Here is a 72,089-nt window from a genome sequence, read left to right as displayed (position 1 = left end):
GACCTATCCATCTAGGTAAGCACCTATACTATAGCAATCACTTGATTAACCAATAACATCCAGTTACCAATTTAGATTTAGCATATCCCATGCCATCCAGATAACCATCATTGTTCCAAAATAATTACTACGATGCCGTAGCTTGAGTCAAGTGCTCACTATCTAGGAGCGATGGCAATTCGAATCGATTCCTAACCAGCTAGTGATTTATTCCTCACACAAACCACGCTTCCCCCGTCAGGGTCGCTTAGATCACCAATGACACTTTAGCCGCGGGATAACAGTCATGGACCGCACTACCCAGGGACTTCCCGACTGCCAGGATGCACCTTGGGCTCACTCTTCGCGTCCCCGTCATACCCTCTTCAGCACCAGTCTGCCAATCCGAGTTTATCCTGGCTCAAAATAGTGTCACTAGCTTCGCGGTCGAAAGGTACTTTATTCGGCCAGCTAAATGTGAGGCATGCGTTCAACATGACAAGAGGGATGAGCAACGATCGGTCCTTAATCGACACAGATAGAAACTAACAGCACCTAGAACCCTATCTGGTTGCCTCAAACTTTTTCCGTCCGGTCTCCAATTATCCATCACACATGGTTAATTCTAGGATATCATTCTTTCCATAGCTAAATTCTTCCAGTAACCACCTATAATGTAGGTGACCGAATATCACCGATTACTACCGGTCTAAGCAAGGCTAAGCAGTTATTTGATCCTGACCTAACAGGGTAAAAGGTAATAAGGTAGGCAAGGATAGTAATAAATGCATCAACGGTTTCAATCAACTCCTACAACTTAATGCAACAATATATAAACTCATATATATAGAAAGAATTACTTTTATAAAGTAGGAGACTTATAATGCTCTGGGACTTGCCTCATTCGAACAAACTAGGTTGATGATCCACGCACTCGGGCAAGTCCTCTCCCGGCTCCTCTTCCTCTGGCACCTCCTGTGCCTAGACTTCTTGTGGATCTATCCTGGTCTGCTCTTCCTAAACTACTGCTAGCAACTCCTCCTACGATCCTGTATGATGCAGATGTATGAGTGCTAATGCATAGGTGCATCGAAGAGATGACCTATAATGATTATGATGCATGAAATGTAGATGAACATGTTTAACTTTATTGGACATAGTAGAAGTAAAGTTCTTCTACAAGGTAGTCAACATCATCCAAGAACATGTACTACTATACTACTACTACAACCACTATACTAACATGCCAAGTCACCACAGCAATCTAAGATGCTTCAAAGATACACCAAAGCAAACATTATTAACTAATCATGTATTAAAGAAGATTTGTTTATTTCATTTTAAACTAGGGCTACAACAGCAACATATATTTTTGGTGCTCATAAAAATCTGAGAAAATTACAGTAGCATAGTACTACTCTAAGTAGACTACCATAAAATTTTCATGGCATTTGGATAAGTAAAATAGCATACACAAAAATGACAAGCTATGGCATAATTATGAGCATGAAAATACTTTGTACTATGAAAAGTGTAAAACAACAGATTTGGTATTTTTTCTATGTTCTACATAGTAAACAATCACTGTACAAAAATTATCATACACATGTTTTATACAATTTTTGCTCTCTATTAAAATAACAAAAATCATCAATTAAAAGCACTTGAACTACACCTCAATATTTCTCTATAGAACATGCATGGCATATATTTTTCACAGAAAGTACATCTCAAGAATAGATCAACCAAATTGGAATCATATTTTTTTGATACATATAGGATTTACTAAACATTTTACAATATATCAGCAATATCAAGAATTAAATAAAGCTCTACATTAAAGTGTCTCAAAAATGACATGCAATATTTTTATCATGTAGATCTGGTGACAAGGAACATAACAAAATTTGATTCATCAATTTTGGAGCAAGATAACTCGAGATATACATTTTACAAGCTTTTTAATCCATTTTTTAAATCATTTTAGAAATCCTTTTCTTTAAAACCGGATCTAAAATGCTACGGGCACCTAGCTCCGTGCACCTCGATCCGGAACCAGACACAGCAACTGGGCCCCGAGAGTCGACCGGGTCCCACCGGTCAGCTGCACGGAAGCAGGGGAAGAGGCTCCGCTGGCCGGAGCTCACCGGCGGCGAGCCTTCCGATGGTGCCACCAGCACCAACGGACTCCTCTTCGTAGCGCGAGCTTGGCAAGCTAGAAAAGGGCATCGCGGATAGGTGCTAACCACCACGGTGAGCTATGCTGACAAGCGGTGGAGCTGCATGGTGGCCTCACCGCCGTTCGTGGTCGCGGCAAGCCTAGGCGAGGGGCGCGTATGCCTTGCGGTGCCAAAGAGAAGCCGAAGCGCTTGAGCAAAAGGGGAAAAGAGGAGGCGGAGCGGGTCGCCTACGTGGGCACGAGCTCCGACGAGCTTGGCCATGGTGGTGCGGAGAATAAGATCGGCCACCACAGCCTCTCACCTCGACTATGGCAGCCGCACGCGGGCGCAAACGAAGGAGCTTGATGAGGCGGAACTGTTGGCTAGAGGAATTGAAGAAAGAGGCGCAGGTGGAGGGGCACGTCGCTGGCGGAGCGGCGGCGGCGCTCGGTGGTGAGAGCTCCTGCGGAGCTTCGAAATGGAGAGGAAGGAGGAGACAGGATGGAGTGTGGAGTGGGGTGGCATGCGCGCGGTCGGACAGCCATGAAGCAGCACGGCCGGTCGGAACGGCACAGGCCGGTGGTGCCGCGCGGCGTGCTGCCTGGCGCATGGCCGCCACGCGGCATGCGCGCTCTGGCGCCGGTCAGGCATGGGCGCGGCGAATGGGCGAGGTGTGGCGTGGAGGCAGGCCAGGCCACCCTGCATGGCTGGGCCGAAAGGGAGGTGGCGGCCCAATAAGGTAAAAATGTGATTTTTCAAATTATTTTGTATTCCTATTTCATTCAAATGAATTTTTAAACTTTTTCAAAGCAGTTTCAAACTTTGGCCCAAAAATAAAAGTTGCTCAAAAATTTATTCTCTACAACTTTGCTTTTATGACCAAAGTCAAATTCCAAATAGATTTTGAATTACAAAATAAAAATCAATATTAATTCAAAACCCTAATTTTGAAGAATTATTTTTAAAAGCAAAATTTGGCAAAAATTTAAATATAAACTTTGCTCCAAATTGTATCCTAAATATTTATAAGCTATCTTAGTGATCAAACCAACAAATCATATCACCCAAACATGAGCATGGCATTTCAAATAGTTTAAACATGATGAATTTCAATTTAATTTCAGCACCACATGAAATGACACTTCCTTTCTTTAGAATGGAATGCATAGATGCTGCTTATGCATAATGAAATGATGATTATGCTCATGAGATGGAATGTTAATGCATGCTTAACACTGAGGTGTTACAGTTAGCATATTTTCACAAACATTTTCAAGGGTGTTAGCATTCCACTAGATCCTAAATGCATATGCAATGAGTTAGAGCATCTAGTGGCACTTTGATAACCGCATTTCGATACGAGTTTCACTCCTCTTAATAGTATGGCTACCGAACCTAAATGTGATCACACTCTCTAAGTGTCTTGATCACCAAAACAAAATAGCTCCTACTATTTATACCTTTGCCTTGAGCCTTTTGTTTTTCTCCTGCTTCTTTTCAAGTCCAAGCACTTGATCATCACCATGGCATCACCATCATCATGTCATAATCTTTATTTGCTTCACCACTTGGAATGTGCTACCTATCTCATGATCACTTGATAAACTAGGTTAGCACTTAGGGTTTCATCAATTCACCAAAACCAAACTAGAGCTTTCAATCTCCTCCTTTTTGGTAATTGATGACAACCCTTTCACAAAGATATGAATTGAAATTCAATTGAATCCATGTTACTTGCCCAAGCATATTTACCATGTGTAAAAGAATATGGACAAGTTTCATGAACCCCAAATGGTAGCAATTGCTCCCCCTACATATGTGCTAAGAGTTTCGATTGAAGCTTGCACATATGCTTAGATAGGAAATATAGGAGACATTGTCTACCAAATGATGCTAAGGTATAAAAGATAGACCTTTGAAGCGTGATACCAATCAGAGTGCACCATTATACCATCCTTATCACCATGGTTAGCTTGATACCACTTGAAAACACTTGGAAATGAAATCACTAGATAACCTATGCATGCTAGATTTTCATTTTATCATTCAAACCTATAACTAGCATACACCACACAAGCATGAATATTGACATTTAAAACTTGTGCCATGCAAGCAAACATATGAAATGCACATTCAAATGCACCATACAAGTTCATGAGCTTGCTCCCCCTACTTGTGTGCTCAAAATTTTAATTGATCCATTTTCTTTATCATATTTCTCGCCTTATGCCAAGTTCTTCCCCTATCACTTGTGTATTTATTTCTCTCCCCTTTGTGTTGTCTTTTCACTATCTTTGTGCACTATTTCTCCCCCTTTGTCATCAATGACCACAAAGGCTTAAATTATAGATAGGTTGAGATTATCAATGTCAATCAATGAGGTGAGGATCATTTTCCTAAATTTGGTACAATCTAAAATACTTGCCAAAGATGTTTAACTCGGTTTGATCCAAGGACAAGCTTCTTCACACCTCCAAATAAGGGTTATCTTATACCACGTTGAGCTAAACATTTAGAGCTCATTTTCTAGATTAAACACTAGGTTTACAAGCCCATAAACATATCATATGCTACTACTAGATCAAGTCAAGCATAGAAGCAATAGTGGTACCATACAAACATCTAATTCATTTGATTTTCATGAATGAGCCTATTAAATGTGAAAGATGTCTAGATGCACTAAATATGTCATTAACAAGGATGTATGTCATGCCAATCAACTTTTACCTTGGGTTGCTCGAAGGAGAGGCATGTCATATAAGTGGGGGTGCATCAACACATATTTAAGAAATCCAATATGTTCAACTCATTCCTTAGCTTGCAAAACCTTTTCTCATCCAATGGCTTGGTGAATATATCAGCAAGTTGATCTTCGGTGCCTACACCATCAATGCAAATGTCCCCTTTTTGTTGGTGATCTCTTATGAAATGATGGCGGACATCAATGTGCTTTGTTCTTGCATGTTGAACCGGATTGTTGGTCAACTTGATTGCCCTCTCATTATCACATAGCAATGGCACTTTCTTGAACTTGATTCCAAAGTCACTCAAAGTGGCCTTCATCTAAAGTATTTATGCACAATAACTACCGGTGGATATGTATTCGGATTTGGCGGTTGATAATGCAACACTATTTTGCTTCTTTAATGGTTATAAAACAAGTGATCTTCCTAACAATTGACATGTGCCCGAGGTGCTCTTTCTTTCAACCTTGCAACCTGCATAATCTGAGTCAAAGTAACCAACTAGCTCAAACTTTGCTCCTTTGGGATACCATAAACCAACATTTTGTGTATGCTTCAAGTACCTCAATATTCTCTTTGTAGCCTTTAAATGACTTTCTCTTGGTGAGGCTTGAAATCTTGCACACATGCATACACTAAACATGACATCCGACCTTGATGCAGTCACATAGAGTAGGCTTCCAATCATAGACCGATACCATTTTTGATCCACCATATTGCCACTTGCATCACTATCCAAGTTGCCATTTGTTCCCATTGGTGTGCTAATGACTTTACTATCACTCATGCCAAATTTCTTGATAAAAAGAGTGGTGTCAACCTTGCCCATTATGAACCCTTTAGAGAGTAGGAAGTCCCTTAATCTCTCATACCAAGCTCTAGGTGCTTGTTTCAAGCCATACAATGCCTTCTTTAACCTGTACATATGGTCGGGCATCTTGTCATCTTCAAAACCGGGAGGTTGCTCAACATATACTTCTTCATTGATGTAACTATTGAGAAATGCACTCTTAACATCCATTTGGTAGAGCTTGATATTGTGGGCACAAGCATAGGCTAGCAAGATTCTAATTGCTTCCAATCTAGCAACGGGGGCATATGTTTCTCCAAAGTCAAGACCTTCAATTTGTGTATAGCCTTGTGCTACCAATCTTGCTTTGTTCCTTACTACTATCCCATCTTGGTCTTGCTTGCTTCTAAAGACCCATTTGGTTCTAATCACATTGTGTCCTTTTGGTCTCTCTACTAATTCCCATACTTGATTTCTTGTGAAGTTATTTAATTCTTCATGCATAGCATTCACTCAATCAACATCCTTCAATGCTTCATCTATCTTCTTTGGTTCAATGGATGACACAAATGAGAAATGCTCACAAAATGAATCCAATCTAGATCTTATTTGTACACCCCTAGAAATATCACCAATTATAGTGTCCAATGGATGATCCCTTGCAATATTGGTTGGTTGGAGGATTGGAACTTGATTGCTTGCACTTGCTTGATCATTGGGTTGAGATGATGTACTAGCCACTTGATCTTGTTCATTATCATAAGAGTCACTTGTACTAACTTGATTTGTATCATCTTGCACATTTGAGTTAGAGAGCACTTGCACTTGATCATCTTCATCGTTATTCACTTGCCTAGGCCTCAATTCACCAATATCCATGTTCTTCATGGCATTTAAAAGTTGAATGCCTCCAACATCTTCCAAGTTATCATTCTCTTCTTGTGAACCCTTGGTTTCATCAAATTCAACATCATGAACTTCCTTAAGAGTGCCACTATCCAAATTCCAAACTCTATATGCTTTGCTTGTAGTGGAATAACCAAGTAGGAATCATTTATCATATTTCTTGTCAAACTTACCCAATCTAGTGCCTTTCTTCAAGATATAGCATTTACAACCAAAGACCCAAAAATATGCAATGTTGGGCTTTCTACCATTCAAGAGCTCATATGGTGTCTTATCTTTCAATGGGTGACAATAGAGGCGGTTGCTACAATAGCAAGCCGTGTTGATAGCTTCGGCCCAAAAAGATTGACTCACATTGTACTCACTAAGCATAGACCTTGCCATATCAATGAATATTCTATTCTTCCTCTCAACAAGGCCATTTGATTATGGAATGTACTTGGCTGAGAATTGATGTCTAATTCCAAATTCATCACACAACTCATCAATTCTAATATTGTTGAACTCACTACCATTGTCACTTCTAACTCTCTTGATGGTTGTTTCAAACTCATTATTAATGCCCTTGACAAATGATTTGAATGTTGCAAACACATCACTTTTGTCCACTAGAAAGAATACCCATGTGTATCTAGTATAATCATCCACTATCACAAAGTCATATTTATTTCCACCAATGCTAGTGTATTGTGTTGGCCCAAATAAGTCCATATGCAATAACTCAAATGCTTTACTAGTGCTCATCATGCTTTTCTTAGGATGGGTGTTTCCAACTTGTTTGCTAGCTTAACAAGAGCTACAAAGTTTATCCTTCTCAAACACAACATCTTTCAAGCATTTAACCAAGTCATGCTTAACCAATCTATTCAATTGTTTCATTCCAACATGACCAAGCCTTCTATGCCATAATCAACCCATGCTAGACTTAGTGAACAAGCATGTAGATAATCTAGCTTCATTAGCATTGAAATCAACCAAGTATAGATTCTCATATCTAAAGCCTTTGAAGATAGTTAGAGCCATCTACACTTATGATTTCTATATCATCTACCCTAAATATGCATTTGAATCCAAGATCACACAATTGAGCCACGGATAGCAAATTGAAGTTCAAGCTCTCTACTAGCAACACATTGGATATGCTCATATCATTGGATATTGCAATCTTACCAAGCCCTTTGACCTTGCCTTTGCCATTGTCACCAAATGTGATACTATCATAACCATCATTGCCATTGGTGTTGATTAAGTTGAACATTCTTGCATCACCGGTCATGTGTTGAGTGCACCCACTATCAAGAACCCAATGCCTTCCTCCGGCTTTGTAATTGACCTACAAAAGAAGATCAATTCTTTTTAGGTACTCAAACTTGCTTGGGTCCTTGAAGGTTAGTTACTAAGCTCTTTGGTACCCAAATGGCTTTCTTCTTTGAGATCATCCATGGTTTACCAATGAACTTAGCCTTCACACCATTTGTACCCTTAGTAAGCACATAGAAAGAATTAATCTTAATTGAGGATATATTAGCATTTTTGCTCTTGTTTTTGCATTCATGCTCTTTATGACCAACTTGCTTGCAACTAGTGCAAAACTGACCATGGTTCTTCACAAAACTAGTCTTATGAGGAGCAAAGGCCACCTTGCCTTTCTTGGGGGTATAGCTCAATCTCTCTTTGTAGAGAAGCTCTTTGGCTACCCAAGCACATAAGCAAGCGGTCCTCACCACCATAGGCCTTAGCCAAGGTGTGAGTGAGCTTATTGGCCTCCTTCTTAAGGTTCTCATTCTCAACCATTAGTGAGGCATCACAAGTGAGACCATCACTACTAGATGAGGTGAAAGTAGAAGTACTACAAGAAGGGTTAGTGGGAGCAACAATGATAGGCATAGATAATGATTCATCAATTATATCACAAGTTAAACCTACATCACAAGTCTCAAACATGCTTCTTTTTATCTTGCTCATTAAGCAAAGAGGAATGAGCCTTTTCAAGCTTTTTGTGAGCCTTGCCAAGCTTCTCATGGGCTTCCTCTAGCCTCTCATAAGTTGCTTTGAGCTCATCAAGGGCTTGCTTAAGGGCTTTTACCTCCTTATTCAAGCTCTTGCATTCCCTTCTTTTAGTGTCAAAGTGTTCTTTGGCATCTTCTAGCATGTCAAATAATTCATCTTTTGTAGGTTCATCATCATCACTATCACTATCATTTTCATTATCATGTTCATCATCACTTCCATCATCATCACAAGTTTGTACCTTAGTGGCCTTAGCCATGAAGCATGATGGAGTGTCGAAGAGAGAAGGCTTCTCATTGATAGCAATGCTTGCAAGTGCCTTCTTCTTGGTGGTCTTGTCACCATCACTATCATCATCATCACTTGAGGAGGCATCACTATCCTAAGTGACCACATATGAACCACCCTTTTTCTTCTTGAAGGTCATCTTGTCCTTCTTCTCTTTCTTTTCCTTTTTGTTCTTCTTGTTGTCATCATCATTGTTGCTATTGTATGGACATTGAGCAACAAGATGATCTTTGCTTCCACATTTGAAGCACCTTCTTGACTCTTCTTTGTTCTTGGATAAAGATTTCTTTCTTCTAGCATGGTACCCTTTCTTCATCATGAACTTGCCAAAATTCTTGATAAAGAGAGCCATCTTCTCATCATCATCATCATCCCATGAGCCATCATCTTCACTTGATGTTTCTTGCTTAGCCTTGCCCTTGGATGATGTGGCCTTGAATGCCACACTCTTCTTCTTCTCATCTTTCTTCTCATCATCATCTTTATATGTATCATCGGTCATTATATCTCCCAACACTTGGTTTGGTGTCATGGTGTCCAAACCACTTCTCACTAGAATAGTGACCAATGTGCCAAATCTTGAAGGTAAACATCTTAAGAACTTTTGGGATAAATCCTTGTCCTTCACCTCTTCTCCAAGTGCTTTGAGATCATTGACAAGCACTTGAAGCCTATGGAACATCTCTGGCACACTCTCATCCTCCTTTATCTTGAAGCTTGCAAACTTCTCTTTGAGAATGTATGCCTTTGCACCCTTCACGACTTGAATGACTTCAAATATTTCTTCAAACTTCTTCCAAGCCTCATGAGCCATCTCAATATTCTTGATTTGCTCAAATGTTCTCTCGTTAATTGCATTATGAATGGCACTTAGAGCAATGCCATTGTTTTGGAGAAGCACTTCTTCGGTCATGGTGGGATTCTCCAGATCACCAATCTCAATTTTGGTTTCTACCACCTTCCACACTTTTCTATTGATTGACTTGATATGTGTGGTCATCTTTGATTTCCAATATGGATAATTTGTGCCATCAAATTGAGGTGGCTTCTTGGTGTTGTTGATTTGAGCCATTTTTACACCGAAGGTTGTTAAGCCTCAAATTACGGTGACCTCGGCTCTGATACCACTTGAAAGGTCTTAATGGCTAGAGGGGGTGAATAGCCTATTAAAAATTTCTACAACAACACTTAACAAACCGGTTAGACAATTTGAGGCGAAGCAAGTGTTGCGCTAGCCTACTAAAAAGCAAGCCACCTACCACGATTCTAGTTTATATAGTTTCTATCCACACAATAGCTATGACACTACACTAAGTTAGTGTTCTCTCAAAAGCTAACTAAAGAGCCACACTAACCAAACTAACAAGCTCTCACAACTAGCTACACTAAAGAGCTTGACAACTAGTTTGCGGTAAAGTAATAAGAGTGAGCAATTTGTTTATATCGCCGTGTCGAGGAAGGAGCCAATCAATCACAAGAATGAATACCAATAAAGATCAATCACCTCGAAATCAAATGATGAACATAATGATTTTTACCGAGGTTCACTTGCTTGTCGGTAAGCTACTCCTCGTTGTGGCGATTCACTCACTTGGAGGTTCACGAGCTAATTGGCATCACACGTCAAACCCTCAATAGGGTGCCACACAACCAACACAAGATGAGGATCATACAAGCCACGAGCAATTCACTAGAGTACCTTTTGGCTTTCCGCCGGGGAAAGGTCAAGAACCCCTCACAATCACCATGATCGGAGCCGGAGACAGTCACCACCCTCTGCTCGATGATCCTCGCTGCTCCAAGCCGTCTAGGTGACAACAACCACCAAGAGTAACAAGCGAATCCCGCAACAAAACACGAACACCAAGTGCCTCTAGATGCAAACACTCGAGCAATGCACTTGGATTCTCTCCCAATCTCACAAAGATGATGAATCAATGATGGAGATGAGTGGGAGGACTTTGGCTAAGCTCACAAGGTTGCTATGTCAATACAAATGGCCTAGAGAGTGAGCTTGAGCCGGCCATGGGACTTAAATAGAAGCCCCCACGAAATAGAGCCATTGTGCCCCTTCACTGGGCACAACACGGGGTGACCGGATGCTCAGATCATGTGATGCGTGCCACATGGCCCCTCTCTTCACATGTTGATCGCCCAATCTCAACGGTCAAGTGACGACCAGACACAGCAGCTCAAAGTGATCGAACGCTGAACCCCAGCGTCCGGTCATTTCCAGTAAATATCCAGAGATGACTTTTCACGACCGGACACGTCCGGTCATGCTCGACCGGACACACCCAGCGTCCGGTCACTTGGCGACTCCTCTATGCGCGACCATGTCAGTGTGACCGGACGCAGCCAGTCAGCGTCTGGTTGTTTCAGCGCCAACGTCTGGTCGATGACCGATGCTGCGCTTTTTCTGCTGCTACTGACCGGACGCGCCAGTCCTTCAGAGACCAGCGTCCGATCACTTACAGTGACCTCCATCTTTTCTGTCTAGGGCGCTGGTGGCACCGTCGGACTGTTCGCACTCTACGGGCGGACACTCCACCGGTGAAGTTCCTAACCCTTGCTCAAATATGCCAACCACCAAGTGTATCTCCTTGTGCACATGTGTTAGCATATTTTCACAAACATTTTCAAGGGTGTTAGCACTCCACTAGAGCCTAAATGCATATGCAATGAGTTAGAGCATCTAGTGGCACTTTGATAACCGCATTTTGATACAAGTTTCACTCCTCTTAATAGTACGGCTACCGAACCTAAATGTGATCACACTCTCTAAGTGTCTTGATCACCAAAACAAAATAGCTCCTACTATTTATACCTTTGTCTTGAGCCTTTTGTTTTTCTCCTGCTTCTTTTCAAGTCAAGCACTTGATCATCACCATGGCATCACCATCATCATGTCATGATCTTTATTTGCTTCACCACTTGAAATGTGCTACCTATCTCATGAGCACTTGATAAACTAGGTTGGCACTTAGGGTTTCATCAATTCACCAAAACCAAACTACAACTTTTAATATATGAGTGCCTAGTATAAAGGAGTAGCATATGATAATTCCTGATTTTATAGATTGCTCTCCATGGGTCTCGTGAGGGCATATCAAATTCTCAATTTTAGTGTGCCCAACATGTACCAGCGCAATGCTTCCATGCAATGGAGGCTTGTTTGGTTGGCTAGCCAGGCAGCAACCCTAGGGATTGATGTCTGGCCGACGAGCTGCCTGTCACGCACTCGACAATCAAACACACCTAGATCCGCTTGAATCATGCGGGATCCTTATGTGCTATACCGTAATCTTCTTCTCCACGACCACCGCCTACATCTAGAGATTGGGAGAGAAGATATGAGAAATGAGGTATATATATATATATATATATATATATATATATATATATATATATATATATATATATATATATATATATATATATTAATTAGACCACTAGTCAAGACTTATATTAATTAGACCAAGAATAAAAGGTTCCAGGAGTATAAAGATGACAAATTTTACTATTCAAATATGGAAGTAATTATGGTCCAGGATTCTTCACAAGTTGTTTCTTATTCTTTATAAAATTATGATTTGAAATGCAACAAGGATTGATAAATGATTGAGTTTTTACTGTTGTTATTGATTGAGGGTCGGGATAGGGCGAATGCAAAGGGGGGCTAGAGGGGCCCTGGCACCCCTAACTTTACTATTTTTCATTACCACCCATAATGATCTAGCTAATCTACTACGTATTTAAAGGATAAATGACATCGCTCTCCCCTAAATCTAATTTCAGGCTTCACCATTAGTCTATTGGGTCAAGATTTTACTATAGCTGAATGATTTCTTTATGGTTATGAACTGTTTTTAGGTTGTTGGTTTTGAAATCTCTGATGAGTTGGTTGGTTGGCGCTCCGGCGATGCTTTGAATAATATTAAACAATCAGAAAGCAATATATATATATATATATATATATATATATATATATATATATATATATATATATACACACACACACACGATAAGGCTATTCTGTAGCTGGCTACATAATAACTTATTCTATGGCCACCTTGATTTACGATAATGTTTGTACCAATTTACGATAATAACAATACATATTTACGATACATGGGTTACTATAATTCAAGATAATACTTACCATTATGCTATAGTAAATCACTTATGAGGGATTTACCATAATCTCGTAAATTAGTATAGTAATTAACTAATTATTGTAACTCAAAGTGGCCACAGAATAACTTATTCTGTGGCCAACTACAGAATAGTATATATATATATATATATATATATATATATATATATATATATATATATATATATATATATATATATATATATATAGTGCAAGGAGCTGGCATACAAGGACAGGTCAATCATCAGTTCGCCACATATGAGGCCCTGGAGAGCTGGTCAAGACGTTGGGGAGCTCGTGGCATAGGGCCAAGCATGGCTACTCCGGCAAGCGCAGAAGGTGGCTGATGGTGATGGCCAAGGTCATGCATGCTACATCAAACACTGGCTAGCAAATCATTTAAAGTAAGCACACAAACAAAGGTTTCACTTCTCAACCAAATCCAGTCTAGCATAGATAGACAGATAAACAAAATGATAGTCTACAATTAAACCGAATATTGTCAAATAGTTGGACCAAAATTACATAAGCCCTAGACAGAGCTAGGCTGCATACAGGCCACAAAATAGACAAAAGTCATGCCTGTTAATGATGCTTGATTAAGAAACAAATTACGAAAGAAATCTTGGTTGTTGAATGAACATCCCATGGCTAAAAATATAATTAATCAAGGTCTATAATAAAATCTACATTTTCTTTACATAAAACGGGAAGTTAACCAGGGCTGGATTTGAGCCCTGATCCACGGCCCTAGGAGTGGCCCGAAACACCTGAAGTACCTCTCTTGAAAGTTTTCGGCCCTAGGCCCTTAACCATGAGACCAGCAATCAGCTCCACCCGGAGGCCCAGCAAGCAGCCGTCCAGCCCAGCAAAGCAGAAAGCTAGAAAAGCACAGCCCCGGCAGCTCTTCCTGTCGCCCTTCTGCCTCCCTGTCGCCCTTCTCCCACTCGGCTAGGTCTCTCGTCGCGCACGCCCCATCGCTCGCTGCTATGCTACTGCAAGCGGAACCCTAGGCCGCTAGTGCCGCCGGACAGGGGCGGGCTCAGGCCTAGGGCCATATCCCTAGTCGCAGCCCAAAATGTTTTATTATGTTTAATTTTGTCCCAACAACGAACAGCCCAATAACGAGGAGAGTAGGGCAGACCATGGAGTCGCTCACGCCGTGGCAGCACCCAGCCCGCTCGGTCCCGCGGCCCCTGCCTGCTGGCTCCCGGCCCGCCGCGGCGGCGGCGCCGCCCCTAGGCTTGGCGCGGTGCCTGCGCCTGCACCTGCCGAATCCCCGCGTCGCCCAGCCGAGCAACCGAGCAGAGGAAGAGTGAACTCTGAACTGTGAAGGTATTTCTTCTCTTTACTTCAAGTAATCTCTTCTAATTTTGATTTCAACTGCAAATTTTGTACTTTTGATTTCTTTACGTTGTTGTCTCAGATCGTAGATATCGGTGTTTCGCCACTGGAATTTGGCTAATTTGGCCCTAGTCGTAGCTAAATCTTGGGTCCGCCACTGCTGCCGGAGGAACCAAATCGAGGGGTAGCGCGGGAAAATAGATTCATCGAGGGTGACGCCGGCAAATCAAGTGGCGGCACATTGCCGGCCAGCGTTTCCGTGTTCCGGCTGGGCGCTGCAGCACGCACCGCGCGGGATAGGCGGAGTGCCGGCAAACAGGCAACCGCGCAGCAACCAAATAGCTAGCAGGTTACTTCTTGTTTTTATTTATTATTATGCTGTTATGTCTCTGAATTCTGATTGCTAAATTCCCCATTTTCTATTTAAGCGGACTTTTTTAGATTTTAAACTTTACACAATATACTGATTTTTTTTAGGGAAATACACAATACTGATTTTGTAGGCTATACATATCGGATTTTTTTTAAAAAAAAGTAGAAGCATAGTCTATTTAACAGAGGTCCCTGTACTATTATTAGCGTGCCATTTTATGAATGATGGATAAAATTCGGGGGCACAATGTCTTTTGAGTAATTTGCTGCCTGTTCTTTTTATTGAAATGCTTTTTCGTAATAGATGAAGTGAGTCGAGTGTTGTTGCTTGGATGATAATAGTATTACTATGAATATTTGTGTTAGTAAAAAAAGGCAAGATAAAAAATAATTGAAGTTTTACATATGATTTATATGGGGTGATGATTTTTTATGTCATTGATTGTACATGCACCTGGAATACAATAGTTTTTTGTACTCTTTGAGTTGAATGCAATGTTTCTATCCTTGCATGCAATTGGAATTAGTCTTTTTTGTGTGCATATCACATAGTTCTCCTGCATTAAAAAAACGTGAGTATTAAAAAACATTGTTTATCTTTTTAGGTATGCCCCTTCAATCAGGCACATCTTCCTGCTCAGATGATTCCGATGATAGCAATGCCATTGACCCAATTGGCATATATACTATGGAAGAATACATTGCTGAGCAAAGTGTCCTGCACAATTTACTTGAGCGGATCGGTGTGAAGATTCAGGCCAAAATCGAAGCACAACAAGCTGGTACATCTCGCCGCCGGAGTGGTAGTAGGAGGTTCGTTGCGAGGAATCATGAACAGGGACATCAGCGGCTTGTGGCTGATTTCTTTTCTGAAGATCCAGTCTGTAATGACCAGCTATTCCGAACAAGGTACAGAATGAGAAGACCCCTCTTTCTACGTATCGTCCATGCCTTAGGTGAATGGTCAACCTATTTCACCAGACGAAGAGATGGCTTTTATCGCCAAGGTCTCTCACCTTTACAGAAGTGCACAGCGGCTATTCGTATGTTGACTCGTGGCTCCCCGGCAGATGCTGTTGATGAATATGTACAGATTGGTGAGAGTACAGCAATGGAGTGTTTGGAGCAGTTTGCAGAAGGGGTGATTGACAAGTTTGGCAGCGAATATTTGCGAGGCCCTACTAGTCTCGATATGCAGCGTCTGCTACAAATTGGCGAGGACCGTGGCTTCCCTGGCATGTTGGGAAGCATTGGTTGTATGCATTGGGAATGGGATAATTGCCCACTGAAATGGATGCGTCAACTTAATCATAGTGATTATGGTGCAGCCACAATGTTTCTTGAAGCTGTTGTTGCACAAGACCTCTGGATATGGCATGGTTACTTTGGTGTTGTTGGGTCCAACAATGATATCATTGCTCTCAATCAATCGCCATTGTTCACTGAGGTGTTAAAAGGGCAAGCTCCTCGGGTGCAATTTTCCATCAATAAGAGACAATATGATACGGGATATTATCTTGCCAATGGAATCTACCCAGAATGGACTGCATTCGTGAAGACAATACCTAACCCTCAAACAGAAAAGGAACACTTGTTTGCGCGATATCAAGAAGACACAAGGAAAGATGCCCAACAAGCATTTGGTGTCCTGCAATCTCGTTTCCCCATTGTTTGTGGTCCAATGCGATTCTTCCAGCGAGCAACTCTTGGGAAAATCATACAAGCTTGCATCATACTCCATAACATGACAATTGAGGACGAGAAAGACATGGCAAGTGCCTATTTTGATCCAAACGAAGCTTCAGGGATAACGGTTGTTCTACCATCAAACATCAATGATGGACCTGCTGATTGTTTCGCCAATGTATTCCGGACAAATGATACTATCTGTGCTCAATCAGCACAAAGCCAACTAAGAAGGGACTTAGTTGAGCATGTTTGGCAGCGGTTTGGGTCTTTTAGTGACAAGTGAATCCTGGTATTAGTTACGTTACATTTTATGTCCTTTGGTGGATAATTGGGATGTCTGTTCTACAAAGATATTCAAATATGGTTATATTTGCGTGCATTCATAATTAATCAAGTTAATTGTGGTACAAGATTTTCATCAAAAGTATATACCTTTTTTTTTGAGAAACCAAAAAAAATGGATTGTTGACGGCATGGCCCAAGAAGACTCCATAGCTTTAGCCATGGCCCAAAAAGACTCCAAAGCTTTAGGCATGGCCCAAACGAAGGAGATGTAAACCTGGGCCTGGGGTGCGGCCCATATCAGGCGATCTCGCTTCAGCCTCCTCAAACCCTAGAACCAGGTAACCCCTCTCCTATATCCGCCGCCGCCGTCTCAGGCTCTCATCTCTCATCTTCGGGTTCGCATCGCAGCGTCTTCCGCCCGGGCTACCACCATGGTGAGATTTCTCTCCCCTCTCCTCCCACGCCACACGCTGACGGTTGGACGCCCGCTTGAGCGGCGGCGGATGGCGCAAACTGCTGACTCGTTCGTGTTCCTCTTTTGTTTCATCGGCAGCCGAAGCAGATCCACGAGATCAAGGACTTCCTGCTGACGGCGCGGCGGAAGGACGCGCGGTTGGTGCGGATCAAGCGGGCCAAGGACGCCGTCAAGTTCAAGGTGCGCTGCTCCAAGTACCTCTACACCCTCTGCGTCCACGACGCCGACAAGGCCAACAAGCTCAAGCAGTCGCTCCCGCCAGGTCCGTGCTCCGTAGTCCTACCCCCTACATCTAAGCTACTGCTCTTTTTGATTTGACTACTTGCTGATCTATTGGGGGGCCTTCCGTATTCCAGCCTCGGACTGGACGTTTCACGATTTGTATGTGATGATTGGTTTGTGTTTACTGAGGGGTAGACCGTTTGTTGTTGCGCGAGAATGATATAGATGTAGCACTACTAGTACCCCGCAGTAGACAGGAGTAGTATAATTCCTATCTGTAATTAGGTATATACTTGGATGGGGAGTTTCTCTGTTATTCAAAAATACTGCTTGTTTCATGACTATATCACACGCTCTTTGGAAAAACATCTATGCTCTATTCATTCTTGAACCTCTGAATGCTAGAGGATATACTACAAGTGATAAATTCGATGATAGTCTGCATATTCAGTTATTCACTTATTCTGGATAGACTACCAGTCATGAATTAGAGAATATATAGTCTGGAAATTCAGTTATTCACTTATTCTGGATAGACTACCAGTCATGAATTGTAGGATAGTCTGGATATTCAGTTATTCTGGATAGTCAGAGCTTCTTTCACAATTAGAGGCAAACATCTTTATTTGTTCTTATGGCTTTCTGTTATCATTTTTCCGTGGTACTAATACATGAATAGGATAGTAGTGCTTGGGAATAAAATGTGTGAAGCATATTTGTGCAGCTTGTTGTGATGTCCAGAGATGTTTCAACTGAACTATGCACATGCCCAATCATGCAACTCCGTAATTACAATTGTCGCTATGCAATATGCATGTCCAGGGATGTTTCGTTATAAATTTTTCAGGATAAATACTATGGATATGATCATCCTGTTTATTTGCTAATAATCTTGAATTTATACATGTTTTGCATCATCATATCGAGTCATTGTGATGTCAGGCCAATTATTCCTTTTCTGTGTTAATGCCTCTGATTGCTGTGCATACAATTTTGGCTGCAGAATTGCTCAACTATATCCACATTCACTGATTATGACTTCCCTATTACAGGTCTGACTGTTCAGGAGATTTAAGTATCAAGCCACAAACAGTACCTTTTGCTGCGGTATCCAGGGACGTTTGCTTCAGTATTCTCTAGTATGTAGGTGATTTCATTTGAATGGATTATGAAGTTTGAGTTTGGGAAATGTAATATTGGAAATTTGGAAGTGATGTGCTGAACCTATGAGCCTGTTGTGTAATGGTACACACCACCGCAAAAGATGGCTATCAATCATAACATGATCTGAATTCTGAGATATTTGCTTCCCTTTTTTGTCTGGTTCCTGCGTTGTTTTTCGTCTGAGTTTTTGCTGCTACGGCAATTACATGATATAATGGTGGAACGGGTTATGCTTTGCATACTGTGGCAATTACGTGATATAATGGTGGAATGGGTTGTACGTTGCATATATTTCTTGCCTGCTAGTATTTGTAATATTGATCAGAGTGAAAATTTTATTTAGCCAAGAAAATTGCTTAGTGGTTTGCATAGCACGCCCTGTGAACTGTATATGTATGGGGTGGCCTGCTTAGAAAATCTGGATGTTAGATGCCCTGGTGTACTTAAGATTTTCACATGATGGTGAGGAAAATTAGGTCCAGGAGTTATGATGTGGAGATAATCTTCCCCCCTTGTGCGTACCCCAGTAGTTTCACGAAGATGACTTAGCTATTCCTGGAAACATTACAGAATTAAGAAGACGTTTGTCCTGATCACGACGATGTGGGTTTTGTGGTCGGAGAGAACTGGAGCAAACACCCAGGTCTGATGGATTCCTGTATGGCGTTTGAGCATCCGGAAAGTCAGAAGAAATCATACCGGGTGGAGTAAACCGCAACATAAGGCTACCTGAGAAGACATGCAATTGTGGTGAGTTCGGCCTAGAGTTGGGAATTTTGATAGAGCTTCAAACGGTGCACTTTTTTGGGAGACCACCATGTTTGTGAATGTCAAATGACATATTGCTGGTGGGTACAACTTGTCGCCGAGCAGTGACACGATGATCTGCCAACTGTAACAAACCTCATGTCCTGTTCGCTTGAGCATATCAGCCCGGCTTGCGAGCCATGATGTATTGCTTTCTCTCACAACAAAATAGCATCAGCCGACTTATCAGCCACAAAACCATTGTTGCCGCTGCCGCTGTGAGCGCTAAACTCTAAATTAATGGATGTGATTTCATATGAAAACGAAAAAAACGGAGAGACCAGTGGATGTGATTTCATCTAAAAACGGAGAGACTAGCACCCGGACCTCCGGACGTGGCGTACGTCCGAATACCCGCGCCTGTTGGTCGTCCGTTTTCAATATTTTGTAATAATGATACCGCGTCTATGGATATAGCTTTGCCTCGTGCTCCACGCCTGCTGCCTGCTCATGGATACAACTTCGTGCTTCGCTTCACCTCGTGCTCCAAGCCTACTGCCCGCTCATGGATGCAGCTTGGTGCTCTGTGCCTGCTGCCACGTCCATGGATACAACTTTGGAGAGACTAGCGTCCAGACGGTCGGACACCCACGTCTGTTGCCCGCCTGTTTTTAATAATTTTAATAATGATACACTTAGGGTGTCTATGGGTATAGCTTCGTGCTCTGTTCCTGCAGCATGCTCCTCGATGCAGCTTTGTGCTCTGCTTTACCTCGTGCTCTACGCCTGCTCGCCCTGTTCAACGGTTTGACAAAACCGGCTGCAGGACCGTAACCGACAAGGCAAAACCAACATCACTAGCCAAGCAAAGCGAGCAATACGACCAGTGGATTGGACCGATAGACGAGGCGTCGAGGCCTCTTCATCGGAGTTCACTAGCCAAGCCAGGAGTTTCAGCTGTCAACCCGTGTTAACCATTCAAACCGGATAACCAACCCATCCCAATAAACTAACTAAAACCGTAGCAATCCGACGGAAACCAGCCCAGACCACACCGGCATATTTATCTTGGGTTGGTTTGGAAACAAACCAGAAACTGCCAAAACCAGCCCATGAACAGGGTTAGCGCCCGTTGCCCACCAGGAAAAAGTCTACTTAACCCCCCACATTTCATACTTGGTCTACTTCACCCCCAACTATAAAACCGTCTGTTTTACCCCCTGAACTTTCTAAAACCGTCTATTTTACCCCCTGGGTGGTTTTCGATAGCTGTTTGCTACAGTAACATCGGCTGCTGCAGTGCGGTGTGTTTGCTACGGTGCCGGTGGTTTTGGATTTCCTTTTTTTTTATTTATTTTCGGTGAATTTTTGAAAAATCATAGTAAATCATAGAAAAATCATAAAATGAAAAAAAATCTAATTTTGTTGGACTCCACATGAGTAGATCTACAGAGTGAATATATAATACGGTATGCTTTAGTACAAAATTTTTACTGTAGCCTTAGATTAATTGGAAAATATAATTTTATCTGTAATTAATTGGAATAATTCATAGCTGCAGCTTCTATGGTCCAATTGTGGTGAAATTTTTATGGTACGCTAATTATTGTATGCTTGAACTATAGTAAAAATTTCGTACTCATTGGACTATGCATAACTTAGTTATAGATAAATTATAATTAATTACAGACAAAATTGGATTTTTCAATTAATCTAAAGCTACAAAAAAAATTTGTACTAAAGCATACCCTATTATATATCCACTTTGTAGATCTACTCATGTGGAGTCTAATAAAATTAGATTTTTCATTTTATGATTTTTCTATGATTTACTATGATTTTTTCAAAAATTCACCGAAAACAAATAAAAAAAGAAAATTCAAAACCACCGGTACTGTAGCAAACCCACCGGTACTGTAGCAGACCCGCTGTTACTGTAACAAACCGCTGCCAAAAAATGCCCAGGGGGTAAAATAGATGGTTTTTGAAAGTTCAGAGAGTAAAACAGACGGTTTCATAGTTGGGGGTGAAGTAGACCAAGTATGAAAGGTGGGGGTTAAGTAGACTTTTTCCTTGCCCACCACGAATGCAGCTTCATGCTCCATGCCTACCTGTCATGCTCGCTTTGCTTTCCGTGCATACGCTGGAACCACTGTGTTCAAGGGGACCACCTTGCCCAGTGCCCTGTTTGTCGCGTCTGCTCATAAAACACTTGTAACATAAAGTATTTATTGTAATATACATCCAGAACATATGAAATATTTACAACATATGTATACGGACACTGTAATATATGCAACATGCAGATAAAACACTTGCAATATACGTTTAAAACATTTAAAATATACACTTGCAACATACGTGTATAGTCGGTGCAACATATACAACATCCAGATAAAACACTTGCAACGTACGTTTGAAACAGCTAAACATTTGAAACATACACTTACAACATACGTGTATAGTCATTGCAACATATGCAACACCAGATCTACTTTTATAATATTCAGATGAAACATATGCAACATACATCTGAAATGCATGAAACATACGGTTGTAACACGAAGCTCGATGCCACGGTGCCGAGGTCGAACCTCGGCTATGTGTAGCGCGAGGTACGAGGCGTAAGCGACGCGTGGTGCGGGCAATGCAAGGCGAGAGCAGCGCGGCACGAGACACAGGTGGGGCATGCGAGGCACGAGGCACAAGGCACGCGAGGCGTGGGGGCACGTTGTTCCATCCTGTCCGACCGAACAGACGCTCGATAGCGAAAAACACCTATTTTTTTACAATTTAGTTATTTTTTGAAGAAAATTTACGTTTGGCTCCCTAAGAGAAGTAAACTCATCTTTGGACCCTGGGGGTCGGCGCTAGGACTCATGGCGCGGAGGTAACACGTCTCGGCGCCACAGATCTTGGTGTCGAGATACCTGGCCAAGATCCTAGATGGCGTTAACGTGGCTGGTACCTCGACACCATAGTACATGACGCCGAGGTCGGCGCCAGATCTTGGTGCCGAGCCGGAGGAGACCATGATCAGGTCACTGTCGCTGATGACTGGCCTGCAACCTGTTTGGCTGGGTTTATACAATCGTATACGATCGTGGATTATAAACTGGAACATTATTTTTCTCTTACACCAAACCAGCCGGCGGTAAATAATCCACGATCGTTTACGACCAAACAACCAGGCTGTTGGCCTGTTCACGTCAGAGCGTGGGCTGTTGTGCTTTGTGTGCTGGACAGTGGAGAGCGTGAACGATTTGATTGCGCGGCTGACCGGCTGTACCACCTTGAAGACCGGATTTCTCTCTCGAGACGCTGCACAGGAGCTTCACCACATTCACGATCCGGATCGTGCTCAAGATCCCCACTAACGATCGAGTCGACTGTCCCTGCACGGGGCTCTACTTCCGCAAGCCTGGCATCGGGCGTTACGTTGATTCCACCGAAGATCCAATCGATCTCGGGCTTACGTCGATCGACCACACGCAAGACCTGTGGTTGCACGAACGGTGTAGACAAAGTTGATCTAACTCAGACTCGTCTCGTGCACGAGCGCCAGTCAACGAAAGGACTCAATGCCATCCGTCTAAAGCTAAGTGACGCTTTAATATTTTTCTAAATATTCTCCAATCTTCGTATATCACCATAATGTTTCTCCGGGCTGTTTTCTCTATGTTTGCTCTCCAAACATTTTTCTTTCATGTATACCATCTTAAAGATGACATACAGCTAAGTCTAAGGTGAACAGTCGCGTTGATGCTCGGACGCCTCTAGAGACGGCCCTGTCTCCGGCTCCTCCCTACACGTGCATGAGCGTCTGCCCTCTGCGTTATGGGTGGTTGGCAGTGGCTCCTTGGTGATGCCTGTTCCTCCTACACGTGCACGGGCTCCGCGCTCGGTGTTATGGACTATGGACTAGCTAGGACTAGAGACTCAGCTACACACTAACTGTTCGGGCGGTTTATATTAAACATAAATATATTTTCACGCCAACTGATCGCTGAACTGCATACGTCGTTTCATCACTATTGCTAATTTTTCTCTGGAGTTTATTTATTTGTACATCATGTACTACCCGTTCTCTATATTTATATTGTAGGATCATCGTCCAGGTGATCAGACCACCTGGTGCTCGGACTTCTCCACTGATCAACTGGTCGGACCGCTAGGTTCATGGACTTCATCACCGACCAGTTGATCGGACTGTTCGCCGCTACGTTAGGGGCTCCTCGGTGCTCGGACATCGCCAGCTACGCCGGGGATTCCTTGGTGCTCGGTTTCTTCGTGCTCGAGGACTAAGTGGGCACACTTCACCGCACGGACATCGTCAGCTATGTCGGTGCTCGGACCTCGCCGCCTACGCCGAGGACTCCTCGGTGCTCGGACATCGCCGCCTATGCCAGGGACTCCTTGGTGCTCGGACATCATCACCTACGCCAGGGACTCCTCGGTGCTTGGACGTCGCCGCCTACGCCTACGCCGGTGACTCCTTGGTGCTCGGACATCGCCGCCTACGCCGGGGACTCCTCGGTGCTCGGTCATCGCCGGCGACGCCAGGGACTCCTCGCTCCTTGGTGCTCGGACATCGCCAGCTACGTCGGGAACTCCCTAGGTGGTCGAAAATTGCCAGCTACGCCAGGGACTCCTCGGTGCTCGGATCTTGCTAAGTCTCATCGGTGTGCTATCAAGCTGCTCCATGTTGTTCGGATCAGGGTGCTGATCTTGAGCGGTGCGTCTGGGGTCTTGATACGCGCATGTCAGACAACGTCGGCAAGCTTTCTTTTTCTTTGACCCTGCTACAAGATTCATTCTTCATCTTCCAGCAGGCTCGGGGACTAAGTGGGCACACTTCACCTTACGGTGAATGTGCTTGTTCTCATCTCGAGGCTACGCTTGGGGGACTAGCTGCTTGCTCGGCTGGTCTTCTACTTTCTGACCCTGGCACTACGCGACTACGTCACCTACTGTCAGGCTCGAGGACTAGCTATGGGGGTATGGCCCCCGGTATCTACAAGACAAGACATGGGCCGCACCATCAGAGGTGGCCCAGCCCACAAGATCAAGGTGTGCACTGCGCTGCTCGGCGTGCACCGCAAAGACATTGTATAGTACCAAATATGCTACTTTACTTGTAACCCTACCTCCTCCAGAGTATATAAGGAGAGGTAGGGGTTCCCTAGCGGGGAGGGATCCATCAGGATCTATTAGATCTCATTGATATACTGTAATACAATCAGACGCAGGACGTAGGTATTACGCCTTCACGGCGGCCGAACCTGGATAAAACCTCGTATCTGTCTTGCGTCACCATCTCGTTCGTAGCTTGTGCACCTGTCTACCGATAATCTACTACCTTGGGCATACCCCTAGGTAGACTGCCGATCATATTTCGTCGACAGTGGTGCGCCAGATAGGGGGTGTGCGTGCTGCTCCCTAGACGAACAAGATGGTCATCATCCCTGATTCCATGGCTACACCGAACGGCCTCACGTTCACCATCGGCCAGATCACCTGGACCACTGGCTCCGACAACTTCATCGCCATGACCACGGAGGAGGTGCAGATCCAATCTGCGTCGACCACTACTTTACCAGCATCAGCTATGGCTCCGATCACGTTGGATCTGGCTCCGGCCACACCAGCATCGTCTTTAGCCACGCCGACAACCCGTCGTTCGCTTCCTCGCTACAAAGGTAGGCAGATCGATAACACCGACCTGCTCGACTCCATCGATTAGGTCGGCACCAAGCTTGTTGAAACCCTAGCTCTGGTAGATTCGGTTCAAAATCAACCTACTGAGCAGGTAACCACTACCCACAACAGATTTACCCGACCAGCTCGGGCCAGTCGTACTGCACGACTCGGTACGGATCTCGTGGTCACGTCTACTCCTGAAGGGCGCTCCGTTCATCGTCGACCAGCCCCCGCAACGGGTCTCTGGCTCTCCGAGTGCGAAGCCTTGATGGAGAATTACCAGGCTCAGCCCTACGGCCTACGAAACACTGCTTCCAGCCACTCGTACGGGCTGTCGTTGAGGAGGTGCTCGAACAACAGCAGGCTCGTCGCATCGTCCAATCTCGAGACGCTGCACAGGAGCTTCACCACATTCACGATCCGGATCGTGCTCAAGATCTCCACCAACGATTGAGTCGACTGTCCCTGCACGGGGCTCTACTTCCGCAAGCCTAGCATCGGGCGTTACATTGATTCCACCGAAGATCCAATCGATCTCGGGCTTACGTTGATCGACCACATGCAAGACCTATGGTTGCACGAACGGTGCAGACAAAGTCGATCTAACTCAGACTCGTCTCATGCACGAGCGCCAGTCAACGAAAGGACTCAACGCCATCCGTCTAAAGCTAAGTGACGCTTTAATATTTTTCTAAATATTCTCCAATCTTCGTATATCACCATAATATTTCTCCGAGCTGTTTTCTCTATGTTTGCTCTCCAAACGTTTTTCTTTCATGTATACCATCTTAAAGATGACATACAGCTAAGTCTAAGGTGAACAGTCATATTGATGCTCAGACGCCTCCAGAGACAGCCCTGTCTCCGGCTCCTCCCTACACGTGCACGAGCGTCTGCCCTCTACGTTATGGGTGGTCGGCAGCGGCTCCTTGGTGACGTCTGTTCCTCCTACACGTGCACGGGCTCCGCGCTCGGTGTTATGGACTATGGGCTAGCTAGGGCTAGAGACTCAGCTACACACTAACTGTTCGGGCGGTTTATATTAAACATAAATATATTTTCATGCCAACTGATCGCCGAACTGCATACGTCGTTTCATCACCATTGCTGATTTTTCTCTAAAGTTTATTTATGTGTACATCATGTACTACCCGTTCTCCATATTTGTATTGCAGGATCATCGTCCAGGTGATCAGACCACCTAGTGCTCGGACTTCTCCACCGATCAACTGGTCGGACCGCTAGGTTCATGGACTTCATCACCGACCAGTTGATCGGACTGTTCACCGCTACGTCGGGGGCTCCTCGGTGCTCGGACATCGCCAGCTACGCCGGGGACTCCTCAGCGCTCGGTTTTTTCGTGCTCGAGGACTAAGTGGGCACACTTCACCGCACGGACGTCGTCAGCTACGTCGGTGCTCGGGACCTCGCCGCCTACGCCGAGGACTCCTCGGTGCTCGAACATCGCCGCTTATGCTAGGGACTCCTCGGTGCTTAGACATCACCACCTACGCCAGGGACTCCTCGGTGCTCGGACGTCGCTGCCTACGCCTACGCCGGGGACTCCTCGGTGCTCGGTCATCGCCGACGACGCTGGGGACTCCTCGCTCCTTGGTGCTCGGACATCGCCAGCTACGTCGAGAACTCTCTGGGTGGTCGGAAATCGCCAGCTACGCTAGGGACTCCTCGGTGCTCGGATCTTGCTATGTCTCATCGGTGTGCTATCAAGCTGCTCCATGCTGTTTGGATCAGAGTGCTGATCTTGGGCGGTGCGTCTGGGGTCTTGATACGCGCATGTCAGACGACGTCGACAAGCTTTCTTTTTCTTTGACCCTGCTACAAGATTCATTCTTCATCTTCCAGCAGGCTCAGGAACTAAGTGGGCACACTTCACCTTGTGGTGAATGTGCTTGTTCTCATCTCGAGGCTACGCCCGGGGACTGGCTGCTTGCTCGGCTGGTCTTCTACTTTCTGACCCTGGCACCACGCGACTACGTCACCTACTGTCAGGCTCGAGGACTAGCTATGGGGGTATGGCCCCCGATATCTACAAGACAAGACATGGGCCGCACCATCAGAGGTGGCCCAACCCACAAGATCAAAGCGTGCACTGCGCTGCTCAGCGTGCACCGTAAAGACATTGTATAGTACCAAATAAGCTACTTTACTTGTAACCCTACCTCCTCCAGAGTATATAAGGAGAGGTAGGGGTTCCCTAGCGGGGAGGGATCCATCAGGATCTATCAGATCTCATTGATATACAGCAATACAATCAGACGCAGGACGTAGGTATTACGCCTTCACGGCGGTCGAACCTGGATAAAACCTCGTGTCTATCTTGTGTCACCATCTCGTTCGTAGCTTGCGCACCTGTCTGCCGATAATCTACTACCTTGAGCATACCCCTAGGTAGACTGCCGACCATATTTCATCGACAGTTATTTACTGTTGGCTGGTTTGATTGGTTTAGTGTGAGAGAAAAATACTATTCTAATTTATAATCTAGAATCGTATACGATAGTATAAGCCCAACCCAAGAGTCGCTGACAGTCTTTTTTTTTTGGGATGGAGTGAGTACTCAGTCTCCGCAGAGAAATCCGGTCTTCGAGGTGGTACAGCCGGTCAGCCGCGCAATCAAATCGTTCATGCTCTCCACTGTCCAACACGCAAAGCACAGGAGCCCACGCTCTGACGCGAATAGGCCAGGCCAGTCGTCAGCGACAGTGACGCGATCACGGTCTCCTCCGGCTCAGCGCTGGCGCCGACCTCAGCCCCATGTATTAGGGCACCGAGGTACCGGCCACGTTAACGTCAACTACAATCTCGGTCAGACACCAGAAACGTATTACCTCTTCGTTATGAATCCTGGCGCCGATCCCAGAGTCCAAAGATAAGTTTATTTTTCTCACGAGGCCAAACGTAATTTTTTTAAAAAAGACTAAATTATAAAAAAGATTAGGGGAAAAACAAGAGCAGTAAACCAATTGATATTGCTCAATATTTTTCTAGTCTAATTTCAACCGTCGGATCCTTATCGCTCTGGTTCTTCCTCCCCCAATCCGCCCCTGCTCGCCCTCCGCCTCCAAAGTCCAAGACTCCAACAAACACCGTCTGCCCGCGCGCTCCTCCACCGGCGCCCCCCGCCCGCGCCCCGCGGCCCCGCACCAGCCTCGGCGCATCACGCGGCGGCATGGTTGACTGCCCGCGGCTGCTTCTGCCGGCCCCTCGCGTCGCTGCCGCTCAATACACGTCTGGAATTGGGTCGAACCAGGGACGCGCTCCCTTCTCCGTTTGTTTCAGCCGCCTCCACCGGCAGTGGAGCTCCGTTCCTGGTGAGTTCGCCTCATACGCTCGTGTAACCAAGCCTATAGTTTCTGATATCTCTGCAACTAAGCCTTCTAAGCTTAAGTTCTGCGCAAGCTTAAGCCATGTTTTAGTTTAAGAGAGGATTACAACTGATTCAGCTTGTTTGGCTCGACCAAATATTTTGGTGATTTATGCGTTATTAGCTGTCTTATTCTCTGGATGAAACATTGACAGACTTGGGTCAACACAGTGCGATCCTCATCCTCCGGGGCCGGAAGCCAGTCAAGCGTCGCGGATGAACCGGAGGCTGCAGAATGGGCCTTGCAGGGTATCTGCTCACACACTTTGTTGCAGTGGCTAGTAGGTCCACCAGGTTTCTGTCCGATGCTCAGATCGTAACAACTATCATTCGATATCTGCAACAGATTTCTACACCTTGCGGAAGGATGTTGAGTTGGCTCTTGAGCGTGTCAATGAAGTCAGGCAGTCTGCCGGTTTGGAACAGCTTGAGGAGGATATCGCTTCGCTTGAGAAGAAGTCCACTGATAGTTCCTTGTGGGATGATCCTTCCAAGGCACAGGAGATACTTGTTTCTCTGACAGAGGTCAAAGACAGAGTAAAGCTTCTCAACGATTTCAAGTTACAGGTTTGACCACTCACAGCATTGCCGATGAACTGAATGTACTATTTCACAGTTTCTATGATAATAGCGATGACATATTTGCTGCATATTTGTACAGTTCATGGTAGCTAATTAACAAAAAATAAGAATCTGCTGCATATATCCCTGCAACAGTTTGGATTTTGGAATTATAGATGCTATCACTTTTCGTGGAAGAAGAATGCCATATGTCTACAATTTGGTATGAGCACTACTAGTTTTTAGTTGTACTGTTCCTTTTCTACTTGTAGGTTGAAGAAGCTGAGACTATTGTGAAGCTTACTGAAGAATTAGATTCTATAGATACTGGTCTTCTTGAGGAGGCCTCAAAGATTATAAAGGCATTAAATAAGGCATTGGATAACTTTGAGATGACACAGCTTCTTTCTGGACCATATGACAAGGAAGGTGCTGTAATTAATATTTCTGCTGGCGCTGGTGGCACTGACGCTCAGGTAGGCATTCACTGTGTTTAAATCTTTTCTTTGTAGTGATTAAGAATAAGTCTAACTACGGAGTGAGGTGGTGGTGTTCATGTAAGAGGCCAGTCCTTTTTTCCTCCCTATAATACAAAAGGTGCGCAACTCTCCTGCGCATTCGAGAAAAAAAAGAATAAGTCTAACTTCATACAGTCAACTAAAAGTCCACTATGACATCGATACAGTCTCCAATATTGCACTTTGACTAGTAATATTATTCGAAATGTATTATCTTAAATAGAAATAGTTATATATTATGAAAAGATTCTTCATGAGGACTCTAGTAGTATCAAACTTGTGTCGTCAGTCTAATATGAAATTTGAGATATTGATGGTAAAAAATAAAAAGTTTACTTACAACAAACCTAGATTGGCTTATATGTACGATCATAGGAAGTATTTAAACTCTCTTTAGGCAGGATGGTTGTATTCATTAAAAAAATTTGAACAGTACTTTTCGTTTGGGGAAAAAAAAATCTTATGTATTTGTCATTCCGTACTTTGCATAGGAAGAAATTAAGCTTGTTACTTTGTTTTTTGTATTATTAACTATAAGTTTTGCAATAGCTTCCATATACAATTTTAAGTCTTATCTGTCCCCATAAAAGTGTTACCTTGATACTATGAAGAGACACTAACAGAATAAAAGTAGTCAAACGATGAATATTGCAATTTTGGCTGTCCTCAAAAGTACACAGTACACACAATGAACCATGATACAGAGATGACATTGTTGATGACTACTCCATGCAGTATTTATAACGATACACTCATACACAACTGTACTCACCTCATGAAAGAATATCAAGGACTGAATTTTTCATTTAAAAGCATTTGTTTGCTTACTCTAAGTGTGTTTGCATCCTGCTAAAATTTTTGTTTGATCTGTGCAGGATTGGGCTGACATGTTACTAAGGATGTATGTAAGGTGGGGAGAGAAGCAGCGTTACAAGACACGAGTAGTTGAGAAATCACCTGGTGAAGAGGCTGGTATAAAATCAGCAACTGTTGAACTAGAGGGAAGATATGCTTATGGCTATATCTCTGGCGAGAAAGGGACACACAGGATTGTCCGTCAATCGCCATTTAACGCTAAAGGGCTTCGACAGGTAATATTTGCATTTCACAGTTCTAATTCTGTAAATTTATCAGCATTTTTTCGTGGTTAAGGGATAGTGCCTTTCCAATTCTACAGTATATTTGCATTTCACAGTTCTAATTCTGTAACTTTATGCAGACAAGCTTTGCTGGTGTTGAGGTTATGCCTCTTTTACCAGAGGAATCCATGGCTGTGGACATACCTGAAGAGGACCTGGATATAAGCTTCACAAGAGCTGGAGGTAAAGGAGGCCAGAACGTAAACAAGGTGGAAACGGCTGTTCGTATGGTTCATATTCCAACTGGAATTGCAGTTCGTTGCTCAGGTACAATTTCAGACCAGCTTGCATCTGCATATGCCGAACAACATGCAGTCAGTCTTCTCTGTGTAAATTGGGTCTTAGGTTGACTTTGACAAGATAATAGTTATGAAAAAAGCAAAAAAAAATGTAGTAAATGAATTGGTGGTAAGCAAAAGATGTGAAAAAATTATTAATGCCCTCCTGAAACTACCAGAACTTCCTACCCCTGCATAGTTGATAAGCAAAATTTTCCCAGCTTTTACCAAGGCTTGATTGTCACTCTCGCAGAAAAAGATATTTACGACATCTTTGAAAATTGAAATCAAGAATTCAAAGTAACTGCAGGTTATCAAGATAAATCTGACATTTGTTTTTGTAACATACCAATATCCAACTTTGCAGAGGAGAGGAGCCAGCTGGCCAACAAAATAAAAGCCCTCAACCGGCTCAAAGCGAAGCTGCTGGTGATCGCCGAGGAGCAGCGTGCATCAGAAATCAAGCAGATCCGTGGCGACATGGTGAAGGCAGAGTGGGGGCAGCAGATACGCAACTATGTCTTCCACCCCTACAAGCTTGTCAAAGACGTCAGGACAGGGTGTGAGACGTCAGACGTCACTGGCGTCATGGACGGAGAGTTAGATCCCTTCATCAGAGCATACCTTAAGTACAAGCTCACTGCAGCAGCTACCAGCTGATTTTGTTGAGGATCATAGCGATGAGTGATAACTACAGCCACTGTCTTATGTTGTAGTATATGAATTTTTCATCGTTTTTTTTCCTCTCTCTCTTGATTTAGTAGACTTTCATTGCACTAGCAATCTAGCATCGTATTTATTGATTTAGGAACCAACGTGGAAACATGGGCTGTGCTTCGAGTTTTACAATAAGTGTCTGATCGAATTGCATCATTGATAAAGACCTCGTGGCTCGTGCTAGTTCCATAAATTGTATTGAAATGGATATATGGCTTCGTGTTGGTATGAGATGTTTGTTATAGAAAATTTAGGATTTGGTTCATATCCAAACTAAATCATTACCCCATTAATTTCCCAAATTGATTTTTTTCCCAGTTATTGCAGGCAAATGAGCTTTTTACATTCTTATGAACGAAACAACCTTAGTCAACAGCCGTGAAGTCGGCTTGGAAGTTGGAACATACGATTCCTATGAGAATTTCAGGAATCTCAGACAGCATCACGATGCATCGCTGAGTTTTAAATATGTTTCATCACGTACAAAGATTAACCTGGTAAGTTATCACGAACGCAAAACACATGTTATCGTGTTCACATCCAAGCAGGAGTCATCCCAGGCTTCAGCCATTATTATTGGCATCATTCCGATTCGTGTATCGGAGATCCAGTATATCCTTGCGACATGGTGAAAGCAGAGCGGTGGCAAGTGGCAACAGATATGTGACTACGTCAAGCAGAGCAGTGGCAACTGATATGTGACTAATACCCAAAGCACACTACCAGTCGGTGGTCGAGGCTGTGGCTCGGAAGATGCCGCCATGCCACGGGGCTCTAATGGCGAGGAGTGGACGTCTGGTCTGGATCAAGTCCGTGCTCCGCGCCGTACCAATCTACGCAATGATCGCTGAAAATCTGCCGCCTTGGGCACGGAAGGAGATCGACAGCCTCTGTAGGAAATTCTTTTGGGCAGGCGCAGACGCATCCATTCGAGGGAAGCGCATGATCACCTGGCCAACCGTCTGCAAGCCAACCGAGCTCGGGGGACTGGGAATCAGCGACTTAAAGCTAACCGGGTTCGCCCTACAGACCAAATGGCTATGGTTGCAGAAAGTTGATCGCGACCGAGCCTGGAGCCAGTCGCCAATCAAAACTGCGCCGGAAGTTCAGGCCTTCTTCAGGGCTTCAACCTACACAGTTGTCGGGGACGGACGCCAGGCTCTCTTCTGGGAAGACCGATGGATCAACGGCGAGTCGGTCGTCGACATTGCACCATGCTTATATCAATTGGTGCCCAGGAGTACTCGCAGCAGGCAGTCGGTCAGAGATGGCCTCATCGACAGGGCCTGGACGCGAAGCATCACCGGGGGAATGTCAGCTGACGCTATCATTGAATACCTCTTCCTCTGGAACACACTGCGCGACTACCAGCTGACTGATGCCCAAGATCGGACCATCTGGAGATGGACACCGGACGGTTCGTACTCGGCGAAGTCAGCATATACCATGCTTCACGCCGGATCAATTCGGTTCCTCAGTCACAACCTCATGTGGAAAACCTGGGCTCCCCTAAAGATTTTCCTATGGCTGGCGTTCAGGCGACAGCACTGGACAGGCGACAGAAGGCTCAGGCACGGCTTGGATGCACGCGAGGAATGCTACCTCTGCGAACAAGGGCATGAAACGATCGACCACATTCTGTCACAATGCTCTGTCACTCGGGAGATCTGGCACCACGCTTTGACAGCCCTTGGCAGGCAATGTCCGCAGGCGGCGATGACAACCATTCGCTGGTGGCGGCGGCTGCGTTCTCTGTTCCTTGGTGATCAGCGCGCCGGACTCGACTCCCTGTTCGCGCTCATCTCGTGGGAAGTTTGGAAAGAACGAAACGCCAGATGCTTCAGGGACTCTGCGGCGACCACGAACGAGCTTCTCCAGATCATAAAGGCTCAAGCAAATCAGTGGATCGAAGCTGGAGCGGTCGGCCTTCGAGCGCTAGCACGGAACTAAGCTCACCTGAGATCGTTATTGTTCAAAATGTAATCCCTGGTTCATTCGCAGTTGCCGGGTGGCGGCAATCTTGTAAATATACTCTATTTCTCCTTAATACAAAGATATGCACGCTCGTGCGTATTCGAGAAAAAAAAAACTGATATGTGACTACGTCTCTGTGCTTTCGACGTCTTCCCCTGCATTTTCTGGAAGGCTGAAAGCGCGCAGCAATGTTAGTTGTTTTGGCTTAGCACAGAGCCTTGCAGAGCACTAGACATTAGACATGTCACCACAAGAATGTTGCAAGTTATGTATTTTTCATAAACTTTGTGTATACCAAGCCTTGCTTATTTGTTACTTGGACAAGACGCGGTCTTCACTCTCCAGTAGCAAAAATATGGCCACCGATTTTCAAAGTAAATGCTGGTGCAGAAGAAAACATGACACTTGGGCAGTACTTGTACATCAATACCACAGTACTTCACCAAAATAATTACAATAATAACCACTAGAAAACCTGGCGCGGCTTTTGGCCTGGCAAAGCCGCGCGTGTAGCACTCCAGCCGATGGCTCTATCGCTGGTTTTTTTTTTTTCTCTCCAAACAACGATGTTATGTATATCTTTGTGGAGTTTTCCTATCCTTTTTGCGTACATGCTTTCTGATTTTTTGCTGGCCAACGGTACAATATATTCAAGTAGTAGCAGAGATTGAGATCCAAGGACAGTTTAATAGAAAAAAGTAGAAGATGAAAGTCAAAAAGGGCATTTGCGCATTTTTAAGAATGGGGCCAAACAAATTATGTCACTTTGACTTCAGTTCAATGTCATTGGAAGAGGGATTTGAGATTATCTTACCCGAACTGTAATACAATATACAATTTGGTCATATATAATTTTTGTGTTTCTACAAACTCTGCTTCCCTACTTAGTTGAAAATTTTCCTTATTTAGCATCACAAAATCATGCAATTCCTTATTTAGCACCGAAATATAAAAGTTCCCCAAAATAGCATTGACTTAATTTTTTGTTCCCTAAATAACACTACCATTAGATCTGACCTCCAACATCGTTAACTTGGTAGGGAAAAGATCGTTTTGCCCCTACTTTTTCATGTATAACACCAACAACACATAAAGGTCGTTAACTTACCATGTTTTGACATTGAACATATTTTGCTGGTACATTTTTTTACATTGAAAATTTTGTTGCAGTACTATTTCTTTGCACAGATTATTTATGAACCACACATGAAAAACAGGGCAAAACAGTCTCTTTTTTTTCCTCTAAGTTAACTGTGTCAGATGTCAGATGTAACGGTAGTGCTATTTAGGGAATCAAAAATAAAGCCAATGCTATATTTGAGAACTTGCTATTTAGGGAATCAAAAATAAAGCCAATGCTATATTTGAGAACTTTTATCTCGCGATGCTAAATAAGCAATTGCATCTTTTTCCGATGCTACATAAGGAATTTTCTAAACCCCTGGCTGATTGGTAGAGGAACAAATGGCAGGCAGCTGCAAGCTTCATAGTTACTACAGCAGGCATTGGAGAGTTTTAGATTTTGCCTCTCATGTTGAGTCATGAAACAACAAGCAAGTGCACATTTTTGTTTGTATATCTTTGAGAAAGGGATCAAAACTTCAAAAAGTACATAAGTTCAGAGAAAATAACTTTGTACTATTTTGGAACTTCTACGTCTTCCTGCTCGGACCTTCCTATGCCTTTGTTCAAAAGTGATAACAGCAGGAACCGTTATTACCTGTATTTTTTTTTTTTGAGCAAGCAAGATTTCTCATGCGCTGATTGCCTAGAAACATTGCTAGTTGCTGCCTCATAAATTATTACCTGTATTTGTTTAATCTGTGCATGATAATAAGTGTCATTTCATCAAAAATTACTGAAAGGCACCTTTCCAAGGAGAAGGAAGGAACAAAATTTGCAAGCATACATGGACACGACCCTACAATGTAGCAACAATATTTGTTGTACTGTAATATTTTTGTACACCATATTTATCTTGCAATTCATGTTCTGGACCATGTGAGTTCTTTCCTCGGAGCGGTTTCCCAGCATCCTCCCACAAGAGGGAACTCAGTCTTCATCTTCGCACCAATGGCATACCACAGTACTTCACACGCAAAACTGCCATCCACACCTTGGTTTATTTGAGGGAACAATGATACAGATATTCAGCCTGTTCGCTTGTTGGTTTCAGCCAGGGCTTATCAGCCAGCCAACAGTGTTTTCCTCTCACAACAAACCAGCACCAGCCGGGCTTATCAGCTCAGAAACCAACCAACGAACATGCCGATTCTCTCAAAGTGCCGGTCGTGAAGCCCCAACCCCAAGCAGAAGATCAGCAACCTCCATCTCGCGGTCTATTCCCATGAAACCGCTGAGCCTTATCTCTTGAAGCGAGCTTATTCACTTGGAGCTGAGGGCATTTGAGTCCATACGAGAATACACGTCGTTGTATACGCCTGCAGCTAGGCCCAAATCATCGCCATACGTATTCTATGGTGTTCTAGTGGGAAACGAAGATTTGCAATGGCATGCTTCAAAATAGGTGAATAGTAATGATACTTCTCCAAACTTCAAAAATTGCAATGGTACCAATAAAAAAACCCTAATATCAACTATGTCGGATATGATATTATTGGGTATCGACATCACAAATATGCGATCTGAGTATTTGGATATGGATACGGTATCGTATGTTGAATATTCGGATTCAAATAGACAGATCTGAACCTCTCTAAACGAAGTCAGTCTCAAATATGGTCGAAAAATATCTGTACTGTTTTGAGATGGGGGTATTGGAGGAGCGATGGGGACGAGCGGACGAGGAGGCTGAGTGGGCTGGCAAGGGTGTTTGGCAGCCATTTGGATAAACCACGTGATCAAAGGGCAACTTCGGCCCACCAGAGATCCATTACAACTGGTGTTCAGGCCCAACGTCCAGCCCATGGTGCTGCGTTGGTCTGTTGCCCTAATTTTTTACTATTTAACCCTTTTTTTGAATAAAATTTACATTTGGCCCCTATGAGAGACTTAAACTCATCTTTGGACCCTGGGAGTCGGCGCCATAAGTCCTGACGCCGAGGTAACACGTCTTGGCGCCACAGATCTTGGCGCCGAGGTATCTGGCCGTGCACAGAAAAAAAAATCTTACGTGGCCGGTAGGGCGGCGCCATGGATCTCGGCGCTGACCTCGGCGCCACGAACTCTGGCGCCGAGCACGGACATCTACGGCGCAGAGTCTGCGTGCCAGGCAGTGTCCTGCTCTGCTCCTCAGCGGCTTTGTCTCGGGAATCACGGAAGAGAGGGAGAAGAAAGAGGACACAGAAGAGGCAGGCACCGCCGTTCCATCTACTGGTGCTGCGGCTGCAGCGTGTACTGCTAGGCGTGTGAACTATGTCCTGTGGGTGTGGACCGTAGACTGCCGTGCCCATACCTACTCCTGCTCCACACCCAGAAAAAAGTCACGGGTTCCGCCTAGCTGGTGTTGCTACGCCCAGTCTGCAGCCCCTGACACGACGCGCGGGTGGTCGTCTGTCCCTGTGATAGGAGCCGCAGTACTTGGAGTAGTAGTGGTCCGGGGCAGTGCCAGGCGCTCGGGAACTGTTTTCAACAATTAAAAAATTGTGGTGATGATGAGTTCCAAGAAATGAAAAAGACAGTTTTATCATCAGAAAGAGGAGCATACTGAAATTGTTCAGTTGTTTTCAATCAACAGAGAAGCACAAACCGATCAGAACAGAAAGAGGACCGTATTATATTCAGAAAGTGTTGCACGTTTTCCTAAAGTTGAGCCTGACAAAACCAATATGAAAAATCTAACTAATGAAATACCACAGCATGTGAATACTAATGCGCTAGTACAAGGGCACTGTATAGGTACTAGTACAAGCTAATGAAAGACCACAGACTGAAAAGCACCAAGGTTGATATGTTGATTACTTAGATAATTAAAGCAAATCAGCCAGAGGACCGGGCACAGCAACACCAGCGAGGCGGAACCACGCAACGTACTCCCTCCATCCCAATTTAACTACACGTCTGGGATTGGAGGGAGAAACTTAGTGCAACTGTCAAATTACCATACTACCCCTATAAGGAAGACTTGGCATCCACTGAATAGGCAGAACATGATTACACTTGCAGTACAAAAGTACAAGTCTGACACAAAAGAAATGTGTGGCAAAGAATTTCAGAGGGCTGCAGCAGTAGAAAAAGATGGACACGGCAGCAGCAGCTGCTAGTGGCATACTCCCTCGTGAGGTTGGCCGGCCGTAGCGGCAAGTCTAGTGCTTGTGGGATTAGAACGCACGCCGACGCTAGTGCGATGGTCGGCCACGTTGTAAAGCCAGGCGCCGCTGAATCAGTGGTGAAGCCAAGTAGCACCGACTCGGCTAAGGAGGTGTGGATCTACGTACGCGGGTGCCGAATCGAGAGGGCTGGCCTACGCTTCAACTCGTAGGGCGACGTGTACGTCCTTGGCTCAGAAGATGTAGAGGTGGCTGCTAATGTGGCGGTCGGCGTGGAGCTGGCACCTGCGGTGGCCGTGGACGGGGCTACCGATGTGGATCTAGCCCTTGCGATCGCCGCGGACGGGGCTGCCGACGTGGATCGGGCCCTTGCGGTAGCCGCGGATGGGGCTGCCGACGTGGATGTGGCCCCTACAGTGGCCGTGGCAGGGGCTGCCGGCGTGGATGTGGCCCCAGAGGTGGCTGCACGCCTAGCCGTGGTGCTTTCCAAGATGGAACCTTTCTACCATGAATGCTTCATCGGCATGTATAAGGTTATGGTGCCTCTGTTCTTCACCCCTCCCCCCTAGTTTATTTGCTGTTGGTTCAAAGCATAAATTGAAATCGTGTTGCTGCTGGTAGATGATGTGCTTTTGGTGCCATGGTTAACTGATGTTTGTGCGATGATGTAGTGTACATTCTCACTTTGTGTAGCTGAAGTGCTTTTGTGTACTAGGTGTACGTTGTCACCTTTCATACTTTTGGTCCTATGATGAACTGATGTTAATGTACAGATGAAGTGTGCTTTGTGTGATAAACTGATAATCAGTGCACATGTGCCATGATGACTTACGTTCTCTGACGATGTTATTAAGTCTTTGATACAAGTGATCATGCCGAGCTCTTAGGCAATTTTGCTACCGTATTTAGTACTACTGGCACACATGATTAGCATAAACAACCACATATTATAAGGTCTTCTAATTTACAGCAGTACCATAGATGATTAACATGACCAAGTACATATGCTGTACTTACAGCATTAGTACACATTAAACGGTTTCCAAATTTACAGCAGTACCACACATGATTCTCATGATCAAGGACTCCTGCTTTATTTATAGCATTAGGAGACATGATATACGAGTAATTAGTTTCCCAATGATGCCAGCACATCCTCATATAGCTTCCTATCACAACCAAGGCTTCTAGGAAGCATGCCTAGTGCCTCTAGCCGATCTTTGTCGATGTGAGGAATCTTGTACTTGTTTCCTCCATGATCTTTCATCACCTCAATCAAACACCCTTGTAGTGTCAAGAACACCCTATTCAAAGTTTCTGGATCATACTTATCAAACTCATGTTGTACATTCGCAATAAGGTCATCCAAGTTCCTAGAGATCCCATCATAGGTTAAGGATTGGAGAGAATTAAAGAACCCTAGGTCTAGTACATTCAAATCTAGGGAATTGGCAGGTTGGTTGATGAGTCGTATGTCTAGTCCTATCAGTGCAACAGCAGCAGCAAATTCTTCATCATTTACTGGCACATGTGAAGGGGCATTATCTTGCTGAATGTAAATGGTTTTTCCTGCATGTTCCCGTGGCCACCGTTGAATAATAGCATGCAAAACTTTACCGATCAGATATGACCTCATAGTAGTCCGATCTACCTTGATAGGTTTGGTGACTTCGGCCCCCCTTCCTCTATTGCGGCTTCTTTTTGCTGGTTCCTATAGTAAATGAAACCAAGTAAGGACCACAAATTCGTAGCACAAAAACTTATGCAAGAAAGTGAAACAAGTGTATGCTGTACCTTTCTAACAAATGGCCACACTCCTATCTTCCCATCAAAAATACAATTACCTGCTTCATCATATATTGGTCTTCCTACTGCTGACAAGAACATAACTTTGCCAATGCGATTCTTATTGTGCACAGTCCTGTGTGGATCCTCCTCCTCAGGAAGCATATAATACTTCATGTACTTGGATGTGGTGTTGAACCACTTCTCGTCCATGTGGATGATGTTGTCCATTTCAATGAACTTGGGTTCATTTGGCAGTGTCCGCTGATCTATCATGGAAAGACACCATCGTAGCCTGCCTTTCTTGTTATCTTCCGTTAACAGAGGCTTTAGTGTGCTGGAGTGGCGTCGTAGTCGGCCTTCCTTGAACCATCTATGCAGAGTGCTCTTCTTTATACCAATAGCATTAGCTAGAGATCGTATAGTCCTCCTCCTATGCAAGGGAACTCTAAGAACATCTAATAGATCAATTTGTATCCTTTTGTGGCCACAATTCTTCCTCCGTGATCTACTGGTATGCCTTGTGCACGGCACTGCTTAACTCTTCGCCAAACACCACGCACTTGATACCTATTGACCTGAAACATATGAGCTACTATATTCGTAGTGTTCTTTTTTAATTTTCCACGATTACTTCTCTCAAGCAATGCTTCATATATTTGTTGACTTTCAGTGTCTGTCAAATTTCTGCACTTATGTGAATTATTTGCATTTGTATGTTCATCTTCTTCAACATCTGAGTCCTCCAACTCCTCCTCATCGAAGACTATGTCCACAACATCAGCGTACACACCATAGCCGTGCATGTCCTCGATCATGTCTGAAAAAAAGTGTGAGATAACAGTAGCAAAATGTACAGCCAACTAATTTATTCTCTTGAGTCCTATGAATCATGGAGCATTCTTTGCAGAAACCTGATCACATGTTTACTAGAACAAATCATCTTGTCTAAATGTTCTTTCTTTTTGGTGACATTTCTTCAAATCTGGTTTGTGCAGGATGGGTATTCAACTCGGCATTAGGATATTGTAATGACAACTCTACTGGACGTTACTATGATTCGAAGTATGGTTTCTATTATATGTGCTTGCTTTACCAGTAACACACTATTGTTGATTTTTCACTCAGGATGCATTGTTTTTTCACTCAGATAGCAGAATGATATGCATGCTTGCAATTAATCATGCAGTAGACAAAAAGTATGTCAACCTTGTGAGTCGATGTGCTCATTGAAATAGTAAGAAAAAATCATGCTGAAATTAGTTGCTAAAAACAGGTGAGGCAGCAGTATGTCTCCATTGTTATTGAACTGCTTGAAATAGTGTAGGAAAGTTGTTGCTATTATGGTGAATTGGATTGTTTGGAACTTTTGAGGGGTTTCATGTAGATGTATTGCTGATTTTGTACTGTGTAATGAACACTAAAGAATCACTATTATTATCTTGGTATGGTAACTCAAGTAGACTGAAGTTGTAGGCTACAACACTTTGGATGCATGTTCTTTTTCATTTATGCAAACTGAGTTTACCAAGGCACCTAAAAGTGGCCGAATGATTTTTGACTCAGCTAGCAGAATGATATGTATGATTGTGCTCTTATCTTGCAATGAATTATGCTGAACACAACGTTTTGTTATTTAGGAAAACTATGTCAACCTAGTGAGTCGATATGATCATTGAAATAGTATGAAAAAAATTAAAGTTCCATTGGGGCTTACTGATCATTTGTTGCAGCTCATTTTGGTGATCAGCAGCTTCTAAGTTGAGGTCAAAATCATCTTGTATCTGCGGAGCATCAAAGTTAAAATCTCCATCTTGTTGATGGTCGTCCTCAATAGCAAGAACTGCAATAGGGTGGGTCATAGGACTTTAATTAATGCAGAAAGTTATTTTTACACAGTACACTTTGTTTTAGTAAAGAAACTAAGAGAAACATTACCTTCATGAGATTCTTCTTGTTCTCCCTCACAAGCAGCAATATTGAGGTCTATGGCATGCACATCACCGTGTTGCTCTTTCTGGAGATAGTGGGACTTCAGTGGATGCACTTGTGCTTCTTTGATGGGATGAAATTGATCTCCTTCATCATCAGCAGGCTCTTGATTTAGGTCTGGTAAGAGCTCTTCACTTCCTTCCCCTGGTACTTTGTTTAGATCTATGGCCATGGTTGAAGATAAAAGTGTCCTGCAGGCTACTAAGGGCTCTTCACTTTCTTCACCTGGTACTGTATTTAGATCAATGGCCATGGTTGAAGATGGAACTCTCCTGCATGCTATAGAGATTGGCACATTTGGGATCTGGATGGCTTGTGTTGGGTTCATCAGGAGCATGTGAAGCCATTTTATAGTGGGGCAATGACGCCAAGTTTGCTGATTCAAATTTTGGATGGCCAGGCGCAAGTGCTGGAAGTTTCTGTAATGGCGTAGAGTGCTTATTCGTGGCCACGTGTTGTGTTATTGTAGCCATTGCTTCTCTCTGAAATTCTTTGCCACACATTTCTTTTGTGTCAGACTTGTACTTTTGTACTGCAAGTGTAATCATGTTCTGCCTATTCAGTGGATGCCAAGTCTTCCTTATAGGGGCAGTATGGTAATTTGACAGCTGCACTAAATTTCTCCCTCCAATCCCAGACGTGTAGTTAAATTGGGATGGAGGGAGTAGTACACTGCTGTGCCTGCCTCCTATCAGCGGCACTGCCCCGGACCACTACTGCTCCAAGTACTGCGGCTCCTATCACAGGGACAGACGACCACCCGCGCGTCGTGTCAGGGGCTGCGGACTGGGCGCAGCAACACCAGCTAGGCAGAACCCGCGGCTTTTTCTGGGTGTGGAACAGGAGTAGGTATGGGCACGGCAGTCCACACCCACAGGCCATAGTTCACACGCCTAACAGTACACGCTGCAGCCGCAGCACTAGTAGATGGAACGACGGTGCCTGCCTCTTCCGTGTCCTCTTTCTTATCTCTCTCTTCCGCGATTCCCGAGACAAAGCCATAGAGAAGCAGCGCAGGGCACTGCCTGGCACGCAGGCGCAGACTTCCATGCTCGGCGCCAGATTTCGTGGCGCCGAGGTCGGCGCCATGTATTATGGCGCCGAGGTACCGGCCACGTAGTATTTTCTTCTGTGCACGGCCAGGTACCTCGGCGCCAAGATATGTGGCGCCAAGACGTGTTACCTCGGCACCAGGACTCATGGCGCCGACCCCCAGGGTCCAAAGATGAGTTTAAGTCTCTCAGGGGGCCAAATATAAATTTTATTCAAAAAAAGGGTTAAATAGTAAAAAATTAGGGTATATTGCGATTGCATCCTAAAAAAACAAAGTTGGGAGTAGGATTTCCCTCAAAACAAAAAAGAAGAAGTTGAGAGTAGGTGTCTAGGGCTCGTAGCAATGATCTGACACCATTATTGTTGAAAAGAAAAACGATCGGACACCATTCCAAAGCAAATCCAGTGGAACTTTTGGAACCACAGGGCCTGTTTACAACGTAAGAATTTTATAGGAATAATTTCATAGAAATCGGTTCAGTTTTTTTTTAAAAAAAAAAGCACAGACAAAATTCCCCATGTTTGAAAACCTTGTCTCGTCGTTGATACAGCGTGCTTGTCGCTTGAATTGAATGGTTGATTAGATTAATCGATGAACGTGCACGGTAGCAGCACAACACGATTCATATGGTTGATCAGAGTATCCAATGCTATGTATTGTGGAATAAGGTGCCACATGTCTAACAAGTCAGTTATAAATCTGTTAAGTCTTCGCTTGGATCAAAATTAAACTTGGCGATCAGGTTCTTAATTACCAACAAGTCAGCTAGTTGAGCAGATCTCAAGGATAAGAGAAACCAGCTCACTGCAGCCCGCGTGGAACGCAAGGGAAAGAGAACCAGGAGCTAGCGCAGCACGCTTTGATGCTAGCTTCACCTAGTTTGAGATTGTTTAGGAGTGAGCTGTGATTATAAGCATTAAATATTAATATTCTCTTGAGATTAGCACTGTTGTTCCATCCAAGATCTCACTTCAACCTCTACCACCCATCTTGAGCAATGTTGTGCAGGTTTAAATGATTGCTTATGCCGTCGTAGCACTTAAGAGTGCAGTCTACAAAACAAGCACTTTGTGTATACAAGAAGAGTAGAATGCTATGCCACGATTTTGCAAACAAGCACTTTGTGTGTACAAGAAGTGAGAACTATTGCCCTGTTTGGATGTTGGTTTCAAGAAACTCTAGTAGCGAGAAACTATAGTTTTTTTTAGGGAAAAGGATGAGCTTACACCCCCTACTGGAATTTTATTGAGAAAACACGAAGAAAACAGGCACGAGACAGTACAAAACACGAGAAACTATAGTTTTAGAAGCAACAGCCCAAAACATGGTTTAGGTAAAGAGAGGTCTAGAGTAGAGTTTTTTAAAACCCCAAAAAAAATTTAGTAAAACTATGGCTTTCAAAACTATAAAGTTTGTTCCATTCAAACACTTCATGATGTCCAAAACCAATGTAATTTACAAAACCATGATAATATTATGAAACTCCAAAAATACTACGCAACAAACAGGGCCTAAGTTAAAGAAACTTCGACGCTGAAAACTGACCAAATACATACAAGAGATCATTTTATAGATCTTAACTAGCTACTCTACGTACCACAGCATAAAAGGAAACTAGGAAAGCATTTCACCTTTTGACCCAATTTGCCGTTGCGACCATGCATTAGCGCTACTCCATAGCTTGGCCTCGTACATGGTTGTCCACGTCCGACAAGAACTGACCAAATGCCGCGCGTGATGAGCCCCCGTCCTTCCAGGCCATGGCCGCGGTGTCCCTGTGCGCCGCAACACGTGCTCTGAGCTGCTCCCCTTCCTCGGACTCCATCACCATCCTTACCTTGCCCTCGACCTCCTCGGCCTTGACCAGCCCCTGCTGCCATCCAACCAAATCCACACCGATGCCGACCTCCTCCACCATGACCACCGAGTTCATCTTCTGCTCCGCGTACAGAGGCCAGCAAAGCATCGGCACTCCGGCCGTGATCGCCTCCATCACCGAGTTCCACCCACAGTGCGTGACGAAGGCACCTGTGGCCCTGTGATTGAGCACGTCCACCTGCGGCGCCCACAGCTTCACGACGAGGCCGCGAGCTCTGGTCCTCTCCAAGAACCCGGGCGGCAGGAGCGCGCGGAGGTCGGAGTCGGCGCGCGGGTCGAACAGTCTCCCCGGGTCCACGCCCTCGGTGGGGAGAGGCGCACGCACCACCCACAGGAACCGGTGCCCGGACCTCTCCAGGCCGACGGCGATCTCCTTGAGCTGCTCCTCCGAGTGGGTGGCGAAGCCTGAGCTTCCGAAGCAGAGGAACACGACGCTGCGCTCCGGTTGCTCGTCGAGCCACGTGAGGCACTCGTGCTTTTCTTTCGTCTCGCCGTCGCCGTCACTGGCTCCCACGACCAGCGGCCCCACGCAGTACACCGGAGGGGTCCTCCTGCACCCGCTGCCGTCCCCGTCGCCGATGGGGAGGAAGAGTGGGTCCCTGAGAGCTCTCACCACCCGGGCCTCCAGCGACGCGAACGTGTTCACCAAGATGCCATCGGGCTCGGGGTTCCGGCGCATCACACGCATCATCGTCTTGTACGTCTCACTGGCCGGGTCCTGGAGCATCGATGGCATGAGGTATGACGCCGGCATGGGTGGGACGCCGGAGATGCTGAGAGGGTTGTCTCCGATCTCCTTGAAGCTTGGCTGGCCTTCCGCGTGGGTCCATGGAAGCTGGAGGAACACCGCGACGGCGGAGGCGTTGGTGGCGTAGAAGGTGTAGGCCGGGACCCCGAGCTCCTTGGTGACGTCGAGCGCGTCGGCGGAGAGCCCGTCCACGATCACCGCGTGGACGACGCTTAGGGGAGGCTGCTGCAGGGAGCAGAGGAACTCACGGAGGTGGTCGTTGTAGCGTCTCACGGTCTCCAAGTACCAGAGGATTGCGCCGCCGCCGTAGTCTGCGATCGCGGGAGGGTTCTGGATCCGAGGGAGCCTGTGGATGGTGACCAACGGCTTGGCGGAGGCGACGCGGTCAATGGCGGCTGCCAAGGCGACGTCTTGGTCCATGGTGAGGTCGACGAGCGCGACCGCAACAGAGTAGCCCTCCTCCACGAGGGCGTCGGCGAGCTGCATCATCGGGACGAAATGGCTGACGAAGAGGCCGGGGTACAGAACGATCGTCTTCTTCATGGCTTGCATGCTGCTGGTGCCGGATCGGAGGCAAGTGCTTTCTTTCGCCTTTCGGAGAAAGAAGACTAGAGATTCCCTGTCGGTGGGAATCAGATCCTCTGAAGTTGGCAAAAACGACTTGTCTCTGCAGTCCAGCATCTGAGTCATCCAATTTGCATCCAACCTGTGAGCGAAGCAAACTCTGGAAACAAACCAATCTCATGGGCCGGCCCATACCAGCTCAGCGTACCGACTCCCCTGGGTGCGACTCGTTCGACTCCGCCTGTCCGCCGTCGCTCGTTCCTCTTCCCGACCAGACGCCACCGGCCACCGCGACGCTCGAATGTGCTTAGGCCGCCGGGTGTGCTTGCTCGCTCCGCTGGCCGCGCGTGCGCTTGCCCGCTCCGCGAGAGCTCGCCCGCCGCCGCAAGTGCCCGCCCGCGTCGCCGTAACGCGCGCTCGCCCACGCTGCCGGCCTACCGCGGAAGGTCGCCGGTCGCCTCTAGTGCTCGCCTGAGCCACCGTGCTCGCCAGCCGCCGCAACGTGCGCTTGCCGGCCGCCACCGCGCCGCCGCGTGTGTTCTGCGTTGTGTGAAGTTAGAAGAGTTTCAGAGAACGAGAGGAGAGAGAGTATCGGAGGGAGGAAGGGATAAGGGAGAGCACTGGGAGCTTGGGACAGGGAAGGGGAGCGCTGGCGAGGTGGAAGCCCTGCTGACATGCCATGACGCTGAGTCAGGGAGGGGAGGAGAGGGTAGCGCCGGCGGTGTAGGGACCTCTGACTCCAATCGTCGCGGTGGCCGGTGGCGGCCGGTCAAGAAGAGGAACGAGCGACGGCGGACAGGCGGAGTCGAACGAGTCGCACCCAGGGGAGTCGGTACACTGAGCTAGTATGGGCCGGCCCATGAGATTGGTTTGTTTCCAGAGTTTGCTTCGCTCACGGTTGGATGTAAATTAGATGGCTCAGATGCTGGACTGCAGAGACAAGTCGTTTTTGCCAACTTCAGATATCTGATTCCCGGTCGGTCTGTCGGTGGGGTGGAGGGCTGGCGGAAGCCCGAGGCCCGTTCCTTTTCTTTCCCCATGACATTTGACTTTGGGTTAATTGGATGGGTTTCGTTGACAACCATATAGGCTCATATAAAAATAGTTGTTTGGGTCAGCACGGAGCCCAGCAGAGCACTAGTAGACAGTAGACACATTTTGCCACAAAGAATCTTGCAAATGTAAGTTTTCATAAACTTTGTGCGTACCAAGCCTTGCTTATTTGTTACTTGGACAAGACGCGGTCTCCACTCTCCAGTAGCTTATTTGTATGGCCACCAATTTTTAAAGTAAATGCTGGTGCAGAAGAAAATATGACACTTGGGCAGTACTTGTACATTGATACCACAATACTTACCGAAATAATTGCAATAATAAGCATACCAAATAACAAGAGCTCTAGCACTCAGGATGACTGGTGTGGCCCTAATCAATCACCATCTCCTTATCAAATTTTAACCCTCATTGCAGGAAACTTAACAAGAAACGTCTAACTACTTGATGTGTGATCAAGGAGCTCGTAGCCATCCTACATTCCTACAATGCAGCAACAGTATTTGTTGTACTGTAATATTTTTGTAATCCATATTTACCTTGCAATTCATGTTCTGGTCCATGTGAGTTCTTTCCTCGAGACGGTTTCCCAGCATCCTCCCACAAGAGGGAACTCAGTCTTCATCTTCGCACCAATGGCATACCCACTGAGCCTCCATCTCGCGGTCTGTTCCCATGAACCCACTGAGCCTTATCTCTCCAAGCGAGCTTAGCTGTTGTTGATCTCTCCATGTTTTCCTTTTCCACATGCCGCGGTCAGTGCTTTGCCATGCCTTTTTCACTTCAGTTTCATCGTTACCCTGATATCCGAGGGGGACACAAGTTTCATTGGTCAAATCAAACTAAAATAAAATTACAAAGATATGTGTGAAGTGCTAGTACTAATTTTAGCGTTCCTAAATATACGATTCAACCACAGTTACCATTCACATTACTAGGAATAGAAAAGATAATTTGATAGGTTACGAATAAGAATAAGAAGAAAAATAATAAAAGAGGTGCCTATTTATTATGTCTCCCTCCGTTCTAAATTATAAAAATATTTTGGATTTTCTAGATATATTGATTTAACAGAGGGAGTACTATTTTTCAGTAATAGTATTTTCTATTTAAACCTTTTTTATCTTCAAAATGATGGTACAGTTCGTGCCTACATGGTGACCTAAAATGAGGGAACTGTTGAAATTCAGGGAAAAACAACTACATTAAAAATCTTTGAAGGAGATAGATCTCACCACTGCCTAGGCCTAAGCAAACATGTCTTGCATAATATGTTATGAACTATGAAGATGTAGATACTTACTGAAACCATAAAACACTCTGCATCCAACCTTGAGAAAATGTTCAGCTTCAACAGGTCAATGTGAAGTTGTGTTAGGTTGGGGCATCGCCTGAGGAAGGATGAGATAACTGGCGCAATGGGACATCCGGTAAGCTGCAAAAGCGAAAACATCTCCAGGGAGAGTACTCTGACATTAGGAAGGTGTGGTACATGCTTCAACTCCTGCACGGATGAGAAAAAATACCATGAGAAAATACTTGTTCAGAACATGATGAACTTAAACAAGCGCGCGCTGATACCTCTCTGTTTAACATGGGCGGAGACGTGGAGTCTGGGATGTCAATGCGAAGAATGAGATGGTCGGCCCTAGAGCACATCTCCAGTAACCGCACAGCGCTGGCAGACCGGATCTGTTTCCCGGGCAAGTAGAAACGGAGACCAGACAGACGCAGGCGCCGGATGCAATGACTGCCATTCAGGTTCAGGAAGCAGAGGTGCTTCGGGAGTGTGCCGGACCAGCTGAAATACTCAAGTCTCGGCGCCGAGATCTCAACCACGGTGTCCATGGCCCACTGTAAGAAAGACTCGAAGCAGGAGAGCACACCCAGGGTGCGGAGATTGGAGGAGGCCACCTGCAGCTTGGTAAAGGTCTCGACTCGATCGACCTCGAGCTCCTCCAGCAGGTCCAAGTGAAGCACGAGCGGCCACAGGTAAGCCCACCATCTGCAGCCAGGCCCCCACTGACCTTGCTAAGGCGCAGCTTCCTCAGCCGATTTTTTTTTGAGCCATTTTTGAAAATTTTTCACAAATATGTCTCTGAGGTAAGATTTCAAAATCTTGACCCTTAGCTCGGCGCCATCGTTGCTGGCGCCGAGCTCTTAGGCTCGAAGCAGACATGACGGTGATTTGGCAGACACCTCGGCGCCAGGGTTACTAGCGCCAAGCCTGTCTTATGTATGGGCCCCAATCCTTTCTCTCTTCCTCTCCCTCTCTCTCTCCCGCACCTCCCTCGCCTCGCCCGAGCAGCACGCCCCCGCCGCCGCTGCCCGCGCCCTCTCCCGCCCCCGACCGCCCGCGCTCGCGCGCCCTCGCCCTCGCCCTCGCCCGCGCCCGCGCCGCGCACGGCCGCCCTCGCCCGCGCTGCCACCGCGCCCTCGCCCTCGCCTCGCCCAACGTGCCGCCCGCGCACGCGGCCGCCTTGGCCGCACCCCAACGCGCCGGCGTCGTGCCGCCCGCGCCCGGCCTCGTCCGCCGTGTCGCCCGCCACCGCCCGGCTCGTCGGCCCGACCCACGCCCGCCGCGCGCCACTGCCGTCCTCGGCCGCGCCCCCGCCGGCCCCGGCACCTGCAGCGCCCGGCGGTGCCACCGACGGCCCGGCTCGTCGGCTTGACCCACGCCTGGTGTCCGCTGCGACTCCGTAGACGTCCGCGACTCCGTCGTCGAACAGGTAAAAATTGTGAATTTGCAATGTGCGTACTTAGTTAGCTTTGATTGTAGTGTAGTAGTTTTGCCATTTGTTATTTACTAGTTAATGTGATGAATTAGGTAGTTGATTTAGTTAATGATCTAGTGAGATATATATGTAGATAGATAGAAACATAGATACATAAGTACATAGATATAGTTAGATAGCTACTTAGATAGGTAGTTATATATTTAGTTAACTAAATAGGATCTAGCTATTTAGTGAGTACACTATATCTATGTATGTAGTTATTATCTTATTTACTTAGTTTCTAGTTAGAAAGTACTTGTTATGTACTATCTATCGTTTAATTTGGACTAAAGGACATGTGTTTCGTTACGTGTTTGAAATAGATGGACAACCTTGTGACCATTTATCATGGAGGCACCGTTGAAAGCGATCGCTATGGATATGTTGAGTTTGTTGACATGCAAAACGTGCCTGTGCTATTCAATGAGAAGCCATCGTTTAGTGAGATGGTTGCAAGGTCTCGGGAGGAGCTGCATTGCCTTGGCGATGATGATGATGGCATTGTACTTGAGGGTGTACTGCACCTAGGTTCTCATCCCAACATCCTTAGGCGAATGATCCCAATTGGATGTGCGGATCAGTGGAAGAACTATGTGAGATCGACAATGAAGAGCCAGCTGCAATGTTTGGATGTGGTTGTGCGTCGGGTGTTAGTTGATCACATCCCTCATAGGGTTTCCCCACCAACGGGTCAACAGGCACACTTCGACACTCTGTTCCCGAAACCAGATATGGATGTGGAGGTTGCACCTACGGTTCCCGATGCTCAATCTGCCCCCAATGAGCTAATTGGAGATGCTTGTCATACTCATGATGTTGTGCCAGATCCTCCTCATGAGATCCCTTTGACACAGAATCATTCGAGTAAGTATCTTATCCGCATGGTTATTGGGAGCTTACCCCCTTCCTTACATCCATTTCTTTCATTCTTTCCTTATTTTTCAACTTATGTTGCAGTAGACATTTCTGACAATGTGGATGTGCCCCCCTGTTGCTGCGCAAGTGCTCTGTGAAGATGGATTTCGTGGCTCCAATAGTGTTGAAATTATGAATGATTCGGAGCCATATGAGATGGCAAGGGCTCTTGATTCTGATGATGATCGCCCTATTGGAGAGCTGACAGAGAGTGATATTGAGATGCTGAGGCATATCTTTCCCGGCCGCCGTGATCCAAGAGTTCACGAGTTCAGCGATCTTGCTCATTCCGATCAGACGTGTGTAGAAGGACGTGATGATGAGCTCCTAGAAACTCCTGAGGCCGGCCCTAACATGGTAATTGAGAATGGGAGGGTGTTCAAGGACCTCTCTGTATTAAAGAGGTGGTTGCAGGCGTTTGCAGTGATACGAAAGAGACCTCACAAGGTCTTGCATTCATATGTGAAGCGCCGTTACACAGTTGTGTGTGATAAGAAACGCTGCCCATAGAGGATTTATGCAAGGAAGCAAAAGGTCACCGGAAAGTGGAAGATCACAAAAGTTATCGGGCCACACAATTGTGCTGACCATGTGCTGACACTGAGGCATCGGCAGTTGACATCTACCCTCATTGCCAAGCGATTGATGGAAATATTGCAGGGAGAACCCAACATGAAGGTTAGAACAATTATCAGGACCGTTGAGCCGTTGTATGGAGGTTATGTGATAACTTATGGTAAAGCTTGGAGGGCTAAGCAGCGAGCGTGGAAGATGATATATGGGGACTGGAAGGATGGGTATGAGCAGCTACCAGTACTTTTCAATGCAATCAAAGCGGTGAAAACATGCATGCATTATGAGTACATTCCAAAACCAAATGCATGGAAGGATGGGAGGCGTTGTTTTCATTATTTCATATTTGTCGTATTCATTTAATTAATTATGCATGTCTCAAATTATGCATGTAATTGTGTCAATGACTTGTACATTTCTAAGTTTATGTTTCATTGTATATTGAATTTGTAATTCATTGATTTTTTTTGTAGGATGGCGCAATTCCGCCTGCTCGACCCGACGTACGAGGCGACCCACCGAGGACGTCTCATAGCGGAGGGGCAGGTAGTAATCTATATGCACCACAAGGGCAAAGGGTTTTTGTGGCGAAATTTTTTATCACAAAACCTTTTTTCTTCGCCACAAATCAGCCTTTGCGGTGATTTTTTTAATCGCCACTAGTCGCCACAAATACTCACCTCACAGATACTCTAATGATGATTTTTTTGTTCCCTACAAATAGCCATAATCATTAGTGATAAATTGTGCTTCCACTAGTAACATGGCCATTTGTGGCCCATTTGTTGTCACAAAAACATACGCATTAGTGGCAAAAAATCATGCCACTTATAATGTTTGTAGTGGTAATAATAGTTGACACAACTATATAGAATTTATGGCAATATAATTGTCGCAATTACCATTGTAAAAGTGGTAAAATTAATGGTCACTAGAGACTACATATTAGTGACAGAAGTTTTGTCATTACATGAGTTTATCGTGTCGATGCTTGTTCTCACTATTTAACTATAATTGTGTCTAATGCTTTGCCACAATATGTGGTAACTTGTTAACACAAATACTTCTCATTTGTGATGCAAACTCATCCTCACATGTAAGTTACAGTGGCAAACCTTTGTCACACAAAATTATCTTTTTGTGAGAATTGACAAGATAAATTGTATCGATAGTTTCATCACAAAAACATAGCATTTGTAGGAAAATATTAGTCAAGACAAGTTTTGTCACAAGATAAGTTTCAATTGTGTGAAACATATTAGTTGTTGTGGCGACCGAGTCATCATTATTATCCTTGTTATAGTGACAAAAATAACTCAAATAGATGTACACTATAGCAATATGATCCTCTCAAATATGCATGAATAATATTTATTTCAGTAATTTTAATTTGGCAATCAAGCAGTACACAAATTTGAGAACACTCAACCCTCAAAATAACTATCTTGACACTACTTTAATGTCTCACAATAATTATTCAACTAAAGGGTTTAAACTCTAAGATGTTGGAGGCTATGAGGCACCAGAATGTATGCATGCGATTAATTCAGCCATTTGATTATTAAGTTGTTCTCTCACTAGACGAGCAACTTCTCCACTCTGTGCTTGACGCAAAGGAGTAAGCTCATCACGTCGGGATTGCTGCTCTTCTTGCAGGTGTGCATTTGTTTTTACCACCGTGGAAACTTGGCCTTCCAAAGCTTGTGCCTGTTGCTCAGCAGTCTCAGCACGTTGCTCAGCAACATCTGCACGTGGTTGAGCTGTAGCTTCACGCTGTTCAGAATCCTTAATTTGCGCCTACAGTCTGATCCTTTCCTCAGCCACTCGGTTTACAGAACGAATGCCAACACCACATGAATGGTTTGGCTTTCGACCAAGAACTAGTGCGAAGTGCTCCACTATGGACACTGGTGCAGAAGAATTTTTTTCTTGATGTATCCTAGCAGCTTCCTGTAGCTTGGTCTGCAAAGCATGAAACAACAAACCAATTAAGAACCCATATACTAAGGAGCAGCCAAAAATGTTCATGTAATGAATCATAAGTATGAGCACAAATTAATTAGCTACAGAATAGTGTAATGCAAATGTTCTCAGAGTTGCTGGTGTTGAAAACAAAATCTGTAGACATGTTATCTAATAAATGAAAAATGCAGACAAATTAAATAATATGTGAAATTTACAAACAACTCATTAAAACAATATTGTTCATGATTAGAGATATTGAAAACACATCATAGTGCCCAGACTTTTCAACTCATTAAATGAACAATACATCAGAAACTATGTTGCAGAGAGAATAACCATGAAAGAGTCATACAGAATTCTATTAGCATATTTTTCATACAAAAACACATCACTTCCACCTAATCCTAGTTCAAAAGGATAGGATACAAATTGACATGTTCATACCATTATTTCTTCACCCGTTGGAATGGACCATGTCCCATCAGTCCTTTTGATATGTAGCCCTCCAAACTTGTATAGCAGTAGGCCATTCACCAGTTTTTGGGTCTCGTTATGTTGGAATAAAAATGCATGTATTCACTAATTCAAAACAATTTGTAGCAAATAAAAAATCTACCTGCTAACTTTTTTCTCACCAGATCGTAAGCGATTTGAGCAATTGATCTAGTTCCTACTTTGGAACCCGTCTCTTGCTTTCCTCTATTGATAGAGTTTTGGTTGCTCCTTTTTTGGTTTATAAATTGCATAAATGTGTCATTAACAATAATGTAGCACTGTAATTTAGGACGAGTAGTATGTACCTGAAAATCATCATCTGTCCACAAATTCCTTATCAACCATTGCCAACCTCCTGGTGAGACATGTTGTGGCCTTGGCTTCTTGTTATGGTAAGCTTGAAGCAGACGATAACGTCGATTATTGTATTGACTCTCTACTTGTCTCATCGCACAATCTTTATCTTCTTCTGAAAGCTCAGGAAACTTTTGTTGTACAACAATGATATGATGTAATAAGCAGCCATTGAATGCAATGATAACCTATGCATGCCAAATATATTTATTTCATATGAAAATTCACTTGGAGTGGTACAGTTCTTACAAGAACTGTTATCTCACTTTTAAATAAACTAGCATGTTCTCCACACACTTTTGCAAATTCTTTAGGGAACTTTATATCAATATTGTTTCCTTTTGCTCTTCTCTTGCGAAGTTGATCGTTGGTTGTAACTTTTCTACCACTCTTCTTAGCAGGGTCTAGTTAATATAGGGGGGAAACAACAATAATTAGATGTAATATTTCATATTTATACTCTATACTATACATAAACAAATTCAGATAGTATAACAGTTCCTAGTTACTTTGGTGGTTTTCTAAAATGCACTGCTTACTATTACGTTGTGTAAAGAAACAATTCCAGATCAGCATCACAGAGCCTACTGAAAGTGAGCCTAGGCAATTTAGTGAAATGAACAATAGTGTACAGAAAGATTTTCATATTAGCTAAGCACCTTCAGTGTTGTGTGCTGCAGCATTTATTTGAATATTTTCATCCATGGCCTCAACTGAATCCAAATGATCACTTGTATTGTCAGCTCGAGAGGCACGTGGACGTAACCTGCTTGTTCTTTCCCCTGTAGGAGTAAACATTTTATAAAAGCATGATTTTTATACCAACAATAATACAAGCCACAAGTGTTCATAGTTGCTCCGGTTCATACGTATGAACAAGTCATGGTGCATTCATTTGTATGAGAACTAACATGCTTTGGTTAGCTTACAGTGCAATTGGTGGAGACTAATGGAATCAGTATCAATATTAAGATATTGAGTTCATCATAACTAGAAGATACACCTTATTACCTTGGTATAAGATCATGTAAGTTTCCTAAGCATAATTGAAACATTGGACTATGTGACATGCTACAATACATCAGATTTTTTATGTAGAGAAATTATTTAGTGGAACTGAGTGTATGAATCCTATACCAGAGGTGATCAACTGCTCCCTTGGATCAGATAAAGCAGAGGTCAACTCAACAAATTCTCTATCAATTTCAGCAACAGTTCGGCGAGTCACCCGTGGAGCCATGTCCCCTGTGGAATCAATGAAGATTTTGCCAAAAGAAATAATCTAAAAAATAATAATTTCATAAACATGAATGCCGGAGTCAGCAGGAGGCATGGATGCCCTAGCGCAGCAGTATGCAAGGGCTGGTGTCGATGACAGGCATGGATGTAATGCATCTTGATGGATCGAAGGCCGGGGTGTCGGTGCAGGGTAGTAGGCATCACATCTTCGCGGATGGGCAGAGGTGTGAGGAAAGCGGCGCGGAGATGGGGGCGACGGTGACGGCGACGGCGATGGCGACAACAACAGTGTGGATTAGGGCCAGGATGATAGTTTGCAGCGGCATGGATCGAAAAATTAGGGCAGGTGAGTCTTAGCAGCACGGAGATGCGCCACAGAGGCGTCCGGCCGTGAGGATGGTGAAGCACGGCCTTTGCGGCTGCTTTGACCAAGGAGTAATCATGGGAGGCTACTATTGGTTGCTAGATGGCGGAAGGTTAGATGGGAAAAAAGATAGAAAATACTAGTACTCACCTTGCGGACTTTACGGTTGCCTATTTCTCCTCTCACGGAATGGCTTGGCTTATTTCTTCCTAGATGAAAAGGACTCATTGTTGCTGTATATATATGTTGACGTCCAATGCAATATGGCGGGAGTGAAAAAAGTTCACTGAGTAATTGGAGGGAAAGTAGCGTCATTGGTAAATGGATATTTGGAGGGAACAATTTTTACCAATTACAAGGAGGGAAAAGGTGTGCTCGGTGCAAAAAAAACAAGGCCATAATATTTCTACCGGTAGAATTTATAATATTTAATGGCCAATGTTATTTTCATATATGTGTTTATTGAAAAAAAGCTAATCATTTTAGGTAATGAATAAAATTCAGCTTCTAACCTCTTTGAATAAGATGTGTCACTAGAAATCTTCCAACGGTATATTCTAAAAACAATGTTCTTTCAAAGCTATAGAACTAATTTAACATTAATATCCAATACAACAAATAAAAATATATTCATGGAAGGTGAAGACCTCCATTGACCTGGACTGCAAAAGTTGGCTAGAGTGTACTAAAGGGTCCATGAGTTCCTCGTAGCGTTATATCAGAGCCAAAAACCGTAAACATATGGGTGCATTTGATTTCTCAGGGAAACTTGACTCATCTCACCTACACGGAATCCAAGAAACTCACCTAGCCGAGCAAGCCGAATGCACTCTCGAGCTCTTTTAAAAGATTTTGCTTGCCAGCACAGGCTCCCAAGCAACTCGCCGCTCAACCAAACGTTCGGCTCTCTTGCAATTCCTTACCAAGGCTAGGCAAGATACGGCCAAGGATCTAAACACACCCATTATCATGGGCCGGAGACAGGAATTATACATAGAGGGGTCAATCAAAGAGATTCAATACATGTGAACTGAGTGTAGCTCATCTCTTTAGGTTCTTGTGGTGAAACCTAGCACCCCGTGTTAGTCATCGATGTACTTGATCCTTTTTTCCTGAATTTATTCTGGTACGACAACTCATTTGGACGAGTGTGCGTGTATGCTTGTAAGAATTTGCCGACCCCCCTTAGCAAGGACCATACAAATTCAAATGTTCTTGAATACGAATACAAATGGATGGTTCTAATTCGAACCATATTAGAAATGTACTTGATTAATATATAAAATCATAAATAAGTAATTATTTAAATTATATATTAAATATTTATAAAAAAATAATATAGAATACCAATTACCAACATTTAAACCATATTAGTTTTGTTTTAGCTGATTTTTTTACGAATAAGTAACTCACTCATGTATTTATCTTGTCCTTAAGAATCGTTATTTGGGCCTATGGGCCAAGCATGTATTCGTGTCCCTGTAGCCCATATAGTCCAATGTGGTCTGCCTATCTATCCATCCCGGACTCGCGGTGATGCCGCCGCCGCGAACAGACAAACAGGCACTGCCCTATCCGACACGAACCATCAACGCCGTGATCAACGAGGCTGCGAGGCTGCGCATCGGTGGTGACAGCGGAGGTCTAACCTAGTGAGGCGAGCATAGGCAGCAGGCGTGCTGCAGCCGAGCAGCGAAGGAAAACGGCCTTGCTAGTGCGTACATTCGCTAGCCCTGTTCGTTTGAACTTATCAGTCGGTTTATCAGCTAGAATCTACAGTATTTTTCTCTTACAACAAAACAGCTTCAGCCGCCATTAATACCAGCCGAACAGGCCCGCTGTCTTTTTGATCAGATTCGAGCAGAAGTAAGCAGGTACTATTTTCTGTTTGTTCAATTAATGGTTACCAATTGGTTAATTTGGCCGTGCGACTTGTTGTTGCTTCATTGCTCTGTACTTTTATTTTTCATTTGCTTCATTCATTAACTGTCTTATTACTCCATATTCTGCAAACTAATGAAAAATCTGTAGTTATATAGAAACAACCTATTTAACTTCTTTTGTAGCAAAAAGCAACAAAAATAGTCCTGCTTTTAGCTTTGCTTTCATTTGCACTCTTTTACATGATAAGATCCACCACAATTTATATAAATTAGACGTACATGGCCAATGTGGTTTACGGATGACGGTTATCTGTCATTTTTACTGATGAAGAAGATGTCACTACTAAATCAAGTAAATCCAGTCTAGCGCACGGGAGGCCGGAATGGGGGTGCTGCTGTGGCCGTCTGGCGGAGCGAAGGTGCAGCATGTTGGTGATGGATCTGGAGTGGTGCAGGCGTTCTAGCGCATTCAGGTGAAGAGGAAGGAACTCACGTGTCTGACAACGTGTTGCCCATATATTTTGTGTTTATAAGAATCAAAGAAGAAACTGATAGACTAACACGTGGAACCATCTTAAATAGCTTGTGTATGTTACGTGTGTGTAATGAATTAGATTGGATACATGTATTAATAAGGAGCTGATGCATGGGCCCTATTTTAATTAAGCTAGCAAGTCGTAACTATGATTTATCATAATATTTTTCTCACTAATTATGTGTCCTGTGGTGATATTTTTTCCATTAATAAATGTCATATTCGTGAGGTAAATATTTTTTTTGCCATAAATATCTTGTTAAATAGTGGCAAAAAAATGTTTCACCGCTCGATTTGCCACTCAAGATGCTTTCTGTGGGAAATTAATATTTTGTCACTAATAACCAACATAAGAGTGATGAAAGCTAGTTTTTTACATATAGTATGGCAAGTAGTGGCAAATTTAAATTTTGCCATAATATTTTGTCACTAATTGTATGTCTTGCGGCGATAATTTATTTTGCCACTAATAATGTCGTATCAGTGGGGTAAATATTCTTTAGCCACAGATATCATGTTAAACAGTGGCAAAATAATGTTTCGCCACTTGATTTGCCACTAAAGATGTTTTCTATGGCGAATTAATACTTTGCCACCAATAACCAACATAATAGTGATGAAAACTAGGTTTGTCACAAATAGTATGAGCATTAGTGGCAAAGATAAATTTCGTCACATCATTTTATCACTAATGCTCCGTCTTCCTGTAGTTCAGCCTGGGCGTTCGGTTAACCGAAACCGATCAGTTCGGTTCTTCAGCTAATTCGGTTACCTGAGAAGAAGGGACCGATCGGTTACTTTGAAAATGTGGAACTGAGGAATCTCGGTTTCGGTTAATTCGGTTCGGTTTCGGTTCTAACCGATGGAACCGAATTTTTCAGGAACCAGGAAACAACACATTCAATTGTAAATTTCGGCAGCATTTTGCCTGATTTTCATGCAGTCAAAAGGGACAATTTAAATAGCAATGCAACATAAAACAACAGTACAACACATATATGTTATTGTTCTCTCAAATATTCAACCATAGAGCAATATTCAAGCCTGCAGTAAAAAAACAAGAGGTCCAACAGCTTAGTTCGGTTATTTCAGGTCAATTCGGTTAACCGAGTGCTGGAACCGAATTAACCGTAATAATTTCGGTTCCTGGGATCCTGGAACCGAACCTAGGACCGAATATTTCGGTTTCGGTTACTTCGGTTTCGGTTCCGGATAGTTCGGTTCGGTTCTCGGTTCTCGGTTTTTCGTGCCTAGGCTTACCTGTAGTGATGTTTTGTTCAAATTTTGGTGAGCGTACATGTGTTCGTGAAGTAACAAGAGACTATATTTTATTTCATGTAGGACCTTCCGCTCCTTCATCCTAGAACCCACAATGGGTTCTTGGACATGCAGTACAACAATAGGTACACTTATTTTCTGCAAAGAGCTGGCCTGGATGTCATCTCTTTTTAGGTTCGTCGTGGGTTGCTCAAGTTCAACTCAGCGGCCATAACTGCGTTGGTTGACAGGTATTATCTTCAATCACTGCCTCCATTCATGGCCATTTGTTTATGCGCTTGCCTTTTTGACATGTAATCTTGCTTTGTCTAAAATGTAGGTGGTGTCTGAAGACTCACAGCTTCTACCTACCTTTTAAGGAGATAACAGTCACGCTCCAGAAGTGTCAGAAGATGTTAGGCCTGAGGATTCACGACAACGCAGTCATCGGGCAGTGCAAGTCAGAAGGCTAGAGAGCATGAGTGGAGGCCTTCCTTGGGCGTGAGGTTGGCGAGCAAGGGGCTTGCACTTCTAGGGTTCTCATCTCCTGGCTTCGGCAAGAGTTTGCACAGTGCTCCGAGGAGGCAGATGAGGAGACAGTTGGGTACTACTGCAGGGCGTGGATCCTACACCTATTTACTTGCGTTCTCTTCCCCGATGCCACGGGTGACACTGCGTCGTGGATGTGGGTCTACTGCCTCAGTGACTGGGACCAGGCAGGTCAGTACAGCTAGGGCTCTGTAGTCTTGGTTTTCTTTACCGATAGATTTTGCGAGGGGTGTCGTCGGACTTCGTCCACAATGACACTTGGTGGATGCGTGTACCTGCTTCAGTTGTGGATGTGGGCTCGTCTACCAATTGGCCGTCTCAAGGTTCTGGCTCCTCGTGAGTGGTTCCTAGATCAACCTCCATGTTGGCAGCTAACGTGGGCGTACCTTTGGGACTAGGTTAGGGTTTCGCACGCGAGGTTATAGCGGACGTATATTGAGTTCACAAACAAGCTAGACACGTTCACGGCGTCTAGTGTAAGTAAATTTTATTTCCCATGCTGGTTTGAAATGGTTTAGTATACCATCTAACATCTTGTTTGGACATGTTGTAGGTGTCATGGGAGTCGTACGATGGAGAGGGGGTACTTTTTTTATTTGAGCAACATGTGTGGGTTCGACGATGATTTCTATAGGATGAGGTGCCCTCTAATCTGTTTCTATGCTGTCGAGTTCCACTTGTCAGATAGAGTTGCATGCCAATTTGGTGTGAGACAGCTTTGGCCAACAGCTCTGTTCTCGACTGGCGTTGACTTACATAAGTGTTTTGCTATTTGAAATATCTCGTGATGGTCCATTTCCATTAATATGGTGACATGTACATGGATTCAAGTAACGATGACATACGTGCAGGTTGGATTGTCAGAAGAACAGAAAGATTTTTGACTGGGAGAAGCACCACCAGTACTACATTGAGCAATGGGAGGAGATGCACGACAACATGGACAAGAATAATGAGCCGCACACGAACCGTGAGTTTAGGTGGTACCAAGCTTGGTACCAACGAGCGACATATTGTAGGCTGAGGGTACAGTGGACAAAAGATGACTATGCTAACATCGAGTCCTCCGATGATGAAGGCACAGTATACGACCAATCTACTCGTGCATGAAGGCAGGTGGAGGCAGGACCAATCTTGGACAGAGTGTTAAGTCAATTGCCATATTTTTCTACATTAAGTTGCATACCAGTACATTATGCGTTAGAGGTATCTATTTTAGTTAGTGTCACCTTCGAGCCGTAGCATCCTTATAATACGTTAGATTGTTGTAGAAAAGAACACAAAACTTGTTGCTATCTGTTCAGAAGTATTTTCTCTAAGAACTTTGTTGCAGGGCAATACCCTCAAATGCTCCATTGAAGACATTGAGTGCTTTCGTCCGAGAGTCAGGGACGACGACACGCATAGCTTCCTAGACGTAAGATTCAAAATATTCTTTCAAACATATTATTAATATGTTATATTCTTTTAGTTAACATAATTTTGTACAACAGAGACTGTCACGTCGGCTACGCCGTGTGGCTGCTCATTATGGTTGTAGGGCAGACACGACATAAGATGTGTACGTTCCTCCCACAGGCAGAGGAGGCTTAGATTCCTCTAGCCAAGCAGCTACAGGGGACGAGGACGAGGATGACAACGACGTAGACCAGAGGCATAAGGAGCTTGGCCCCTCTCAGCTCTAGGACACTCCCTCGACTCAGCCTACACAGCCTCCAAGCATTAGGCGACGCCGTCCACCTGACCCTTACACTCCAGGTACCCGCGCTCTTCCTCACAAGTGTAAGGGTAAGACTAGGAGGCAATGAGGGTTTGTAGTAGATGTTAGTATGTACTATTATGGATTTTATAGTTATTTTTTTGTAACTATTTGGGATTGTATGGACATTGTGGACTATTTGGACTATGCAGGACATGTTATGCTGATTGTGATGTTTGTTGTGGTAGCATTGTGCTCTTTGGATGATTAAATGTTTGGATTATATAATGATGACTCTATTTGTAACTGTGGATGCTCCTGAAACAACTAACAAGGGAAACTCTTGCGAATTTTTTCCGTGAATCATTAATTATACTACACTGCAAAAAAGGCACAAATGTAGTACATAGATTAAATGTAAATTCGTTAGAACGTGTATAGTCCAATCGTAACGTACAGATGCTTTGCAGACGAATCTAGCCTTTTCAGACAATGAAAATAGACTTTCGACGTGCGTAGACAGCCAGCCAGCAAAAACCCAGGTGTCGAGACTCCCGACTTGGGTCGGGACTTCCGACGACCACAGTCACTGCACAAGCTAAGTGACTGGGCGTCAGGACTTTCGGCATGAGTCATGATTTCCGACGGTCGGAAGTTCCGACTTACGTCGGGACTTCCGACATCAACAGTCACTGAAAAATATTCTACATGCTCATGGAGTGCTTAGTGTCTCTCTTTTGATGTTATTTTTATGTTTGAGCACTCTATCTTCCTCAGACCAACTAAGTTTCTATTCCTCTTTATAGTACGGCGGATCCTAAACTCAAAAACAAAAACAAAACCTTTGGAGAGGGCATACTGAGTAATAGTTGCGACATATCTCATTAAGATCATGTTAGTCCCTAATTTGGATGCCATCAATACACCAAAACCCACATAGGGGGCAAATGCACTTTTAAATCCTCAGTCTGAAACATACTGAGTAAGCAACTCATCATCCGAGTACCAGTCCTCTACGACAACCTTGTTGCTGTGGCTAGGCTCACCTGCATTGCTCTGACCTACGTGTCGCCTGTAGTAAGCAGCCTCCACTTCATCTATGGCCTCTACGGCCTGAGTGAAGAACACATCGTCATCCTTCTTTGCCTGCAAGCTCACCTCCGCTAGAGTCTGGCAGTGTCGTCATCATCCTCGTCCCCCTCATCAGACAACACAATCGGTGATTGAACGGTGCAACCAGCTCGCGTTCTGTGCTCATCTAACTTCTTTTCCTCATACCTTGCACGAGCCACCTCTACATCATGGTCCTCGCTGCATTCCATCCCTTCATGTATAAAATATAATCAGTTAGCAACACGATTATATTACATTTAAAATCAGGCAACAAAAAAAAGACTTTCAAGCACTCACTGACACATAATGCAACAACATGCTCGATCAAGACCTGCATCTGTACTCTTGTCTCCTTCCTTGCCTCCTTCCTTGCCCTCTCCTCCTCTAACATCCTCCGTCTCTCTAATCTCCATTTGTCAAGCCCAACATCGATCAGATTACGAATACCACGCTGTCTAGCAAACTCACGCATCTTATTTTGTGATGTTTAACGAATAGATTGATGTAGTTAGGTCCATATCCCCTCTTTCGTGCAATTACTTGCCTCCCCTTCAGTTCATCCAAGAACTTAGCTTGACCATCATAACATTCCCACCTGCATTTTCTAGTGCTCTGTTCAAACGAAAAATTATATCATATATGTCTTAGCAAAAGAAACAAAATACGATTTTATGTTTACCACAAAAATAACCAACCTCATCATAGTCAACCATATGGCCGCAATAATGGCCTATTTCAAGCTCCGAAGGGACTAGACCGTAGTTGGATTTAACACCACATTCGTACTTGACTGGAGGTGCTTTGTAAATTAACCTTTGTTTCTTCTTTTCCTTTACCTTTGGTGGCTCTAGCCATTGATTCTTAGGACCATAGAGCCATTCCTTGAAACGACACTTCGCAAATCCATACACCTAAAAGAGGAGACATTAGTACACATACATAGAGCTAAACATTTAAACATGTACACTTTTCACTTCGTGTTTGTTAACACTGGATTTTGGTCGATTCTGGAGGATGACAGGTGGACCCGCATGCGGGAAGAAGGGTATTCGGCAAGCAAAACAAGCGGTCGGCTAAATGCTTGTGCGGTCGGTTACTCCAGAAGGCGGTGACTCCATTCGGGAAAATAGAAGATGGCAGGCGAGGCCGATCGAAAAGATGAAAGTTGTAATAATAAAGGACTCTGGGAGTTTAGGGTAAGGAATCGTAAGTTTCCAAGTTTGTTTAGAAGTTCCTTTGTAAATCGTAGTCTTCTAGGACTCATGTTTTGTCTAGGGTATAAATATTGACCCTCGACCATTGTAATAGGGGTTCACAACCAAATCAATACAACCGGCCCCGTGCCAACTTTCGAGTCCTTTTGTCGTGTCGTCGAGTTCTTCGAGAGGAGTCATCGATCCGTCGACCTCCGTAAGTTCCGACAACCTTGTTATCATGTTTAGTATCATGCGGTGGATTTAGACGTGATGCAAGTAGTCTTGTTTGTTTTCAATGATCGTGCGGTGGATCTTTGCTTGACAATCAAGAAGTCTTTGCTTATGCTTTGTTATTGAGTAGATACCGTGCGGCAGGCGTTTGCTCAATATGCTTAGTGAAAGCAAGACAGTTATCGGCTCTATTAGATACGGCAAAATCTAAATAGATTCATTAAGTTACCCTGTGTTGCATGTTTTAAATATTTCATATATTTGTAACACACTTTCTGCCCAACCTAGATTGATATTATTCGGCCCTCTCTTGTGGTTTTATTCGTGCTTCAATGATCATTACTGTCATATTACCTCTGCAAATAGATAACATGCTCATAATGGCTGAATTATTTTAATCTAGATTGTTACATGTTGTGGGTTCATGCATGATAATTACGTTTAAGCTTTGACGGAACTAGGTGTCGTGCGGCAGATGCAGGTTTTAGATTAGTTTAATCGTGTTTATTTGCACGTTCCTTCTTCATGGATCCCAATTCGGCTGGATTGCTGAGCTTGGTTATGCATTAATTCATAATTAATTTCACTTGTTCAAACATGTCTTCCCATGCACATGCATTCGGCAATCGGATCTTTACGTGTGTTCATCTTACGATTAGCTGAATGGTTTATAAACTTGTTGGCAGAAAGCTTCCTATAGCTGTATGTCGTTGTAAGTGGCTTCAGGGCCGTATATATGGAACTGTCTGGTCTCACCTGACATGTTCTGGTCTGGCATTTAACTGTTTATCCCTTGTTAGTTCTTTCAGGTCAAACTGACTGGCACGCTTCCGGGTCACGAAGCACCCGGGAACCCGATTGAAGCCACGCTTTCCGGCTTGCTGTGTGTGAGGCACAGTGCGTCACATTTTGTGTCAACACACTTTTTGGCACGCCCAGTGGGACAATCTGTTAGTTTAAGATGGCGTCTGAGATCAACAATGATCATGTTCTGGATGTGAGCATGGCAGAATTGCTAGATAATTACAGGGATTTAGTGCTACAAGCATGTGAGCAATACCAACGGAAGTGTTTGATGTCTTTTTCCAAAAACAAGAGCAATAAAGTGTTTCAAAAGCAGTCAATGCCAAGGGTTCTTCTTCCGCATCAAACTGATTACACGGAAGAGGAGGATGCTCAGAAGATGGCAGCCCTGGTCTATAAAGCTATGGGAGAAACCATGACAAACCATCACACAGCTTTTCTGAATACCTTTCGAGCAATCATGATCAGTACTTTTGGTCCAATGGTTGATAAATACTTTGAAGAAAATGTTGGACCACTCAGTGGACCAACGCTTTTCAATGTTCCAAAGCATCAGGAGAAGCCTGTTGGAAAAGAAGTAGCGTCGCCTTCGAATATAGGTGGATTGACTCACACTGAAAAGCAATCACATCCCACCTATGGCCAGGTGACATTTGGTACCATAGGAGAAGTGCCACCTTCAGCTTATAGAGTTTCTCCAGCATCAAACAGATTGTAGAAGAATATGTATGGAGATGGGTATCAAGAATTTACTGATTACAGTGCTATCAATGCTGTGCCAAATCCAGGGTATAGGAGTGTTTTAGGATTGCCTTCTGGAGTGCAAGTACAAGGAAATCAGGATTCAGGCATTGATGTTTTGATGCACAGGATGGCTGACATGATGCAGAATCAGTTCGGTTTGAAGCCAAAAAATCAATCCTATTCATACAAGTCTCCTTATCCAGAGTGGTACAACAGAGTGGCGTTACCTCCAAGGGTGAAGCCTCCAACAGATTTGACCAAGTTTTCTGGTCAAGATGATACTAGTACCATAGAGCACGTCAGTCGGTACTTGATGCAGCTTGGAGAAGCTGCTACAGATGAAGCTTGGAGGATTCGATATTTTCCTTTGTCTCTTACAGGACCAGCTTTCACGTGGTTCACGTCTTTGCCAGCTCATTCCATTGGTACGTGGGCAGAGCTAGAGCAGAAGTTTCATTCATATTTCTACACGGGTACTAATGAGAAAAAGTTGGTTGATCTCATGAGTCTGAGGATGAGAACAAATGAGACACCATTGGAATATCTTCGCAGATTTAGGGAGACCAAGAATATGTGTTATTCTCTGAATTTACTAGATGATCAACTACCTGGAATAGCTATAGCAGGAATGTTGCCGAATATCAGGGAAAAGTTGTTCGGCATGGAGTTTGATGATCTTGGCCAACTTGCGCAGCGTTTAGCAGCTATGAGTAATCAGGCCCAAGGATTCAGGAGAGACAATCGCTTTCAGAAGAACAATGCCACTAATGAGGTGTATCAAGGTTTTCTGGAGGAAGCGACTGAGTATATTGATGAAGATGAGATAGCTGCGGCTGAGTTGAATTGGGCAAAGGAACCCACTCAAGTTAGTCAACGCTGGTTGAAACAACAAAAGGGAACCTATGATTTTGATGTTACTAAGGCAGACAGGCTTTTTGCATTGTTGATAAAGGAAGGACGCATCAAACTGCCAGAAGGACATCCCATGCTACGTCCTGAAGGAGTGAAAGACAAAAAGTATTGTGGTTTCCATAACACTAATTCTCACTCTATCAATGATTGCTGGGTGTTCAGAATCCGAATCTAGAAAGCTATCCAAGAGGGACATTTGAAGTTTGATGGCAAGATGAAAATTGATGATCAGCCTTTTCCACAAAATATGATTTCTTTCTCTATGAATATGGTCTCTACCAATGATCTCAAAGGTAAAGGCAAGATGAAGGTGTTGACTTCTGATAGAGCAAAGGAAAGTGGTGCTGTTGACCCGGATCGGCAAGTCACTAGTAGAGAACTGCAGCAACAAGTTCGGTTTCAGAATAGCCGAACCGAGAGAGGTCAAACTTCCAAACCCAGAGTTACATCACGTATTTTGCTAAACAAGTGGCAAAGAGAACAAGAGAAGGAATACTATAAGAAGCAATGGTTTATTGAAGAATGCCGGAGGTATGAGGAAGAGGTATACCGAAGGGAGCAAAAAGAATACATGATAGAACAGGAGCAGTCTCATTGGGGTTGTTCATTCTTTAGGCATTGTTGGAATGAAGGCTTGAGGTTGCCTGCAAGAAATAATTGTCCGGAGTGTAGTGCTCAGTACTCCGAGTATAGGCAATCTCGAGTCAACCGCCGTCCCGTCTATGAAAGACTTGGAAAGAAGGTTCCTGAAGATGATCGGCGCTTAAAAATAGATGATTTTGAGAATCGGCAAAGGAAAAGATTTACGGGTCAAGGTTGGATTCATGATAGAGTGCAGGATAAAGAAGTTGATTCCTATAGATACGTATGGCAAAAAGGACAGTGGTGTCCTCCAGGCCTGAGAAAAAGTCAGAAAAGAAGGGTTCAACGACTGAGGAATAGGGAGTTGGAACAGGAAGTTACCGAAGCAAAGCAAATATGGCGTCCTAAAAAGAAGCCTGATGGATGTGGTCCTTCGGCTGATGCTTGCATGGCTTTCTTCCTCCCATTAGAGTTTATAGCTCCCGAAAGCCAATATATCCAAGAAGAGGTGTACTCTGATTTTGATGAAAGTGAATGTCAGGATTTGATGGCCCAGCTTGTATTAACACAGCAGGCTGTTTTTGACAAACCAATCAAGAATCGTCACTTGAGACCACTCTATTTAAAGGGATATGTCAATGGCAAGCCTTTAACTAAGATGTTTGTTGATGGAGGGGCTGCTATCAATATCATGCCTTATACTACCTTCAAAAAGCTTGGGATGACTAGTGAAGAATTGTTGAAAACTGACATGGTGCTTAGGGACTTTGCTGGCAACCCTTCTGATACCCGAGGTGCTATCCATGTCGAGCTGACTATTGGGTCTAAAACTCTGATTACTACCTTTTTTGTCATTGATGGCAAGGGGGCATATAGTCTACTCTTGGGCAGAGATTGGATCCATGCTAATTGCTGCATTCCTTCGACCATGCATCAAATTCTCATTCAATGGATTGGAGATGATGTTGAAGTTGTGCATGCTGACGATTCGGTAAGTGTTGCTGCCACAGAGTCTACCTACTGGGAATATGAAGGCGTCGATTGTTTCTCTGGAAAACTGTGGAAAGAAGGTCCTGTAAATGTTTTCAGTGAGGGCCAACAGCCGATCCAAGCAGTCGGCTCTCATAGTAATTTTTAATGGGAAATCATGTCGATGGCAACAAAGGAAAGTTGGGACGTGGTTTTATGTCGGCTGATAAGTTGGAAGAAATTGATGTTAGTGATGGTTCTAAGCCAAGGCCGATGTATATTAGTGCAAAGTTAGACCCAGAATATAAATCAAAGTTGATAGACCTATTGAAAGAGTTTAAAGATTGTTTTGCTTGGGATTATACGGAAATGCCTGGATTGGATCGTTCCATTGTTGAGCATCGATTACCCATTAAACCTGGATTTCGTCCTTACAAACAACCTCCACGGAAGATATACAAAGAGGAGGTATTGGCCGATGTGAAGAAGGAGGTTGAAAGATTAATAGAAGCAAACTTCATTCGGCCCTGCAAGTATGCAGAGTGGATTTCAAATATAGTACCGGTATACAAGAAAAATGGAAAAATGAGGGTTTGCATAGATTTCAGAAATCTTAATAAGGCCACTCCCATGGATGGTTACCCAATGCCAGTTGCCGATTTACTAGTAGATGCAGCAGCAGGTTATGAAGTCATTAGTTTTATGGATGGTAATGCTGGCTATAATCAAATTTTTATGGCAATGGAAGATATTTCAAAAATAGCCTTCAGATGTCCTGGTCATATTGGTTTGTTTGAATGGATAGTCATGACATTTGGGTTAAAGAATGCCGGTGCAACTTATCAAAGAGCTATGAATTATATTTTTCACGAGCTGATCGGCAAGATTGTAGAGATCTACATCGATGATATAGTGGTCAAGTCTAGAAACCGTGAAGGACATTTAGCCGATTTAAGAAAGACTCTGGAGTGCACAAGAAAGCATGGCTTGAAGATGAATCCAAACAAATGTGCCTTTGGAGTTTCGGCTGGTGAGTTTTTGGGATTTTTAGTTCATAAAGGAGGAATTGAAGTTGGGAAAAAGAGCATGGAAGCAATAGACAAAGTTATGCCGCCAACCAATCTCACAGAATTGCAATCATTGTTAGGCAAAATCAACTTTGTAAGAAGATTCATATCCAATCTATCAGAGAGAGTTTTACCCTTTTCTCCTTTATTAAGGCTCAAGAAGGATCAAAAATTTGTATGGGGTGACATACAACAAAAGGCTTTTGATGAGATCAAGCAATATATGAAAGCACCACCTGTGCTGGTACCTCCACCACTTGACAAGCCTATTAAGTTGTATGTGGCGGCCGATAGCCTAACGATAGGATCGGCCCTTATGCAAGAATTTGAAGGAAAAGAAAGAATCATAGCTTATATTAGCCGAAAGCTGCTAGACCCGGAAACAAGGTATTCGGCTACAGAAAAACTTTGCTTGTGTGTGTATTACTCATGTACCAAATTTCGGCACTATTTGTTGAATGTCGAATGCGTGATAGTTTCTAGTTTTGATGTAATCAAACATATGCTATCGATGCCAATTTTGAATGGAAGAATTGGCAAATGGATTTTAGCATTGTCAGAATTTAATTTAAGGTACGAATCGGCAAAGGCGGTAAAGGGTCAAATTATTGCCGATTTTATTACCCAACATCGGGATCTTTCTGTTGAGGCGATAAGCATTGTGCCTTGGGCCTTGTTCTTCGATGGATCATCTTGTAACAAAGGTGGTGGAGCTGGTATTCTCTTGATTTCCCCACAAGGAAAAACTTTTGAGTATGCGGTTCCTATTGAATTTCATGTTACTAATAATTAGGCAGAGTATGAAGCGTTGCTTAGAGGGCTTCAGCTTCTTATAGAAGTAAAGGCCGTTGCTGTTGAAATCTTTGGGGATTCTGAGTTGGTGATTAATCAACTGAGTGGTCAGTATGAATGCAAGAACAATGTGTTAAGAGAATATTATGAGGAGTGTAGAGAACTTTTGAAGAATTTTCTGGTAGTAACCTTGCATCATATCCCTAGAGAGTATAATGAAGAAGCAAATAAGTTAGCTCAAGCTGCTTCTGGATATCGAGAGAGTCGGGAAGTTTTTGCTATAGAAGAAGGTGTTTTAAATACTGATCAAGTAGATGATGATTGGAGATACGAAATTACCAATTATCTGAAAGATCCATCTCAAAAAGTTTCCCAAAAACTCAGATACAAAGCTCTCAAATTTGTGTTCTTTGATAATCAGTTATATTACAAGTCCATCGATGGAGTATTGCTCAAATGTTTAAGTCAAGAAGAGGCCAAGAAAGTGATGTATGAGGTTCACGAAGGATTGTGTGGTGCACACCAGTCAGCTTATCGGATGAAGTGGATAATTAGGAGAACTGGTTATTTTTGGCCGACTATGTTGGAGGATTGTTTTGAATATTACAAAGGGTGTCACAATTGTCAAAGATTCGACAATATTCAAAAAGTTCCAGCATCTGCTATGAATCCCATAATCAAGCCTTGGCCGTTCAGAGGATGGGGTGTAGATTTAATTGGTCAGATCAATCCTCCTTCTAGTAAGGGACACAAATTTATACTCTTGGCCATGGATTATTTCACCAAGTGGGTTGAAGCTATCCCTTTGAAGAAGGTAACGTCAGAGAATATGATCAATTTTGTTAAGGAACATATAATTCATAGATTCGGGATTCCTCAAACTATAACAACTGATCAAGGAACTCAGTTTACTTCTTCATAATTCTGTGATTTTGCCAAAGATATGGGGATTAAGTTATATAATTCTTCTCCTTATTATGCACAAGCTAATGGTCAGGCAGAAGCATCAAATAAGGTTATGATTAAAATCATCCAGAAGAAAATTGATGAAAAACCAAGGAGATGGCACTTGGTTCTTAATGAAGCATTATGGGCTTACCGAATGGCTTGTCATGGGTCCACTCAAACGTCTCCCTATGAACTGGTTTATGGGCATCATGCTGTACTACCATGGGAATTACGGTCAGGTTCAAGGCGAGTTGTGTTACAGAAAGAATTGGTAGAAGAAGATTATAAGAATCTGATGATGGATGAATTGGAAGATTTACATTTGATTCGTCTCAAGGCATTGGAAAATATTGAGAAAAATAAAATACGCGTTGCCAAGTATTATAACAAAAGGGTTAGGCTGAGGCAGTTCGCAGAAGGAGACTTGGTTTGGAAAACTATATTGCCAGTTGGAACAAAGGATAGAGCATTCGGCAAATGGTCTCCAAATTGGGAAGGTCCTTTCTGAATAGTAGAATGTGTACCTGGCAATGCATACATATTGAGGACTTTATTTGGAGAGGAGTTTACCAGAGCTATCAATGGAAGATTTCTTAAGAAGTATTACCCCAGTGTTGAGGTTGGTTCATGAATGTAGATCAGAAAAGCCGATAAAGAGAAAATCGCCTTTAGCCTAAAAATCAGATATAAGACTGAGAATAGCCGATATTGTTCATATCACCTTTAGCACAAAATAGCCGATGCAGCTTGCATCGCCTCTAGCACAAGAATGTTTATGCAAGACCGGGTTGTTTTCAGCATTTTTCAGACAGTCGCAGGCAGAATTTTACCAAAAGGGATCAAAGAAATAAGTATTCTTCCAAAAGACAAGTTTATTTATAGAAGTCCATCCTAATACAAACTACTCCTCAAATAACTTGTTGAGGACGGACTGGGGATGTGTGGATTCGGCAAGGGCGACGGCATGATCATCGTAGACCTCCAGACGCTCATCGATGTCGTCGATCTCGTCCGGGCGTCCTCCAGCGAAGCCGACTGGCTGGAAGGAGTAGTCTTCGTTAGTTCGGGAGGTCATTGCCGCCAGCCCGAGAGAAACACCAAGGTGCACACCTTGGATGATGGCCTGATCAACACGGCCGTCCACAGCATCGAGGTGTGCCTCGGATGTCTCCCCCTGGGCATTCACTTTGTCGGCGATCTTGTTCGCTGCCGCCTTCAGGC

At 44.0% G+C, this 72,089-nt stretch overlaps 4 protein-coding genes and 2 pseudogenes across 5 annotated transcripts; 3 read left to right on the top strand and 3 right to left on the bottom strand.

The window, feature by feature from the left end:
• Nucleotides 1-13,997: 13,997 nt before the first annotated feature.
• LOC136546911 (uncharacterized) lies at nucleotides 13,998-16,726 on the top strand. Of its 2 annotated transcripts, none has more exons than XM_066538864.1 (3): nucleotides 13,998-14,367; nucleotides 14,466-14,725; nucleotides 15,354-16,726. In XM_066538864.1, exon 3 carries the CDS (start codon nucleotides 15,356-15,358, stop codon nucleotides 16,718-16,720), a length of 1,365 nt encoding a protein of 454 aa, XP_066394961.1. In that variant the 5' UTR covers nucleotides 13,998-14,367; nucleotides 14,466-14,725; nucleotides 15,354-15,355; the 3' UTR covers nucleotides 16,721-16,726. The 2 variants fall into 2 exon arrangements, with proteins under 2 accessions (XP_066394961.1, XP_066394962.1); XM_066538865.1 differs by having other exon boundaries at nucleotides 14,459-14,725.
• Nucleotides 16,727-28,091: 11,365 nt separating this feature from the next.
• On the top strand, nucleotides 28,092-31,828 carry LOC136546910 (peptide chain release factor PrfB1, chloroplastic-like). The gene is made up of 7 exons (XM_066538863.1): nucleotides 28,092-28,362; nucleotides 28,587-28,664; nucleotides 28,762-28,982; nucleotides 29,249-29,452; nucleotides 30,370-30,585; nucleotides 30,714-30,900; nucleotides 31,279-31,828. The coding sequence occupies exons 1-7, from the start codon at nucleotides 28,221-28,223 to the stop codon at nucleotides 31,569-31,571; spliced, it is 1,341 nt and encodes a 446-aa protein (XP_066394960.1). The 5' UTR covers nucleotides 28,092-28,220; the 3' UTR covers nucleotides 31,572-31,828.
• Nucleotides 31,829-38,960: 7,132 nt separating this feature from the next.
• Nucleotides 38,961-40,516, bottom strand: LOC136544430 (uncharacterized; annotated as a pseudogene).
• A 3,780-nt stretch (nucleotides 40,517-44,296) lies between these two features.
• On the bottom strand, nucleotides 44,297-45,840 carry LOC136546909 (anthocyanidin 5,3-O-glucosyltransferase-like). The gene has a single exon (XM_066538862.1). It carries the CDS (start codon nucleotides 45,838-45,840, stop codon nucleotides 44,332-44,334), a length of 1,509 nt encoding a protein of 502 aa, XP_066394959.1. The 3' UTR covers nucleotides 44,297-44,331.
• A 3,299-nt stretch (nucleotides 45,841-49,139) lies between these two features.
• On the top strand, nucleotides 49,140-49,577 carry LOC136544429 (uncharacterized). The gene has a single exon (XM_066536596.1). It carries the CDS (start codon nucleotides 49,140-49,142, stop codon nucleotides 49,575-49,577), a length of 438 nt encoding a protein of 145 aa, XP_066392693.1.
• Nucleotides 49,578-52,682: 3,105 nt separating this feature from the next.
• On the bottom strand, nucleotides 52,683-55,224 carry LOC136544428 (uncharacterized; annotated as a pseudogene).
• Between the last annotated feature and the right edge of the window lie 16,865 nt (nucleotides 55,225-72,089).

This window comes from Miscanthus floridulus, chromosome 3 (genome assembly GCF_019320115.1).
Source record: "Miscanthus floridulus cultivar M001 chromosome 3, ASM1932011v1, whole genome shotgun sequence".
Classification (NCBI taxonomy): domain Eukaryota; kingdom Viridiplantae; phylum Streptophyta; class Magnoliopsida; order Poales; family Poaceae; genus Miscanthus; species Miscanthus floridulus.
The sequence above is the reverse complement of the archived record's forward strand: the minus strand, read 5'-3'. Positions and strand labels throughout refer to the sequence as shown.

What these genes read in the sequence shown, in the direction of transcription:
- LOC136546911 (XM_066538864.1), top strand. Translation starts at nt 15,356, where the DNA reads ATGCCCCTTCAATCAGGCACATCTTCCTGCTCAGATGATTCCGATGAT.
- LOC136546910 (XM_066538863.1), top strand. Translation starts at nt 28,221, where the DNA reads ATGGTTGACTGCCCGCGGCTGCTTCTGCCGGCCCCTCGCGTCGCTGCC. An exon ending in GCAGTGGAGCTCCGTTCCTG is followed by an intron (nt 28,363 to 28,586) that starts GTGAGTTCGCCT and finishes GGGTCAACACAG; the next exon opens with TGCGATCCTCATCCTCCGGG. An exon ending in AATTGCAGTTCGTTGCTCAG is followed by an intron (nt 30,901 to 31,278) that starts GTACAATTTCAG and finishes CCAACTTTGCAG; the next exon opens with AGGAGAGGAGCCAGCTGGCC.
- LOC136546909 (XM_066538862.1), bottom strand. Translation starts at nt 45,840, where the DNA reads ATGCAAGCCATGAAGAAGACGATCGTTCTGTACCCCGGCCTCTTCGTC.
- LOC136544429 (XM_066536596.1), top strand. Translation starts at nt 49,140, where the DNA reads ATGTATGGGCCCCAATCCTTTCTCTCTTCCTCTCCCTCTCTCTCTCCC.